The sequence below is a fragment of the Peromyscus eremicus genome, chromosome 18, assembly GCF_949786415.1.
Source record: "Peromyscus eremicus chromosome 18, PerEre_H2_v1, whole genome shotgun sequence".
Classification (NCBI taxonomy): Eukaryota; Metazoa; Chordata; class Mammalia; order Rodentia; family Cricetidae; genus Peromyscus; species Peromyscus eremicus.
Window position 1 is genome coordinate 29,730,013 of NC_081434.1, and position 72,089 is coordinate 29,802,101.

General features: G+C 37.4%; 2 protein-coding genes and 1 long non-coding RNA gene across 4 annotated transcripts; 1 reads left to right on the top strand and 2 right to left on the bottom strand.

Moving 5' to 3' along the window:
* The first annotated feature begins 1,600 nt into the window (after window positions 1-1,600).
* Window positions 1,601-8,909, top strand: LOC131895263 (uncharacterized). Its single transcript, XR_009375137.1, has 3 exons — window positions 1,601-1,846; window positions 2,324-2,493; window positions 8,139-8,909. It is a non-coding gene; the product is annotated as an uncharacterized LOC131895263 (long non-coding RNA).
* Window positions 8,910-17,354: 8,445 nt separating this feature from the next.
* Window positions 17,355-19,995, bottom strand: Ccer1 (coiled-coil glutamate rich protein 1). Of its 2 annotated transcripts, none has more exons than XR_009375135.1 (2): window positions 19,841-19,995; window positions 17,355-17,700 (listed from the first exon to the last, which is right to left on the bottom strand). XR_009375135.1 is itself a non-coding variant. In XM_059245691.1 (2 exons), the coding sequence occupies exon 1, from the start codon at window positions 19,508-19,510 to the stop codon at window positions 18,266-18,268; it is 1,245 nt and encodes a 414-aa protein (XP_059101674.1). In that variant the 5' UTR covers window positions 19,511-19,584; the 3' UTR covers window positions 17,355-17,700; window positions 18,182-18,265. The 2 variants fall into 2 exon arrangements, 1 of the variants encoding a protein (XP_059101674.1); XM_059245691.1 differs by lacking the exon at window positions 19,841-19,995 and adding an exon at window positions 18,182-19,584.
* Window positions 19,996-26,088: 6,093 nt separating this feature from the next.
* Epyc (epiphycan) lies at window positions 26,089-58,186 on the bottom strand. Its single transcript, XM_059245692.1, has 6 exons — window positions 58,014-58,186; window positions 37,822-37,996; window positions 31,416-31,574; window positions 31,098-31,300; window positions 29,670-29,765; window positions 26,089-26,394 (listed from the first exon to the last, which is right to left on the bottom strand). Exons 1-6 carry the CDS (start codon window positions 58,176-58,178, stop codon window positions 26,224-26,226), a joined length of 969 nt encoding a protein of 322 aa, XP_059101675.1. The 5' UTR covers window positions 58,179-58,186; the 3' UTR covers window positions 26,089-26,223.
* Window positions 58,187-72,089: the final 13,903 nt, after the last annotated feature.

The following is a 72,089-nucleotide window of genomic DNA, read 5'->3' on the forward strand; positions in this document are numbered from 1 at the left end:
CCCTAAAAGTTTGTCTTTGTAAGAAGAGATGGTAAAAGAAACTAAACAGAAAAACAAGCAAAAAAAGAATCTGGCAAAGAAGTTTATACTGGACATTTTATTTGTCTAAGGCAGTGGTTCTGAACCTGTGGGTCATGATCCTTTTGGGGTATTGAATGACCTTGTCACGGGGGCTACATATTAGATATCCTGCATATTAGAGATTTACATCACAGTTCACAACAGTAGCTAAATTACAGTTCTAAAATAGCAATGAAAATACTTTTATGGTTGGGGGTCACCGCAACATAAAGAACTGTATTAAAGAGTCACAGAGTTAGGAAGGTTGAGAACCACTGATCTAAGGGATCCTTGTCACAGAAAGGCCCAGGATAGGATCACAGAATCACTGATTAAAATTAAAGAGCAATGAGGCAGAGGCCAAGGGCCCTGTGGTGTCAACCCAGCTGTGGGTGGTCAGCACAGTGAAGAGGATGACAGGAGAGGGGAAGAAAATGTCAGAGGTGAAGCAGTTAACAGCAGGCCAATGGGTGAAAAGGAGAAGTGAAGAGACCCAGCATGGCATGCAGCTCATTTACATGAGAGTTGCAGGAATGCTTTAAAGGGAGGCACCCAGATAAATCCAGCACACACTGCACTTAGGAGGCTTCCAATCAAGTTTTTCTGAGGAGCCTGTTATCTAGGATACAGAGGGTTGAGCAGAGCAAAGGCAGAGAAAATGCCGAGGAAGCATCTTGAAAGGAGCTAGCCTGGCTTCAAACTGTTCTTGATGCTCTGAAACGTGGCCTCCCTAAACACATCCTCATTATCATAAAAGGAACTCAGAACTTGGGGACTCACGCTCTGTGAACATTCTCTTGAAATTCCTGACAATACTATCTTTGATTTTGTGTTGGAAGTGACATCTGGTAAAATACTGGGGAATGTACTAAGACATCAGAACTTGCCTCATGTGACTTCTTGCCTCCATCTCTCTCCAGAGCCTGCCACCTACCCCCTCAGCCCCTGTGTGTGTGTGTGTGTGTGTGTGTGTGTGTGTGTGTATGTGTGTGAGCGCGCGCGCGCACACCTGCATGAATGCACACTATCTCTGTGTGTATATGCTTGCTTTCTTTCTCTTCCCTCTCTCTCCTCAGTCTCCTCTCTCTCCTCTCTCTCTCTCTCTCTCTCCTCTCTCTCTCTCTCTCTGGGGCAGCTGGAGTTGTGTTCCAGACATAGGCGTTTGTGAGGTTTTCATTTGCCTGCCTGTGTTCATGTCCATACACAGGGAAACAAAGGCATTCATCAACTTAGTTTAAATCATGAGATAAATTACAAAAGAAAGAAAAAGCTTTCTCCCTACACTTGTACATAGAACACTGGAGCTTTGTGCTGTGCCTCACAGACCGTGTCTCTGGGTCTGATATGAGGCGTCCATATCTCCCAGAGAAGACACTGAAGAATGGCGCTGGGAACCAGCTAGAAAGCTCATCAGTGATCACACAGAGGATGGATGAACACATTGACAGTGTGGGGGCTGAGGAACTTTACATTCTGAGCAGTTGCCAAGGAAGCATTTGTGAGAGACAGGGAGGGTGCCCTGTCAAAGTTCCAAATGGAACTAGGCCAAAGTTTTCTTGAGTGCACTGAACTCCCAATGGTCATCTTTACTGGCAAAGGCCCCTTGCTCAGGCAAGGTTCAAGACAAAAAAGCTGAAAGGTTCATATGAGTTGATTCAGTAAATCCTTGCCAATGGTCTATTTATAGAAATTTCACTTTGAATCTGAAGCAGTTTCTTATGCTGAATGCGGAGGGAGCCTTAAGGTACAATTATGCACAGAGAGACCACAGCAGAGCAAGGAAGAGGTTAGGTCTCATTTTATTATTTTCCACTTTTAGTTTATTATTATTTGTTGGTTTTTTTTTTTTTTTTAGATAGTCTCTTAATTATTGGAACATTGCAAAAATTTTAACTCTAGGGCACCCTAGAACTTCACTGTGTGACAGAGAATGGCCTTGAACTCAAGATTCTCCTGCTTCCACCTCTCAGGTGCGGAGATTACAGACATGGGCCTGGGCTGGTTTTCATTTTATGAAGCTACTTAGAAGAGAAACCTATTGAGTTTTAAGCAACAAAAGAAACAGCTTTGGGTGGCACAGTTTCAGTTACTGACTTGTTAACTCAGATGCAAGACCTTAATTTCTATTAAGGTTTATCTAGGAAATGGAGGTTGTACTTATTGCTTCCTAGATGCTCAGTATATGATGTATGTTTAGTTTCCTTGCAAAAGACTATAATCATGCTGTTACCTAATTCAAATTTCTCCTCTCACCCCCTTGAAGGATGATGGGATTCAACAAAGCACTGTGTACCAGGTTTAGAAGAAGTTACAGCCATGCTTCCTCTTGTCAAACTCAAAATCCCTTGAAGGTGAAAGCCTTGGGTGGAACAGTGGAAAATTGAAATACAAGGCAAAAATAAAAGGTGAAGTTACAAAGCAAAGGAGGACAAGGTGAGGCCTAGACATGCCAAGTATGTGGGATGTATTAAGAGAGTCGGATGTCGAACTGAGGAGATGCTCAGAAGGAAAGAAATAGCTTAGGTTTCTGAATTTTATGCAGGTTTTTAATCCCACATCACCTCTACTTCTAAGTGGTTTAACTATTTTACATACTATTGTTTCTTACTTTCAATATACCATAGAAAAACCTCAAATGTTAAGCAGGCTCAACCTTACCAAAGTAAGGGCCTCTCCTCACTCAGCAGATAATTGAGCACGTGAAAGAAGGGACACAAAAGAGCAACAGAGGTCTGGTGAGATGGCTCAGGAGGTATGTGTGCACGCTGGCAAGGTGGCAGTCCCATCCCCCAAACCCACATAGTAGGAGGAAAGGGCTGACAGATTGTGTGTGACCGCCACACACAAACCACGTCTCTCACGCCTCTGTCTCTCTGTCTGTCTCATTTCTGTCTCTGTGCCTCTCATTCTCTCCCCTCCTCTCTCTCACACATATAAATGAATGTGATCAAATGTTTTGAAAGACTGACAGAGGCCAGCACGAGAAACCCACTGCCAATCTAAAGTGACTAATAAACACTGCAAGGTTTATGAAAGGATCCATGGCATTTAGCCCAGAAACTAACATTCAAGTATAATTATAATTTTTCACAGCCTTTTCCATAATTAACAAAAATCTCAGAATAAATGATATTGAAATAGCTTGTCTTGAAATACTTGCATTTAAGGTTTAAAGTATACAACACGCATCTTTATGGTTTCAGAAAATCAAGAAAAGATTTTAAAATCATATTGTTTTTGTTGCATCTCAAAATTGTACCCCCTCCACCGAGACATAAAAACAGTAGTTAGTGTAAGGTTTTTGTGTTAAAACTAGCTCCAATCAAAGGGGAAAAAATAGTGGCTGTGTATGACTGTATAGCTTCTTGGAAAATATCGCCATCTAGGGGAAATAGTCAGAGCCAACACTATATCTGCAATGCACCACCTTGCTGCTTAATTCCAATGACAGACATAAAACAAAACAAAACAAAAACAGGAAACGAGTGCCACACTACAGTAAATGAGTTGAATCTTCTAGAAAGCACATAATACCTATAGGGTCTAGAAAGTATGTGTACATAATTTTATTTCTTTTCCTATCAGGAGGCCTGAAGAGAGCTTTAGTTTACACATTAGGAGTTGCTTTCTCATTTATTCTTTTATATCAAGAAAAGCAATTTAAATAAATATTACAAGAAAGTATATATGTAAATATATATATACATATATATGTATATGTTTACAAGAATAAACCTTGTATCTAGGACAAATTTTGTGATTTAAATACAGCAAGGAACATTGATCAATACCCTGAAAGGTCTGAAGGTGCTAATGTGTTAAAAAAAAATCTGCATGAATGAAACCTTGAAGTTATTTCTTCCTAAAGCTCACTGTGTCTAGGAATTTTTTAGGCTTTTGATCACTATTTCTGAGAAACTAGAATTTTCTGAACGCATATTAAACACAACATATGATTCAGGTAGTAGCATTAACATGATTCTTACAGATAAAAGATTTTGAAAGAAAGTAACAAAGAACTGGGGAAGTTTTTAATGGTGGCTTCCCAGCTAAAAATCGAATGCCCTATTTGAAAAAGGTACTAATCTCAAACATTGACTTCTTTCTACAAGATCCAAACTTCAATCTGAATTAAAAATCACAGAATTTGTAGATAAGAGTTGCTGGTAGTTGACTGTAGATTTTTATGCATGTGTTGTATGTTTGTATGCATGCTCACCTGTGTGCACATGTACATGTGAGTGTAGTGTGTGTGTATGTGTGTGTGTGTGTGTGTGTGTGTGTGTGTGTGTGTGTGTGTTCATGTGGATGCCAGACGCTGGCATTTGGGTATCTTCTTCAATTACTCTTCATGATAGTTTTTGAAACATAATACCTTGCTGATCCTGGAGCTCACTAATTCAGCAAACTAGTTGGCCAAGAAGTTTCAAGGATCACCATGTCTGCATACTGCCTTTTCTTTCAGTCAAGTCCGTCCCCAATAAAAACCCTGCCTCTTGGACCGAAATGTTCTTTTCAATTGGCCAGCATACTGGTGACAGAATTCCCATAACAGATGTGGATATTGGTAAGCCTATTCCTATGGATGGTCACACACCCATGCACATCGGAGAAACACTAAATGAATTCAGAGTTATTAAAAACAAAAAAAAAATGAACATGAAGTTAGGAGGGAGCCAGACATGAAGACAACAGGAGAAGTTGAGAGTGAGTAGTAGTAGACTGATATGATAAAAATACTTTGTACACATGTATGGAATTTTAAAAGAATCAATAAAGTATTTTTAAAAGAATTAGGTTGATTTTTCGAAGACTTTTAACCATTGTTTGTAAGAAGCTTTTATAAATATATGTATTATGTCTTCTTTCATTTTATGTTTACAAAATCCCTGCTAATAGATATCTTCTGATGGGTAGATATTAAAAGTATTAATGTTCAGTATATCATTATAGAAGAATTGTGGAGTAGACGAAAGTCTAAATATAGGGAAAGCTGCAAGGATTATTTGAAATAGTATGACATGTGGCTTACTCATTTGTAAGAGTATCTTATAAGAAAACCTTATTAATAAAAATCCCAGAGCCAGATATTGGGGTGAAAAACTGAGAGATCAGAGGAATAGGACAAGCCACAGACAACCTCACCTCACCGACACCTCAGTCTCCAAAGAGACCTACTTCCTGTATACCCATGCCTATATGCCTTTCTGTTCTGTTATCTCATTTCCTCTCTCTTCCCAGCTGCATCACTTCCTGTATGTCTGTACGGACCTCCAGATGTTTATGGTTAACTAGTGTTGGAATTTAAGGCATGTGTCACCATGCCTGGCTCTGTTCCCAGTGTGGCCTTGAACTCACAGAGATCTGGATGGATCTCTGCCTCCTGAATGATAGGATTAAAGGTGTGTGCTGCTATTGCCTGACCTCTATGTTTACTGTAGTGGCTGGCTTTTTCCTCTGATCCTCAGGTAAGCTTTATTGGGGTGCACAAAGAAAACATCACCACACTTATTCTCATTTGGTCACATTCCATACTGTGAGGGAACCACATCCTGCCCAAAGATCTTCCTTACTAAATAAATGGTAAGCTCATGGCACAGAGCCTATACTTACTAATTCAATCATTTATGGGGTGTTCTTTGGTCATTGTTCTGGACAATTGTTGTTCATATAACTATTGGTAAAATATTCTGGACAGAATCCTGGCTATATCAATAAATTATAAACTAATTCCTATCATTTAGTAGAGACATGTAACATAATGTGCAGGTTAATTAACACATAGGTCCCTGAGTTAGCTGGGACCTTCATTTTAAGTATTTACTTGCAAAATATGAAACCTTATAAAATATATAATCTTTCTACACAATGAAAGGTATTTAAGGAGTAGACAGAGTGTAGAGAACTACAATGCCAATAAGATATGAATTACTGTGAGTATCCTTCTGGTAACTATTGCTACCTTAGTAATTTCCATCGCCAACCCAGACATGTTGGTAAACCAATGGTAAGCATTCATTACATTAAATTACACATATATATGTGAATTACATATACACACGCTTGAAAGTGGTGTACACACACAATTTAAGGAATGGTGACTGATTGAGTTATGGAACAGAGAACATCATTGGTTAAATGAAGATGAATTTGTAGACTTGGATAGGTACTTGTTAGGTCTAGGAAGCACAGATTATCTTCAGAAGATGCAGCACAAGTCTGAACTTTAGTGTTTCATAATTGTTAGAAGAATAACTAGTATACCTTACATTCTAAAAAACATACAAAAAACTCTGCATTTGGAAACTTGACTTCAAGGATTTTAGTAGAATTCTTATTAATCCATCTTGTATATATCTTCTAAACCAGTCAGCCCCTTTCTTCCATCTTATATCAGAAGTACATTGTTGTATTTGAATTCATATTAAATTTTATGTTTCATTCTCTATAAGCTTCTCTATGCCTCTGTCAGCAAATTCTCTGACCTGAGCAGTCTACTCTGACATGATATATGCATTGGGCATTAACTACAAACTCTCTCTCTCTCCTCTCTCCTCTCTCTCTCTCTCTCTCTCTCTCTCTCTCTCTCTCTCTCTCTCTCTCTCTCTCTCATTCCATATTGGATCTGTGTGGGTGTGTGTACATGTTTGAAAATAAAAAGCATTCTCTATCCATATTACTAGTAGCAAGACTCAAGTTAAGATGTTGAAAATAGAACATAGATGTGCCATTGACTAGAAGCTACTTTGAAGAATGGTTTTGAGGCCTGCCAAAATTAAAGCTTTGTCTCTGATCTCATCCTTAGGTTTGGTCTCATTGGTAACCTCAGTGAACTAGGAGGAACGGAGTGTTTTTCAGTGTTATAACTAAGTTATTTTCTAAGTTAAATTTGTATTTTTTATTTTAATTCTTCCTACTCTAATTTTTGATTCTTTCTACAGGCCAAACTTTCTCAGTTGATACACTTGGACTCTTCCTCATGCTATGTCTTTTCCTGATCTCCCGATAATTTTTTTTTATGTTGGGTTTTATTTATTTATTTTTTCTAGAGATGACTATACGATTCCTTTCCTCTGGTAGCCAGCAATACTCCATCTCCACCCACTTTCATTAGTGGCAGCTAATTCTTAATTTAGAGAATTAAGGACTTTTCAATCGGAGTGATTGCTCTGCTTTCACCTTAGAAGAAAGGGGGAAAGGGCCAGGAAACGTATCTTAATGATGTGCCAGGACAATCTGGCACTCTGCTCCTTTTCCCCCCCTCTTTTTAAAATATCTTATCCTATAAATAATTTATCACATAATCTTTGGACTTCAGTTACAGAGACTCAGCACTTTGCAAAGACAGCATTACAATAAGCAGCATGACTAACAACGCATGGCTTTAAATATTGAATGAAAATTGCCTCCTTGAATAATCTGAAGTGACTGTAACACTTTACCCACATCCTCTCTACTTCAGAGTGGAACTAATGACGTTGGCAAACAGAGCAGTGGCTTCCAATCTGGTATCTAGTAGTCATATGGCCAAGGCCGAGTCTTTTTAGTAGTTTCTAGCTCTGGCCGCTTCATTGGTGAATTAAGAATGTAAAAGTCGTATAAAGTTGCACCCAAGGTAAGAGTTTGATAAAGTGACCACAGAGTAAAATATGTGTTGACTGTTCGAAAGTTCTATACCAGGCGCTCTAACATCAACATGCCTTTTTAAATGCATTCTGGGAAGGAATGTTGCTCCAAACATTTTCAAAGAGGGCCGTGTTCACCATGACTCCATGGCCATAGGTCATCAAGATGGTGGAGCCCAGAATTGCTCCTTACATTTACAAGTTTTATTTCTATTTCCCATGAAAATATGTTTATTTACAAGGACCATACTATGAAGAGAGGCTTTGGACTGCCAGAGATGTAGTTGGCACCCCATCTACATTTCCCTGTGCTTTTCAACCCTATCCAAGCAGATTTAGTTTACACTGGAGTAAGTCATTATGCTCCTCTGTGAGAACTAGTTAACGGTCACCATTTGCTTCATATGTTTACCTTAGTTTTTCTATGTTCCATAAACATTGATATCATTACAGGATTCTACACTGGAAATAGATGATCCACTTTCTGCCCTATAGAGTTTTTGAGAGGGAATAGAATGATAGACAACTATGGCTCACAGAGTATCCAGGAAGTGGACGGTGAAGATCTTGGAGAGGTAATGTCTGCTCTGCCTCAAGGGACTTGAGGGGCTGAGTGCAAGAATGGTGTAAACACAGAGACTCCATGTCAGGCACATATGTGTACTAGTAACACTACCTAAAGAGCTGCAAAGAGCCGGAAATAGGAAAGTAATAAAAATATCAATTACTCCCAGTTTGTCCAGCCAGCAACAAACAAGAAGGTTTCTTTCTTCCCTTAGTAAGTTGTTGCTCTAATTAGTGACTGCTGGGAGCATTAATGAACTAAATGATGTTCAGGTTTTAGGAGGGGCTAACACACATCTCTCTCTCTTAAAAGGAGGTCAGAGAAGGAACTCATGCTGTTATTTTTTTTCTTAACATTAATGTATTAAACATTATTTAGCTAAGCAATTTGGATTTCATATTTAAGCATATAAATCACAAGTGTGTTAACTGTCTTCCTTACTGGCACCATTAAAATAAGACAAATACATTGCTAGTGAGAAATGTGATGATTAGTGGCTTACATGTCAAAAGAGATTCAAAAGATTCACTGTTAGAATGCTTTTAGATATAAAATATAAGTAGATAGTTATTGTAACCACATAGTATCTGTACAGAAATCTAAAGTGCCCATTAATCTAAGGGTTTTTTTTTTTTAAAAAAACTTCTATTTTTCTTGTTTATCTTAGTCTTCTGATTAAAAAAACCCACAGGGAGTCACATCGCAATATATTTAAATAAATATGTTATTATGCTGTATTTTGCCAACACAACCACATTATTTTATGTGGATTAATGTACTATGTATTTCTACTTCTTTTTTTCTGAAAGAGCTGTTTATTAATTGAAATTAAATTGGGGGATCCAATTGTGACAATTTCTTTTCTTTCTTTCTTTGTTTATTTATTTTAATCCTGGTGTGATCAGACACCGGACAGCCTGGGGATTGAACCTGGGTCCTCTGGAATATCAGTCAGTGCTCTTAACCACTGAGCCATCTCTCTCCTCATTGTGACAACTTCTTATAATCCCTATGTCTGTGTCACTACCTAATGGTGACTGAAGCATAGAGAACATGACCCATGTCATCTGTGCTGTGTCTCTCAAAAATGCCACTATAAATAAAACATCTATCATCCATAGATCACTTGTACCATGGCCACTAGGTGGCAGCTGTATAATGAGCTGGGAACACAGGTTTTTCAGAGCATAGAAGATACAGTAGGAGAGAAAAACAGCCAGTTCCATTAACAGTGTTTTCTATTTAAATATTTGTGCAGAAAGTAGTTTGGAGCCCCATAACACTTTTAAGAAGAAAGAAAAATATTAACATATTATTTACATTTTAAAACGAGAATGCTGACTTTGGAAAAACTACAGGATATAAAGAGAGAGCACAGAGAGCCATTTGACTTCATCTCCACTTCACTTCGGCAGTCCACATTATGATCTTCCTATTTAAGGAAATTCTACCATTAATAAGAAGTTCACAAAATACAAAACCCCTCACTGCACATGGAGCATTGAATTTCTGATTTGGGCAGTTATGTTTAGTGATAAATGATAAACAACAAAATGTAATTGAAGCATTTTTTGAGAAATAGCAAATTATATAGGCAAACTTTTAAATTAATAGAATTAAAAATGCACATAAAAATATAAATATATCCATAGGTGAGAATTATCAGTCATAAGTACTTCAAGTGCCATGTGAAAATGTCTGAGCGTGTCAACATGAGTAGCACAAATAGCTTCATACATGGCAATTAAAGTCTGTCTGAAAAGTGGAAAAAGAAATATAAAACTTGATTCCTTTTTTGTTGTTGTTGTTTTTTTGAGACAGGGTTTCTCTGTGTAGTTTTGGTGCCTGTCCTGGATCTCACTCTGTAGACCAGGATGGCCTCGAACTCACAGAGATCCGCCTGGCTCTGCTTCCTGAGTGCTGGGATTAAAGGCGTGTGCCACCACCATGTGGCAAAACTTGATTCTTACATGTTACAAATGTATTCAAATTAACTATACTGGGATATTAAATATCTCTAATGGAATTTGAGCAGGTTGGGAAGGTAAAAATGCACGATAATAGTCATCTGGCTTTTGTGACAGTTATTCCTACTGATTCACTTCATATAAAGCAAGTGTCCCACTGTAATTCTTAAAATCTCAATGTTGAATAAATACATCAGTAACTTAGTGTGAAGTAGCAATATAAAGCTGACTCAAAATTCAGCATTCCAACCGTAAGGTATGTCTGTTGTAGCCCGGAATCATTTTCTGAAGTCTGGAACAATCTATTTTAAAAGCAATGTCAAAGAAAAAAATTCAGAATATAGAAACCTAGTAGGATGATGTATAGGGACACATGTACAAGAAGCAGTGGTCTAGATAGTTTGTGGGCTGTCTGTAAAATATATTTTAAATAACCAACATCCTTATCTTATTTAAAATATGTTACCTTTTTTTTGCATTTTTCTGTAGAAAAAATCTGGGGCAAATTAGTGTACAAAGGTCCTTTGAATTTATTTTGTATATGTTTGTGGTGTGTGTGTGTGTGTGTGTGTGTGTGTGTGTGTGTGTGTGTGTGTGTGAAAGAGAGAGTTCTTCATTATTTTGGTTTGTTTCAGACCAGCTATCTCAACTCGGAATGGAGCTCATCAGTAGCTGGTGAGCTGCCAGTGACCTCCAGGTATTTGCCAATCTCTACCTCTCCAGGCTTGGGGTTTCAGATGTACATATCTATCCACTCAGCTTTTTACGTAGGTACTGGGGATTAGAACTCAGATCTTCATGTTTGTGAGGCAAGTACTTTACTGACTGAGCCATATCTACCACCCTTGAGATTTCTCACTGATGGAAATAAGACTATGCATTTCTACAGGTAAGACATACCTCTGCAAGTGTCCTTCACTTGGGAAATATGCAAGGCATAATTTACATAAAAGGAGATGAAAGAGGCTTGAACCTATGAATTTTCAACATAAACATCTGTAAGCCTTTGATTTAGGGTCATTTATCTTGTAAAAATGTGCAGTCACAAGTGAGTGATTGGAAAGCACAAATGCAGTTGTGGTCTACGCAGTTGAGAGCTTCTCCTCTGAAAGGAGACCCCACTCATGGAGGTAATCATCTACCATGGAGAAATAGCTCTTTTCTTATTACTGAAAAAAATCTCTAGAAAAGAAAAAGTGCAAAGTCATCAGAGCTAGTGTTCACAGTTACAGAAGATTGCTGCTATGTAATAGTGTGTAGATCTTTATCATCCAATGGTCAGTCCATCTGCTTGGACAGCCTTCTCAATGCGCAGTATTCCTGTTGGAGGATGTCTGCTGTGTGCCTCTGTTCATGCATGGAGCTGTACATAGTGATTTTTTTTTTAAAAAATATGTCTACGTGCTAACTATTGAATATGTACTGAAGTAAAAAATGTGTCCCCAGAAAAATATTTAAGTGTAGTTTGTTTCAGCAATAATTTTGTCTCAAATCCTTCTTCCTTTCACCCAGTAATAAAGCAATTATCTCTACGCCGAAATGTAAGCAAGTAGAAAAATATATTCTACCTTTATTTCCTGTGTCCTGATGATTCCAAAAAGATCACCTTTAATTCCTTTTAACTGCATGAGAAGAATATACTCTAGCAACATTGACCACTGTATAGTAGCCTGGAGAGAATCAATCTTGCACATGACATGAAACTTCCATGTATGTGAAGAGAAGGTAGCAATGTTGGTACATCTCTTAGGTGCCTATTTGTGGTGGGTCTCTGAAGAGACTATTTATTTTGCTACTCAGAATTCAGATCAAACTCAGATACATTGTTTCTAAATTAATTTATCTTTTCTATCCTTTTCTCCTTTCTTTCTTTTCTTCTTCTGTCTTTTCATTTCTTGATGTAGCGTCTGTGTGTGTGTGTGTGTGTGTGTCTGTGTGTATGTGTGTGTGTGTGTGTGTGTGTGTGTGTGTGTGTGTGTGTAATGTGTTCTGTAGCTTAATATATATTTTTCTGATAAAGTTCTAAATTGGCTAACGGGAAATATATTCAAGTAGGAAAGCATACCTATAATTCCAAATTAAAAGTAGACAGCTGGGGCCTGGAAACTATTCTCTCATTTGAATTTTCCTTTACATGTAACTGGTAAGTAAAACTGGTAAGTTGCGAGGATGGCTATCTGCTTAACATTGATAATGTATGCCACAGATCTTGTATACATGCCCAAATGTATTTTGGAATATGAATTGTATGTTTCTATAGTTTTATGCTGAATATTGATATTCTTCAGCATTTTCACTGTATCTTTATAATAAATTTTTAAATGTGTAGCATAAACAGAATTTTTAACTATTACAAATGATCTTGTCATATTGCAAACTTGCATAATCCATACATTCATGAGTATTTTTAAGTGAATGTTTGTTGTAATTATTAATGAGATATAATAAAATTAGACTATTTTACTTGGATATTTTCTACCCAAAATATATGTGTTTATTTAAACTTTTCTATATATGCATATATATACATACATATATACTGTCAATATATTCAATTGTCTTCATATAACTTACACAAACCATTTAACAAGTAATGCTTCCTTCAAATACCATCTTAGTTTTGGAAACTAACGCATTCTAATATCTGATGCTTATATAGAGTACAATAGATAAATCTTAGCACCTGTTATCGAAGTACAATGCCAGCTCTAAAAATAAGGGACAAATCATTCACTGGGTGAAGGTGAATTTGCACTGTAAGGAACAGGAAATGTTATCTAGGGAATGGATCCAACTATGGAAATGTGGATCATTCTCCTAGTCTGTACAATAGTATATGAAATTCTGAGCTACGCATCGGATTGCAATTATACTAGGAAAAATAAAACAGAGTCAAATAAAATATTTTGTTCAATGAGAAATATTAGTTGTTTTACAAGTAGTATTGGGATAATACATATCAATAGTCTTACTATGCACTTATTGATATTAAAACTAGCATGTATTAATGTCACCATTTTGTGTATTTGGTAAGTATTGGCCACTTGGTTTGAATAATCTCACTAGGTTTTATGTAAATACTATAGGTGAGGAAAATGAAAAGCCATAATTTGTGGTAACTCCTCTGAGGTCACACTAGCAGCAAATTTTATAATTTTTAAATGTATGAAATATGAGATTCCTTCAAGCTTTCTTCAATGGATCTAACTGCAATTATTTTGTTGGTTCATGAAGTTTAATTTAAATATCAAAGCACTAGGGCTTCTCATTTTTATATTTTTACCAAATCCTTAAACTAGGTTTCAAGGTTAAGCATGCTCAAGCTTAGTTCAGGGTGACTACTGTAATATTTAATGATAGAATAAGATTTCCTGGACTTTATTAATGAATTAGACTTATGTAATGTTCAGAATTCAAGGCTTATAACTTTGGCCATAAAATATATAGTAATTTACATTGATTTATTGTCCATAATAAAACCCCTAAATATTGGGTATTTGTTCTTAACAGTAGATGTCTGTGACAATGGAGTGTTATCACTATGTTTGGGAAAACAGAATCAAAGACAATTGGCTACTGCCACAGGTCATGTAGGCACCAGGGTAACACACATCCAGGAGTTCTTACCATGTGCCGAATCCTTTTTCATTTCCTATCAACTAACTTTGACTTTCCCATTAATTATGAAAAATTAAGCACGTGCATAACAACTATTACTGAAACAGCTGGTTTTTGTTTCCTATGTACAGATATTCCAATGCAAAGTGACTTAGAAGTACTGCATGCAAATGTGCATTGCCCATTAGTATAAACCTGACTGACAGAAACATCATAGCTCTAACACTGTGTTATGATGAAAAATTCCAAATTACATTAAGCCATCTCTTTGTCTCATCTACTCTCTTCCTCTACGGATGCCTATAAATTGATGCTTGTATCATTTATTTCATGCATGCCTATAGTTCCTGAAGCTGGCAAGACACAAGTTATGGTTCTTCCTTGTGTTTAATGAACCTGAATGTGTTGGAAATAGTATCTTCTTTATATACAGAGGTATACCTTTTTTTAGGATATCATACTTGGAGATCAAAGTTGATTTGTAAATATCAGTTGTGTTTACTATTCTCAGAAAGCCAGCATTTCCACAGAAAAAGAGTCCTTTTAGCTACCGTGGAGACAAGACAAGAAATTCTATGGCTAGAAGAGGAAAATATTAGAGTATATATAATATAATTTATAAATTCTTATGGAAATTTTCTAAATTGAAAGTTTGATTTGATTTTCTTTAACAATAATAAGTAACAAAACAATAAAACAAGACCAGTTTTACAGTTGAGTATTTATTCCCACAACTTTTGTTAGGGCCCATATACTTTAATTGCTAATAACTATGTCTAATTGTCTTCATATAACTTTATACCACATATTTAACAAGTATTCATGGAAGTTGAATCTCAAACAGACAGCAATGTTACTTACTAAACCTAGATATAAGTGTTTTCTGACATTTGGTAAAATGTCTAATGGTAGTTGCCACTGTGCCCACTTGATCCACTTTTAAATGGCCTTAAGAATAAACTTCCAGCAGTGGTGGCCCACACTTTTTTTTTTTCAAGACAGGGTTTCTCTGTGTCGTTTTGTTGCCTGTCCTGTATCTTGCTCTGTAGATCAGGCTGGCCTCGAACTCACAGAGATCCACCTGGCTCCACCTCCCAAGTGCTGGGATTAAAGGCATGTGGCACCACTGCCTGGCCTGGTGGCCCACACTTTTAATCCCAGCAACCTCTGTGAGTTCAAGGTCAGCCTGGTCTACTGGGGGAGATCCAGAACAGCCAAGAAAATATAGTGAAAGATAAACCCTATCTTGAAAAACCAGAGGAGAAGAGGGGGAGGAGAAAGAAGAAGAAAACAAGAAGAGGAAGAAGAAGAACAAGGAGGAGGAGGAAAAGAAAGAGAAGGAGGAGGACGAAGAGGAGAGAAAAGAAGAAGAAGAAGAAGAAGAAGAAGAAGAAGAAGAAGAAGAAGAAGAAGAAGAAGAAGAAGACCAGTACAATTTATCTCCAAACATAAACACTGGGTATACTTGGAGCCACACTGGTGATCTAGTTTGCTGAACCATCCATAGATTATCTGAATTAGCTGTGTGGAGTTCCTGAACCGATGGCAAGAAGTAGACGCAACAATCATGCTAAGCAAACTCAACAGAGTTCACTGCATGACCTAGTATATGAAATGTGCAATGATGGGTATAATGTCCTGTCAATCACTCCATTTCTCAACATGGTTTCATTGTTTCATATTAGCCTGCAGGACCATCGCAGTGGCTGATTATAAAACAAGTTTAGGTAGGGAGTCATCAGTGGCTAGTTTTTCTTTCATTAAATTTTGCTCACATCTTTCAAAAGATACAGATAAGCACAGGGATTAAGTAGATGAAATGATGTCTGCCTACCTCTTTTGCTTCTTATTGGCTGCTTCTTCCTCCAGACTCTATTCCTTAGGTCAGGCCTCAGTTCCTCAATGTCACAAGGCTTTTCCCAGCTGCTGGCCAGCTTAGACTCCAAACTCCCCACCCCCAAATACATGGCAAATATCCAACATCACTCTAAGGCTTCCTTAGGATTTGAGCTTTCATAATGTTTCTTCAGATGAAAGAGTTTTGGTCGATCATCATTGTGTCATATTTCACATTGTTTAGTGAACAATAATAAATAATAGTTCTGTAACTGTTGAACGACAGTCCCTAGATTAGAATGTAAACTCCTGAACAATCCCTTACATCCCTGTGGTAGTTGAATAAGAATGCCTCCCCTCCCCTGTAGGCTCATAGATGTGAATACTTTGTCACCAGCAAGTAGCACCAGCAAGTCAAGGATTAGAAGGATCAGATGTGGCCTTTTTGGAGGAAATGTGTCACTAGAGATGGGTTTAGGGGTTTCAAAAATAATAGCAGTCCTAGGTGCTCTCTCTCTCTCTCTCCTCTCCCCCATCTCTCTCTGTCTCTGTCTCTGTCTCTCCTCTCCCTCCCCTCCTCTCTCTGCCTGTGAATCAGGATGCAGTTCTCAACTACTTCTCTAGCACCTTGCCCTGCCACGCACGCCGCCTTGATCCCTGTCATGGTAATAATGAACTAAGCCTCTGAAACTGTAGGGAAGCCCAAATTGTCTTGGACATATTGTCTTTTCATAGCAATAGGCCAGAAACTAAGACAATCCCTAGTAGTTATTAAAAAAAAAAAAGGCTTGGAGGCATTTAATGTCCTGAATTTAATTTTTTTAGAGGCCACAAAGTTGGGAAGATGTTATGATAATATGTCAGGGAACCAAGGGAGAAAATTCAGTTGGAGTGGATATGATCCTAATACATTGCATACATGGATAAAATTTATAAATAATAAAAATTTAGAATTTTTAAACTTAAAAGAAATACATCTTACAAGAAGAAATTGGGAATTTTCCAGGTGTGAAGACTGTAAAGACATTCAAACCTAAATAGATTTCTTGAAAGCTATGTGCATTTGATGTAGTGATTTTTCACAAACATTTTGAGCAAAGCACATTTGAGTTTTGATGCGTAGGCAATGACCAGAATCAGGGGCAAAGGGTTTTGATTTCTCCATATATACATAGAGTAACTGTAATTGGAAGGCAAATGATGGCCACTTTGATAGGACACTTAGAAACTGAGTCATACAAAAAGTAATACTTTCTTAGCTTACAATTAAATGTTCCATATTTACTGGTGTAGAGTTTTTTTTTTCTTCATTCTGTTGGACACTGGAGTGCAGCTGCATAGACTTCTGATATTTGAATACAAATGAGGATATTTTTAATAATTTTATTACTTAAGACTTTATAGTCCTGCAAGTTAAAAATCAATATCCAAGAAAGAGATCAACAAGAAAATTTTCTGATCAACCAACAAATACTAGTGTTTCAAGTTAAGAAGCCTCGCTGACAAGGTGGAATTCTGAAGAAGCTGTTTTCAAATTCTTCGTCTGGCTGATCCTGGACAAATGTTGTCAGCAGACCATACACAACCAGGGAAAAAACTCTTTGAACCAAAGCTGCTATTTGAAAAGATGTATTCTCCATATAGGTGGTAGTTTACAGATTGTCAAAAAGTATTCACACAAGCTCGTATTTATACATCATTTTTACTCTCCTTCTTAAAAGAGACAAACTGGGAAACAAAATTAGATATTCCACCCCCACAAAAGTCAACAATCATTTCTTTAATCCATTCTGCAAAACTATGTTTCTATTGCCTCTGAACGTATACAAGGAATATATGCATGATCAAGGCTTCGAAACCTAAGCCATGTGCCCTTGTTTGCAGTTACCTTGGATCTTAACTAGATGTGCAAGTTGACTTCTGACCATGGGGAATCCTCTCCATGCATGGATTATGGATTGTTGAGGCCATGGCAGATAACCAGTTCCACAGAAGCAACTTCATGTTCCTCTGAGGAAGATCCATAGCACTGTGGAACAAGGGATATAAATGAGCAATGCCACAACAGACTGGAAAGGGGTTATCAAAACACAGCCCTCAAAAATGAACTCTGAAGGTGGAAAATCTACAGCTGTAGAAAAATCCTGTTCTAAGTGCCCTCAGTAACAAGAGCACTGGTAGATAGACAGTGGCCACCATTTATGCTGTTTAAGCACATGACAGCCAAAAATCTGTTGATTGCAAGCTCATTAAGCTACTGTGTAAATTTAAATGTTTTTCGATATTGCAAAAAATTTGAATTACAAAGCCTCACTTGTCTGAAGAGGGAGACAGCAAATGAAAATATTCAAACTGTAGTAATAAAATATTTGGCCTTTAATCATTTCCAATAAAATATATCTGAAATATTCCCCTCCCCCACCCATAGTCATACACAAACACACCAATGTTTAAATATTTTATAATGGCCAACGAAGGTGTTTACATTGATGTTTATTAATGGGACTCACTTTTGAATTTGTTATTTAATAAGTTGTTAATCCATATTAGCCTCAAATCAGTTCCATTTCGCTTCTCAGTTCCCTTCCTGATGGCTAATGGCTAATGTCCGGTACCATAAACAGATCTGCCTCTGGCACATTGGGAATTATTTGTTCTTGGCTTAAATAATCATAGTTTATAAAGTTCTCTCTGTCCTCTTCGTCCCCTACTAGGATTGACAAAGGCATTCCCAGAGGCAAGAATTTGTCTTCCTCTCTCTTCTCTCCCTCCTCCAGCCCCTCCTCTTCCAACATATCCACTTCTTGGTCCTCTTCTTCTTCTTCTTCCCCATTGTCAGCCTCTTCGACTTCCTCCTCATCCACATCTTCATCCTCTGTGGCTCTATCCTCCTCGTCGTCCTCCTCTTCCTCGCTCTCCTCCTTTCCATCACAAACCTCGTCATCACACTCATCATCATCACCATCACCATCACCATCATCATCACCATCGTCATCATCATCATTTTTCTCTTCCTCCTCTACCCGCTGTGGGGTGGGAGACTGAATTTGCTGCACTGGAGCAGGACTGAAGTTTAGAGAGGAATCCTGCATGAAGCCATACAGATCTTCCGGCAACTCCGAGTCTTCCTCGACGCCGTTGTGGGGGGGCGCCTCATTGGCCGTGGAGCCTCCCGAGGAGGCCTGGGCTTGCTGTGCCCTCAAAGCCGCTTGCTGGCGCTCCAGCTTCTCTTGCTGCCTCATGTCTTCGTAGACCTGGTTCATGATGAACTGGGTGGTGTTCCGGGGCGCTCGCATCCCGGGCGCCCGCCACCCGTAAAGGTTGACCGGCCGCAGCACCTTGCTCAGGTCTATTGGTGGGTTCCTCGGGAAGGAGCGACGAGGGTGGCGGCGCAGGCCACGGCCCCTGCGGCCCCAGCGCTTCTTTCTGCCCGGGGGTCTCTCCCAACAGGGGTTCCAGGGCCCGCTCCAGCAGGAGCAGCAGCAAAGGCAGAGCGGGTGCAGACCGTAGGCCCGGATCATCTGCGCTGGGCACAGAGGGCTCTGGAATGCCATCACGGGTGGGCGCCAGGGCCCTCCGCAGCGCCCCCAGTTGGAGTACACGGCCCAATAGGGCCGTCTGGGTGGTTGGAACCAAGGGCCAGGGCTGTGCTGTTGCTTGGGTTGTTTCCTGGAAGCCTCGTACTCAGCTTTGGGGCCGTCGCGGTACCGCCTCTTGGACATTTGAGAGCCCCTCTGCCGTCGATGGTAGGAGGACCAGGTGCGCAGTGGGATGGAGGATGCCCAGCCGCCGCCGCCCAGATTGAGGGGATCCTCCCTTTCGTTGACCGTCTGGGTCATGGTTCAGGGATCCGATGGGTCAATCAGAAGAGCCTCCTCAGTTGGGGGTCCCTGAGTGCCACGTGCAGGTCCTGCCTGTGCTCGCCTTCCCTCTTCTCTCGAGGAGGATCACCCTCTTTCTTCTCCACTTACTAGCTCTTCCTTCAGAATCACTGTCTTTCGCACCTGGGTTGGCTCGCCCAGGTAGTTTGGGTAGGGTAAGGATGGTGGGGGAGGAAGGTGTTGGTGGGCGATGAACTGTGAGAGCCACTCCCGGGTCCCCCACACACCCGCCTCAGCCCTCAGCCGAGGCGTGGGCTGGGGATGGGAGAGGCAGGGGTCGCCTGTTACCTTGCTCCTCCCTCTCAACCCAGGTGCTTCACCGTCGCCGTCCTGGCCGGACTGAATGGGCCTGGGCAGGGGCAGCCTTTAAATACCCGCTGGTCACCCCCCCACCCCCACCCCGCGTGCCCACCGCGTCCTTGGTTGCCCAGGACGACCGCCAATTGGGGTGGACTTGGAGCTTTCTGTGAGGAGGGTGGGTTCCTGCCCGGAACTAGATGCTCCATGAACATTCGCAAGGGGTCTTGTGACGCAGGATTTGAGGCAGAGGTAAAGGTGGGCAGTGCTCGCACCCTGACAACGCTTGGGGGGAGGGAGGCATTTGAAATTTTTACTTTTAAGTCTGATGAGGAATGTTGGACTACGGGCCTTCAGCTTCAGCAGAGTGGAATGGGGGAAGCCTGTATCTTCTCTAGAGCTCTGTGGGTGGCTGTAGTAAAGGAAATCGGGCCCCCATTCCTTCCCAACTCGTCTAAGTTCAGAAGTTGGATTCATGGTACATGAAACATAGTCACAAACATTTACAGTGTGTTGCATCTCAAGCATGTAATGCCCCATGCCTACTTCAAGAGATGGTTAGCAGGTTTCACAGACTCGGGAACTGAAGTGGCTTTGCCCAAGGTCGTGGAGACCGAGGGACTTCACAGCTAGCCTGCAAACCCAAACCTGTTTGACCGTAGAGATGAGTTCATAACATCGCTGCACTACCAACTCGTCTTTAATAGACCCCTTGTGATAAATAATGGAATACAGATGAAAAAGCAACCTTATTAATTCTCGTGTTCCATAGATGGATCTGTTGATTGAGCATTATCGTGGAGAATGACATGAACTTGATTTTGAGAACAGGACTGATTCATGACACAGTCAAGACATGGTGTTTGACTCAGATAAACGACTATGAATCATATTTATCTTTCTTTGTGAGCTCTTAGGTAGCCTGGGGTTCCTTGCTCACACTATGAGCATGGTTCTCTTATATATAGAATGTATTCCCTAGGGTTGGAAGGAAGACTGGGAAAAAAGATGCAGGTATCCCTAAATATCCAGTAACTTAAACCATGATTTTCATATTGACTTCTCATACAGAATATGGAAAAACGCCTGGCTCTATGTCTGAGCAACAATAGGCATCTCCACCCCTCCCTCCCCCAACCCAAGACTTGAGCCCGTTTTTTTGTAGCAACATCAAGGAAGCTTCCCAGGCTTGACCACAGAGGAGAAAAGGTACAATATTACTATCCCATTCCTGTGGTGAACAGAACTGTGAGAAAGAGAACACTGCCCACTGGGAACACCAAGTCAATGCCAGAGGAGCAACATGTGCAAAAGCCCTGAAGCCCTCTAAGGTCGAGTGTAAACTGAAAATTGAGACATGAATGGGCTTTCTGGAGTCAGGATTCCAGTTGCCTTGGGGGTGTAGATTCCACAAAGGTCGTTCAGTTTCATTTGTTCAGTGGCTTGCTTAAGGCAGCCTACTTGACTCAAAATGCAGAGTCTGCAAGGATCCTCTTCTAGGGGCATACTTACAAGCTCTAGGCAGATACTGTTACTGTTAACTCAGAATGGCACAGTGCTAGCCAAGATCTGTTTCTTAAAGGACTCAGTAAGGTATTAAATGTGAGATCAATATGTAAATATTGATATATTGAAATAAACAATGTATAATATGCAAATACATAAAAATAGTGTATATTTAAAAATATATAATATATATACATTACTATAGTAAAATCTCCCTTTTCTAAGTTTAAAAAGATGTGTATCATTTCTCCAATAATTTGTACTCCTCAGTTTTTGATCAGTTGATATGACTTATAGTCAATAGTATTAGCATACCTCTACTAGTAGTATTGTCTACTAAAATGTATTGAGTCAGTAATGTTTACCCTGTTCTTAAGAAAGCAATATATTGTAATTCATGATTTTAAAATTTTTCTTTTTCTAAATATATTACTTTATTAAATTTACTTTCAACGTGTGCCTGTGTGAGTATATGATACATATGAGCAGGTGCCTACAGAAGTCAGAACAAAGTGTTGGCTCATCTGAAGCTAGACTTACAAGTTACTGCGAGCTAAATCACGTAGGTGCTAGGCTCTAACCTGTGGTTCTCTGGAAGAAGAGCAAGCACTCTTAGCCACCAAACCACATCTCTCACCTCTGGGTTTGCAGATGTTTCTAAACTTGGAATTATAGTATAAGCTTTTTTATATACTGGAAGAGGAATGCAGCCAAAGCTCAAGGTGATTTACTGGCACAATAAACACTACAGTCAGGAGTATAATGGGGATTTTAAAAAGCAGGCATTTGTCCTTCATTTATGTACACTGAATGCTGACCAATGAATTTGAACTTTTACAACAAGATATATTTATGAGGTCCATATATTGTTTTAGTTGTCTCTTTGTATAATCAAATTATGACAGACAAGGTTGCCTAAAGCAGTTTGAGTTCATATGTCAGCTTCTAATTGTTAGGATGCCAGGAATGGTACAGCCCTCTTCTTCACTACGGATTGACACAAGCCAAAAGGAAAGGACTGGGTTAGATTGCCCCCTGAGAAACCAATTTGGGAAAATCCAACCACAAAATCATTTATGTTATTGGCAGAATTCACTCTTTCGTGGCTGAGGACACTGCCATCTTTCTGTCTGTTACCTAGAAGTTACCGTCATAACTCAAAGGCCATCTGCAAGACGTTGGAACCAAAGTTAGTTACTTGTAATGGACTCACTGTACATAGTTCCTCACTTTATTAAGCCAGTAAAGAAATCACTTTAGTTTTTCCTAGCAAAGCGTGCCTTGTTTGCTGCGTGTGTGTGTGTGTGTGTGTGTGTGTGTCTGTGTGTCAGTCTATTTGTCTGACTGTCTGCCATAATAAAGGCCATGGCATTTTTAGAAACAAAATCACTGGTGTTGATCTTATATTTTGTTTACTAAGTATATTAAGTAAATCCAGTAAAATATATTTTATTTCTTCACTAGTGTTCACGTTATTTGGACAGTTTTTTGCTGCTATGCAGCGACATAGGCTGGTGTACTTTATGCTACATTTTCAATTGAAAACATACATCTCAGTGCTTGAATCCTAACACTTGGTGGCAGTAGTAGTTCACCCAAACTCAGTCAGCATTAGTCTTTATTCAGAATAAACAGACTCACAAAGGCCTCATTTTAAAAAGTTGTGCCTTTTAAATGACAATAGAATGATGATTTCTCTTTCCCCCTTTCTCCCTCTAGTTCCCTCCATGTACCCACCTTTCAACCCCTGCGTGACACCCCACTCTCAAATCAATGACCCTTTCCTTTGATTCTGATCATTACACACACACACACACACACACACACACACACACACACACACACACACAAACACAGGTAAGCACATATATAAATACAACATACTGAATCCACTTTGGGTTTTAGTGTGTGTAGTTTCAGGGCTGAAACCATACACTGTATTGGGTACTCAATAAGGGGGCTCATCGCCGGGACAGGCTGATTCTCCCTCTCCCAGCAGTCATTGGTTGACTGTAGCTCTCTAAGGGTGGGATCCCCCATATAATTCCTCCCTTTCATGTTAGCACATCTGCTACTACATTGTTCTGGGCTTCTTTACATAGCCATTTCACAGCAGACTCCCTGGTAAACTGGCTCATATGATCTCTATAAACCCTCTTCTATGATGTTCCCAGAGTCCTGTATGCAGGAGTTATGATATAGATGTAGCCACTGAGATTGAGCTCTCCAGTATCTGTTCATCTTTGCATAGTGTGCAGTTGTGGTGTTCTCTGATGATCTCTATTTGCCATAAAGAAGTTTCTTTGATAAAGGATGGTAGCTACACTTATCTGTGGATATAAGGGTAAGAGTTGGAAGGTAGTAAGGAGTTATGCTGGACTAGCAGAATGGTGACAGTAGCTTCTCTTCTAGAGTCTCTGTATAAATTAAAATTACCATTGCTATGATGAAACACCATGACCAAAGGCAAGTTGGGGATAAAAGGTTTAACTTGGCTTAAACGTCCACACTTTAGTCTGTCAGTGAAGGAAGTTAGGACAGGATCTCAAACAGGACAGGAACTTGAAGGCAGGAGCTGATGCAGAGGCCATGGAGGAGTGCTGCTTACAGACTTGCTCTCATGGTTTGCTCAGTTTGGGCTTTCATAAAGAGCCCAGGACTACCAGCCCAAGGATGGCATCACCCACAATGGCCTGGGCCCTCCTGTATCAATCACTAGTGAAGAAAATGCCTTACAGGTTGTTTACAGCCCAATCTTATGGAGGTATTTTCTTCATTAAGGTTCCCTTCTCTCAGGTGACTCTAGCTTGTGTCAAGCTGACATAGAACTAGCAAGGACAACTGACCCCTTTGTCAACCTGACACAGCAACACAATCCTGTTAAGCCACAACCTTTCCTTTCTTGTTCATTTTCAAGATCACATATTAAGATCAACATTAAATTATAAACATTCCAAATTTTAAATGTCCTGTGGTCATTAAAAGTTCAAATACTTAAAAGTTCATTCTCTTTAAAATATCCCATCTCTTTTAAAATCCAACGTCTTTTCAAACCAATTATCGCCTTAAAAATAAAAAAAAAATTATTGAAATATTTTGTTACTTCAAGAGCGAAGAAGCAGGGCACAGTCACAATCTGAACACAGCCAAACCAACCTCCCTTTTAAGGCTCAGGAATGACTGAAGAAGAGAGGGCAGGAAAAATGTGAGAGCCTGAAGGAGTGAATGGCTACAAGGAAACATTATCTTCTGCACAGAGCAGGGTAGTTCCACATATGAACTCACAGTGTTTTCAACAGCTTGTTCAAAACCAAGGCAAACCCATGTCAGACAAAATCCCAGAATGAGGAGGAGTCACGCAAACAATACACCCCCAGCCATAGAGCTGTTGGCAGTTATCAGCTGTGGGGAGAAAGACAGGCAGACTGCAATCTTGAAGAGTGTAACCCTTGATAAGCTGACCACTGTCTAGTGGCAGACCACACATCCGAGAATATTTGAGCAGCAAATATTGGTCTTGGAGGATTAAAAAAAATGACAAATAAACCCACAAAGATGTGTGAATAAGAAGGTTTAGTGGTGAATTGGGGATGATTTTCAGGGAAGGAGGGAGGGTGGGCAAAAACGGTCAAAAATAGATATTAATCTCTCAAAGATCTAATAAAAATACATTTTATTTGTTTGGATACAGGTGATTATGAATGGGGATGGAAAATGGAGATGAGGTGGCTTTAACTGGGAAGGGGAGGGAGAACAAAACAGAAAGAGAAGGAGGAAAAAGGGGTATATAACACTAAGGCTGTGCTCATATGGAAATGGCCCCAGGGACTATTTTGAAATTATATAAGCAAGATTCTGAATACTTAGTATCTTTTGCACTTAAAAATTAATGTTCATGTGTACCACAGACATGTAACAGTACTGTGCATATATATATATATATATATATATATATATATATATACACATATATATGGGATATGAAACATATTGAAGATGTAAATATATGGTTAAAAACTGAAATAATGGAAAAGATTTGCCTTCAGGAGCAAGACCCCAAGCTCCAGTCACTGATCTTATATAACTCTATAAAAATTTCTCCCAGAAAAAAATAAAAATAATTCCTCCTTTTATAGAAATATATATCTGCAAATGTGATATATATTTACATTATGATTAATTTTCAAAGATTTTAAAAATAATCCACTCTCCTTATAAGGTTATTTTCTGCTCTTACTTAGTGTTGTTACCACAGCATCTTCAATATGTTTCATATCCCATATATTATTTTCAAAGCTAGAGAAATACAGGTAGCTACTCAGGCAATCAAGGGTGTAGAATGATGGCTCTTAAAGATGACAGATGTCATTAGGAAACTGCACACCATGATTATAAGAAATACTTTCTCACAAGACCATATATTTTTCAAACACATTTAATTTCCTTTGCTTTCTTACATGAATTAGGTGGGAACCACACACCAGTGAAAATAAAGACTAGAAAATTCAATTAAAATGTGTGCATCTTATCAACATATCTAAAGTATTCATTTCAAATGTTTTCTTTCCTACATATTTAGTTTGATATAAACCCTAAAATTTTCAAATTGTACGTAGTTTGTAAGAGTAGCTGAATTTTTTTTGTCATTTCATTTACTCTCAACATACTTTATAAGCTTATACCTAACTCATGTTTAGTTAAATCATTAAATCCTCATTTTATCTTAACACCCTTAGCTTATTGCTTTATATAATCATGCCACATTCTTCAATGCATCTGAAATACACTGAGTTTGTTTCTGAAGAGAGCTATGAGTCACTTGGCTACAAAAAGCATCACAGTCGTGACGTTTGCCTAACGTTCTAACATTAGACAAAACTTCCAATGGGCAAACGAGGTAGACACATGTACGCTTGAGGAGTTTTGCTGAGGTTGATAGGGTTTCCATCCAGTCGAATATCCTCCAACGCCTTACGGACATAGGTTAAATTTTTAACATTACAGAACGTGTCCTCATGCATTTCCAGAATGTTGTTATTCTAAAAAAGACAAAAAGTAAAAAAGACAAGACTTAACACACCTAAGGTTTTGAATAAAACTGTTGTCTATTTTGAGTCACCTCTTCTAATTCTTGTATGTATTCTGTCAGTCAAGACTATTCAGTATTTGATTATTATACACCAAGAATCGTTTGTGCCGTAGGGATAAATTAATTAACAAGATAGATAGGTCTTTACCAGTATGGAGCACATGGAGAATATAAGAAGGTGAGGAAGATTACTGGAGGAAAGAATTGATTCTAAAAATGATGAAAACTTTGAAGACAATGTGGTAGCAAGAAGACATGGACCTGGAGAGAGCCAAGGGAAGAATATCCAGGGAAGAGAAAAAGCAAGCACAAAGTCCCAATCATCTGCATGGAGCTGCCTCTGTACAATTAACATTCAATTCGACATGGCTGAAGGGAAGTGAGAGAGTAAGGAAGCAGATGTTGGAGAAATACACTTTTCCTCTTAGCCTCCAAGTAGATGTTGGGGAAACACACTTTTCCTCTTTGCCCCCAAGTCCTGGACAGCTACTGACATACTTTCTGTTTTCATGGATTTCTCTGTTCTGAGCATTTTACTATGTACAATTATGAAGTGTTATCCTCTGAAAGAAATGCATATTTCCAAAAATATTGAACATTGGGAGAAAGAGGAGGTGGCCATTTCAAATTAGCTTAAGAGGCAGTGAATGTAAGTTCACTTAGTGTCATATCTTAAAAATTGATGTAGATTATAGTATATGGTGGTGTTTCTTATTTTCTACCAACTGAGAGTATTGCATTAAATGTATATATTCTCATCTATCCACTTATCTGTTAATGAAAAAGTGAATTCTTACCCAATACAACCATACCTTCTGGCCTTCATGAAAACAGTTTTCATGAATATTTGTATGCAAGTTTTATGTGGAGATGTATGTTTCCTTTCTCTTTAGCGCTTAAACAGATACCAAATCTTCGAGTTGTAACTATATTTTTTTGTATTTGGAGGAAATCTTGACATATTTTCCAAGTTGCTACAATGTTTTACACTTGAATGGCAGAATACACGTTTCCTTAAAATCTGACAAATAGTTGTAGGTATGAGTATTAGCTCATTGTAGATTTGTTTATTGCCAGTGTGTACAGATACAGTTGATCTTATAATATCATGGAATATTATATTATGGATTATGAGTCTTATAATAATATGGAATAATACAGCATTGTGTTGACCGTATAGTCTGTTACACTATGAGCCCCTATGCTATGCAAAGGGCATAGTAAGTTCATTATAAATTGCTACATGCAAAACTTGTAAATGAATCTGAGAAGTGTGTGTATCTTGAAAAACCAGTTTTCTGTTCTGTGGTATTAGGGTATTAGGACTTTATCTAGACCTTCTTACCTGTTCATTTGTGTTGCGGTTGTGATTGCACAATGTTTATCATTGTTTTGTTAAATGTATTCTATGTATTTAAGATGTGTGACATTTTTAAAGAGAATAATTTTGTTTGTGGTGATAGTGCTGTGGGACGGTCTGTATGTCAAATGCTCTGATTGGTCAATAAATAAAACACTGATTGGCTAGTAGTCACGCAGGAGGAAGTATAGGCGGGACAATGAGGAGAATAATTCTGGGAAGTGGAAGGCTGAGTCAGAGACACTGCCAGCCTCCACCATGACAAGCAGCATGTGAAGATGCCGGTAAGCCACGAGCCACGTGGCAAGGTATAGATTTATGGAAATGGATTAATTTAAGCTATAAGAACAGTTAGCAAGAAGCCTGCCATGGCCATACAGTTTGTAAGCAATATAAGTCTCTGTGTTTACTTGGTTGGGTCTGAGTGGCTGTGGGACTGGCAGGTGACAAAGATTTGTCCTGACCTTGGGCCAGGCAGGAAAACTCTAGCTACAGTGATAGTGTGCACTTAAAATTTGTACACTGAGGAGGCAAAAGCAAGAGGTTCTCTGGTAAGTTCAAGGTCAGTCTGTAGTTTTATTCTGTTACTATAGCATATTTATATCATTTAACTGATAATGGTTAAACTATTCTTTTATTCTTGAAATAAATGCTACCTGCTAATGTATGTCATTACTTTTACATGTTAGATTATGTTCATAACATGCATTGATTTGCAGTTTTCTCTTCTGTTGATAGCTTTGCCTAAGTCTAATTTTTTATTAGGATAAAATTAATGTTTCAAAGATGAGTCAGGATGTATTCTTCTTTTCTATTATTTAGGGTAGTTTATAAAAGATTATGATATATTAAGGAAATGAGTATGTGCAGAAAATTTCAGGAAACCATTATCCAGATCTCAGATATTTACAGAAGTACAACGAAAGTATGGAAATGTAAACATTACTAGGAATAAGAAAAATGCAGAAGTAAATGTTAACACAATATACAGAGAAAATCATTGGAACCAAAGACTACCTCTTGCAAAGTAAAGTCCCTTTTTATAACAGGTTGTATTTCAGAAAATAATGGATATTTTTTTCCTATTTGTTTATTCCACCAAAAATTAGAAAATACTAGAGAAAGCTGAATATAGCTACATAGCAAATTACTTGCATGAGCGTATGAAGCAAATTATCTCCCATTGTTTCAACAACTAAAAATGTTTCACTGAGCACATTGTGTTCATATGGATGACAGTGAAATATATTTAGAAACTATTAGATCACAGCATTTTTGAAAATGTGTTTTCACTTATTCCTCTAAAAATAAAATGTTGCTTAATGGGATCCAAAACATTGCAAACTTTCAAATGTGTGTGTTGGTTTTAAAAAAGAGAAGATAAAGAAAAAAAGCTGCAGTTTCTTTAACTGAAGAATTGGAGAATTGTCCTTTTTCAGGACATGTGGATGCCTTTGGACTGTACTTAATTCCATATAAAATTTGATATATACAAGAAAATAAAATTGACAGGTTTTTCTGAAAACTAGATATCAAGCTAGATTTTTGTCTTCCCTTTGTGATCCTTATTCATTTTTTCCTTCCAGGTGAAGCTTTTGATTCAAAGACAAATCTCTTATCTAAGTTTTATTTCTAAAATAATAAAGATAATGACTGAGGTTACCAGCCATTTAGCAGAATAGATAGCACCATGAAGGTGCAAACACTTTATTAGCTGATGTAATAAATGTGTGGAGAGACAGGAGCAGAAAAAAGCAATGCACACGTCAATGTGTCATGGTGGATAAGTGTGTTAGTCCTGGCTCCTTCTATTTGCGTTTATTCTCACTGGAGTTTTCGGGCTTATCTTATTATGAGAAACCTACCTGAAGGTGAAGAGCCTGTAGACTTTCTGGAAGTGGCAGAGGAATGTGGTCCAAGCTGTTATCCGTGATATAGAGATGATGGAGATCATACATGTCCTGTAAACACCCATATGGAAGGCTTACTAAGTTTCTTCTCCATGCAGTCATTTGTAAATTAGCATGTCCCTGTGGGGACCCTGTTCTCTAAATCACTAAACAATACAATTCAATTTTGGAAAATTTGACTACAAACATATTTCTTTATGAAAATGAAAATGATTTTCAGTCTCTTAGAAAACACGTATGTTCAATATACTTTCTCAGTTTACACAAGGCAGCTCTTTTCCATGGAATACTTTTTGAAATTAGATCCTTAAGATTTTTTTCATACATAGCAAGAGCTTCCTTTATTTTATAGGTTTGGAGAAATAAAAAATTTCTTTTTATCCAAAGACTGGTTGCTTAGTAAGGAAAATAAGAAAAATGGTTGCAAAGCAAGACAGAAAACATTTAGACAATAACTGGTCTATGCTAAGCAGACAGCACAGTAAAACAAGGACTCATCCCCACCCATGCCCTCTAATTTCAACCCTTGCCAGTCCACCATGTGATTCCCTAATCTCCTTAGCTACCCTTGGCAGGATAATTAACAGAGAAACTTAAGAACAAGTTCACACCAACCAACACCATCTCCCAGAGTATATTATGTTTGCCTTAAAAAAACAAGTAAAAACTCATCATTCAGCCTATATCTAGAGGAGAATTTTGAATGGGATGGGGAGTGTGTAAGACAGCCAGTTGATATTGTTCTTGGATTTCAGCTTTGTTCTAAGCAGGACCTCCAGATTCAAACTTCTTCTCTTCACTTACAAAACAAGTTCCCAAAGGATAACTGAATCTAGACTCTTTTTTGGTTTCTCGAGGCAGGGTTTCTCTGTGTAGCTTTGGAGCCTGTCCTGGAACTCACTCTGTAGTCCAGGCTGGCCTCAAACTCACAGAAATCTGCCTGCCTCTGCCTCGAGAGTGCTGGGATTAAAGTCGTGCGCCACCACAGCCCAGCACAATCTAGACTCTTTATGGCCTTATGACTTTAGAGCACTCCTGCTCCCTGCCCATCACCTAACAACATTTTATCTGCCTCTAGGTGGAGTTCTAAGAAGACCTCAATTTTCTGGCGTGAGCCTCCTCCAGGAGCTTTTAAAAGCAGACATGTGTCCAATTACCACTCACTTCTAATTTGAGCCCCACTTTCCACTCTTGGTGTTTGACCACTCTTAGAATAAACCAGAATCTATCCTATTTTCAAAGTTTCTGTAAGTAATGCAGGGAAGTTTATTTTAGAAGTTACTGGTACTATTCTGTGAAATCCTTTTGGAGGCATGAAATGGCTAGTCCATGACAGATGAGGAAGGGGAGGATGAGGTCTACCGTGTGACACCTAAAACTTACTTTAAATGCTTCTTGCTTAATCCCTTTCCTTCCGAGTCTATTGTTGCTGATATCAATAAATGTCAGAGTGGTTGGCAATTCTGGAAGCTGCTTTATTTTATTGTCACGTAGGACAAGCTCCTGGAGACGAGGCAGTTTTCGGAATGCGTCTTCGTCAATCTCCGATATTAAATTTGATGTCAGATCAATCCTTTTTAAATCACCTAGAGGAAAAAAAAGTGATGTCAGTAGCTAAACATTCTTCAGTGTGGTTTACTCGACTAAAACACGAACCACAAATCACAAATTTGCAGTAGATCTGTAATAAAATATCCATACTTAGGCTTGCAAAGTCATTTTTGTTGATCTTTTTAATTCTGTTAAAGCGCGAATAGAAATATGTAGTCTTCTTAGGGAGTGGAGGAATAGCATCAAGTTCATGGTCATCACAGTATACAGTGGTACTTATACAAGTGCACAGAAGGCAGGTTGGAAAGTCTGAAATGTATAGGTAAATAATTATATGTCAGTAAAAGAATTCTAAGGACAATGTAGTTCTGATTATTTAGTAGTAACGATTAAAATATCACTCAAAACTTCCTGATGTATTTCACATTTTCTCAAAGCATTTTTGGCAAATGATACATTAAAGTCAAATCCATAAGTTAAAGCATCTACAACATCGCTTGTAAATCCTATTTTAATGGATATATTATGGCTATTACTTTTATACCTAGAAGGAATTTTGTTTTCAAAACATAAACATTGGGTTTATATTTTTTATAAAGTTAAATCACCATGTATTCATGACATATATGACTCAATATCTAAACATTTCACTAAAATGTGTTTCAAGAGAAGATCACACAAACTGATATTTATTCATTCAATACATATGTATTTCATATACATGATATGATGGTGATTACTGAAACACTGGTGAAAAAAGACAGACAGCCCTGCTTTTTGACATATTATGTAAGATAAACGCTAACCACAGAAATCAATATCTCGAAGTCTGATATGAACATAAATACAGAGTCATTTGGCTTAGTGGGAGAATCATGAACGGGAATCTCTGAGGCAGCAAATGTCAACCTGCTATATACATAAAAAGGAGTTGAAACGTAGGTGAGAAAAACAAAGAAAAATATGACAGGAAAAGAAAGGCACATTTGCCAAAGACCTTTCTCTTTTTTCTTTCTTTCTTTCTTTTTTTTTTTTTTTTTTTTTTTTTTTTTTGGTTTTTCGAGACAGGGTTTCTCTGTGTAGCTTTGCGCCTTTCCTGGAACTCACTTTGGAGACCAGGCTGGCCTTGAACTCACAGAGATCCGCCTGCCTCTGCCTCCTGAGTGCTGGGATTAAAGGCGTGTGCCACCACCGCCCGGCCAAAGACCTTTCTCTAAGACTCAACAACAGTCCTTGGGGCTAAACTCAGAGGGGGCCAACCATACTCCAGGTGAGAGCCCTTTTGCATTGTGCTACAGGAGGTCTTCCCTCTCTTATAGATGGACAGAGTAACTGTTAACAGCTCACTCTGCCTGGGAGGGTGATCAGACTGAAAGAGGGCCAAGGGGGATGAGGGGATATGAGCTGCAGATTAGAGATGTGGTGTACATGATACATTGTGGTTGCTTGGCTCTGGTAATGATGACAGCAGAGACGGAGGGGGTTGAGAGTGGGGGAGGGAGGGAAAGAGAGTCTTTATTTCACGACCTGCTTACTATTTACCTGGAGAATGATAAGCTTCAAAGGAGACAAAAATGATCAGAAAGAAAGTGTGAAAATGGGGCATAGGGCCATATTGGTGGACACCAAATGGAGGAAGAGTTTGAAAGGAAAGGATATTTAATTAGCTTAGTTTGTTAGGTAAATAAGCCATGAAAATGTTCTTGAACTTGGTATTGCAGGGATATTCAGCCTTTGTAGAGTCTGTATAATGATGGCAAAGGAGGCCAAATTATAAACCATTACAGGTAAAACTGGAGGGAAGAAAAACAAGACAATGTTCTAGAGGTGTTTACTGAAAAGAATGATGGACAAAATGGTAATGCTTAAGATGTATTTGTGCTTTGGTAAAGCAATGTGTTCTAGCTTCATTTCTGATACTGTGATAAAATAAATTGACTCCCCCCTGCAAATGAATTAATGTACCACGGGTTTATGTCAGTTTACAGTTCTAGGTTACACTCCATCACTACAGGGAGGTTACAGCAGCAGGTGCTTGGAGCAGCTTGTCACATCACATCCACAGCCAAGAGCAGAAAGAAATAAAAACATGCATGCTTGGTACTCAAGTAGCCTTTTCTACTCCTGTAAGACAAGCCAGGGTCCTGAACTGGGCAATGGCGTCAGCCACTCTAATGCTGGATCTTCTATCTTTATTTAGGGTAATCAAGACAATCTCCACAGATACATCCAAGGGCCAGTCTGATATAGACAATCCCGAGTTGAGATTGCCTTGGCAGGTGATTCCAATTTGTTTCAAGTTGACAATTAAAATCAACCATCACAGTGGGTAATCACAGCGAGAGGGATTGTAAGTATGAACTCCATAGCGGAAGTAGTAGGAATTGGACCTTGTTGCACAGAAAAAAAAAAAAAAAAGGATCAATACCCCCCAAGTGGGAAGACATACAGTCTCTCAGTTATGCTAGGAATAAATGGATGGAGGGGTGATTGTTAATATAGGCGGAGGGTGGATCTGCTATGGCTGAAGAGTGCATTTTCTCTGTGAAGTAAGACATTGTCTGATGAGCTGAGGGGTAAAAGGTGGACATGGATGAGAGCAGTGAGGGATGAGGTGAATGGAGGAGAGGAAGTAGCTTGGGGACAGGTGAAAGACTATGAGATGACAGAAGCATCTTATACTCTAGACTAAGAGAGGGAAGGGGAGAAAATTTAAAAACTATAACTTAGCGTTGTTCAGGCACCAATTAGTCTCAGTTTGCCTGGAACGTTCTTAGAACGTTCTTACTCATACTCAGACTAAGAGGAATGTTTGTTCACTTTAGTTAAGGGGGTCTTTTTTTTGTCATTTCTGATCAAGAACTGATAATGTATCCATTAATATCTTATTGTTTTCTTTAAATAGGTGTATTACACACAGTCAGAACTTCAGAATGAAAACCATTTAGCCGAGAAAAGTAAAGAGAATTCTTTAAAGAGGATCTGCAAACTATTTAATCTTTGTGATGTCCTCTAGTCACTAAAATTTCATTATTTCCACTAATAAGTCTTAAATTAGGGTGTTTGATTTTTACAGTGTTGTCTTATATTTTAGTATTAATTGCACAGAATAATTTATACATATTCACATGGATTGTGATTTTTTTCACTGTTCAGTGATTGTGACCATTTGGATTGGATTAATTTGATTAAAAAAAAGTTTTGAATTTTAAAATTTTCCAAGCTGTTAAATATTCATACATGTATGCTTCTTTTCTGGAAATTAAAATGTAACTTAAGTTTTAACTTCATTATATATCCTCAGTTTACTCAGTTATAAAAGTAAGAAAAATATCAATTTGTTGATACTCTCTCAAAAATTACTGAAACCAAATTTGACTATAGCTTTTAAAAGGATTGTGCCCAAGCTATGCTAACAGGGCTAGGCTTGGGAATATGGGGATGGCACGGGTAAGAGAGGTCCTGGGCCTATGTACAAGCCTGGTATTGTAAACCTAGCCAACTATTCATGACGTGGGAGGTCATAAACTCTAGAGGAAAACGTACTAAAACTGTTTTCCTAAACCAATATAATTTCTAACTTTCTTAATACTTATGCTTATGTCCACAGATAAGAGTACAGTTGGGTAGCTTGATCTGCTTAAGAGACCCCCTGCCAGTAGGATCATGATACATCTCTGGTGCATGGGCTGGCTTTTTGGAGCCCACTACCTATGGTGGGACACCTTGCAGAGCCTTGAGGGGCTTGGACCTGCCTCTACTGAATGTACCAGACTCTGCTGACTCCCCATGGGAGGCCTTACCTTCTTGTAGGAGGGAATGGGTGTTGGGTTGTGGGGGGGAGGCTGGAGGGGTGGGAGGAGGGAAGAGAGAGATCTGTGACTGGTATGTAAAATGAATAAAACAGTTCTTAATAAAAAAAAAAGAGCAATTTTCTGTCATCAAAGTTTCTCTTTACAATAGATGGAGACACTTACCGAGATCCATAACTGGTCAACATTCATAGACTGTGAGGTACCCAGCTACAACTGATGCATCTACAATGCAACTCCTACAGCTAAGTCTTAGGGGAAATTATGCAAGATGGTGTAGAAAGATTGTAAGACCCAGATGATCGGGATGCCTGCTATTAGAGAGGGTCTTTTAGAGCAGGCAGGGGAGACATAGCTATGAAATATCAAAAACATGGCTGTCCACACAAAGCCCTGCATAATAACAACACTAGAAGACTTGCCAACATGGATGTGGGAAATTTCACAAGATCTCGCCCCTAGAATAAGAACTAAATGTAGTCCGTGGCTACTGAGAGAGGGGAAAACAATCTTACTCGGGGACAAGCTCCCAGGCAGGTTATCCAGTCGTATGTGGTCAGCCCCAACTCACTTGGGTATAGGAGCAACACTAAATGGACTCAGGACACTATATATAAAGGAACTCATATAGTGGTGTGTGTGTGTGTGTGTGTGTGTGTGTGTGTGTGTGTGTGTGTGTGTGCATGCTTATGTTAGCCAATAATAATAAAAGAAAAAGGCTGCCACCAAATTGAGAGGGATTTGGAAAAAATGAAAGAGAGAAGAGAGTAAGTTGTGAAAATGATGTAAATGTAGTAATCATGTATGTAATTCTTTAAAAAAAAAATAAATTAGAGATTGTGTAGTATGTGTCTGTATTGTTCCTGGACCAACTGAAAGCATGAATTTGAGAAAAAGCAAGGAGGCTTGGGTAGATTTGTAGGGACGAAACAGAAGGGGGAAATGGTACAATTGTAATCTAAAAATATCTTTTAAAAGCCCAAGGCTCAACTGTTACCCCATGTGGCCAGCTTTTGAAAGAATGAAATTCCCAAACTGTTCTAACTGCTCTAGACACATTTAGTTTTCCTATGTGGGTGCTTTCTTTGTGGAATTTACAGCACTTCCTTATATGTGTATCTTCCTGGCTCTGTTTGTGACATTCTATTACATAGAAATTTAACTATGTGGAAAGAATGTGATATATTCCTTAAAGAAAATGGCTTCAGATTTTGTGTCCATGTCTGCATTCCATGACCACTAGTTCACTTTGATGATTTTGCACAAATTTATAGCATGCTAGCATTTTAGTTTTATTGTTTATAAAGGAGGTGATCATTCCTATTCCAGAGGTTTGTGATTTTGCCAGGAGTTGACATAAATCACTGTAAATGATGGGATAGGAAGGAGGTGACTTTACTATAGAACTCAGTTTTAATAATTGAAAATTTAAACAGGGAGTTGAATGGTCAGGGCATAAGGAAATGTAGAAGGGAAACTGATATATAAAGAAGTAGCTACATAGGATATGTAAGTTGTAGAGATCTACTTTCTCAGACTGAGAGGTGGGGAGACCCAACGTTTTCCTAAAAGTACAGTCTGGAATCCCAACAAGTTGACTTGCAGCCTGAAGTCACTACCCTTTCTAATTATGTCTTTCTTAGTGACAAGATAAAAAGAGTATTACTAACGGAATAGTAAAAGGTAAAGGAAGGATACAGTGTGCTGTTGCTAAGGTCCACAGACAGCAGATGCCCAATTAGCACATACTATCCTTATTCTAATCAACATCATTATGACTTTGAACTTTGCTGCCTTGATCTCAGAGGAAGAGTTTTCATGAGTTCATTGAATGCTGTGTTCTGGAAATGCATGCCACGAAAAGATTTCAAGTAATATAAGCCAGGCAAATATTTCATCCTGAGTCTGGTTATTTGATCATTTCTAACAGGCCAAAGATACATTATAAAAGTTATTGTATATCTGACAACAAAATACATTATAACCCCATGCTTCAAAGTGTATTGCAACATTCTAGAATTTTTGTCTTTGAATTATTCACTTTTCTTTTGGAGTAGAGTTGAAAATTGGCAAGTCATTTTAATTTTAGTTTTCTTTCTTCTTTGAAGGTTTCACATATTTATACCACATATCTTGGTCATATGCACCTTCACTCTCTCCAAATCCCCTCAGTGTCCTCCATCTCATCTCCCTCCTAACTTCATATATTCTTATTTATTATTTTGACCCACTGAGTTCAGTTAATGCTGCTCACGTGCACATGATTGTTGAGTTTATTCATTACAGCATCGGGAACCCAATTACTCCCTCACTAGGACAGGTAGAGTCTTTGTAGAGCTTCTCTCACCCATACTGGAACTTTTAACTGTCTTGATCTTGTGTAGGTAACTACTGCTGTGAGTTTTTGTGTGCAACAGCTATATCATGTCCACAGGGCAGCATTTTGTAGCACCCCAACCCCCATCCTTCAGAACCTATGTTTTCGAGCCGCCTCTTGCAAGATATTTCCTGAGCCCTTGGTTGTAGTGGGCATTCCTGTAGCTGTTCCACCTGTGGCTAAGCACTCACAGTTGCTTATATTAAGGACTTTGAACAAGAATGGGTCTGTATTTTTCACTACCCACTGTAATAAGAAGCTTCTTTAGGCATGGGCAAGACAGACTTCTTGTGCAGTGGGGTAAAGCTTGACATTTTTGAGAGATGGCAAAGTGTATTCAGTTATAATTCATTCCAACTTATCTGACCTTCATTGGTGTGTGGACCCAGAAGCCCTGGGAATTCTGGCTCCTGTGGGGAAGAGCCATCTGTCAGCCGGGGAGTGGATTCTTCATCCTTGTCCTCGTCCTGAGTGTCCCCTAGCTGCGGGCCTGGGGTGAGGAGTTCTCTGTTTCCAGAAAGCCTCTCTGTCACCTTTTCACCCTGGAAACAAGCAGAATTTCACAGCAACCTCAATCACCCTCTATGTCCATGGTACAAATTTAAAACGTGCCCATTTGTGCCACAAGATGTCACTCGTGTTCTTATGTTCAACACAGTGTGCCTCGCCCACCAGCTTGAGGCAGCAAGCCTCTCAGAATTGCTGTTACTGTTTTCAATTAAGGTTGTTTCTCAAATCTTGGGAACTGGTTTGAATGGCATTTTTTTTCTATTTTCTTTTAGCTTCATTTATTTCTTCATTTGATAGGTTTAAAAGTATCTCACTTACTGTTTTCTAATGATACATAGCTTTGTGAGAACACATTGTTGTTAAGAACGTTTCACTTTAATTTAGAAGTGTGCAAAACAAAATTCAAAACTCCCTTTTACTCTTGAGCCCAGTTCACTCTCTTCCCTTGAATAGCTGTTGGAATACTGAGTAGCATTTTCTTCCTTAAGGTTTTGAATTTCTGAAATTAAAATTTTCTCCTCCTTGCAATTATTGGGCATTACTCTTAATGGTCTTTTAGTGAAAATTATCCTTCCTACTGAGGCAAAAATCTACAGTGAAATGAAAAGTATATGATTTAATTATGGGATATCATTTCTTACATATATTTCCACATGGATACAGCAACAATATCTGATAATGTTAAAATTGACATTTTGAGAGATTTGGCAATGGGGGCATTTACAAATAGTAAAAAAAAAAATTTTTTTCAAAACACTTTTTTTTTTCAGATTTCACTATCTTTTCACCTTACATCTTTTTTGTTACAAGTTGTTGCTTCTAAAAATATTTTGAGGCACCCTCATTTCCAGTACCTTTCATTTACACTAGTGTTTATTCCTTTCTGTTTCTTGGTAAGTGTGTTCTTCTCGATGACCTTGTAAGCTCCAGATGGGAATTTGCTTAAGACATTTAGAGCAGCAACGTCCTGGTTCTGTTGTCTGTTATTATCTTGATGTCCCCAGAAATCTTACATTCTTGATTGATCACATCGCTACACACCCATCTGCCTTTATTTTTGCTCATTAAAAAGGCAAAATCCCACAAATTACTTCTAAGTTATTTATTACCAGAATGGTGTAACAACTACTTACATTTTTAAAACAGGAATATAATTAGGCTGGTTATTTATTGCTTGTTTTATACAACCATGTGAATTTTTAAAAGATACACGTATTTTTCATGCCACTTTTGATAGATCTGTATACATTTCATTACTAATTAAAGTGATATTTTTTTAAAGGAACAATTTCATAGGCTCTCTATTTGAGCCTCTTTCTACCTTAGATTTCTGCTCATTGATAAATTAATTTCTTACCCAGGCCTCTTAAGTAGTAAACACTGAATTAAGCCTTTATCTTTGTATTCTAGGATTCAGCATAATAAGCAACCCATAAGATTTATGGATATCATTTTTCAAAAAATTCTTGTCCAAGATGGTTTTAATTCATATCTGCAAATAACCTTAAGGATTTTCTGCAAAGAATCAGAGAATGTGGCAATGCATATTTTCAAGAATTTAAAACATGAAATCTAAAAGCAAATTGCTTGATCATGCAGGAGCCATCCAGAAAGATTCAGTAAAGCCTGGCCAGAAATCTTCAGCTGAGAAGCTGGGGTGCATCTACAGAGAGACACACGGTTTTCATCAGTGTGGCCCTAGTGAGGCAGCTGCAGAAGAATAACTTTCCAGAGACTAAAAGTAGGCTCCAGGAAGGGCGGAAATGGAGACAGATGTTTCACAGAATGGAGGAGCTGCCTAAAGGGAGGAAAACATTCCAGTCGCATAGCCTTGAATCTTTAACTTTGTAGGAAAATGTTTGCACATCCCCTGGCCCACTTTTTTTTTTCCAGATAATTGTTTTTCCACTGATTTGATGTGAAGCTATAAGGTCTCGTTTGTCATCCGATATAATGAGGCCAAACAGCTTTTGGTGTTCATCAGAAATTGTTTTGTTCATGCTTGCTTGAAAATAAAAAGAACAACCTTTAAACCAAGGAAAGGGAATGCATTTTCATTTCAGCAAAATTGCAGAAACTATAACCCCATTATACTGTGCCTGGAGAGTCTTCTGCCTGGTAGACACATTTATTCTGACTATTAAATAAAAGTTGTTTGGGCTGCCGTCTTTTCCCCTCTTTTAACAGTCTTCAAACTGCAATATGAAGTTAGAAGCAATTTCTTCTAAAAAAAAAAATGCGGTCAGGGAATTGTGAACACCTGTCTGTCAGAATGACAGACTTTATACTTATGCTTCGGAAACCTAATTGTGGGTATAAACACAACCCTCACCCCCAAATATCCTTCAGTTATCATTGGTATCACTCAAAGGAAAGCACAGTTGAGTCTCTTATGTAAATATTCACTGATTATTTCAGATTTTTTTCTCTATTCTCTTCTTTCTCTATCTCTTGTTTTTACTCTGCTTTGCTTCCTATGACTTGACTTTTTAATCTGGGTATTATACCTCTCTGAGCTTTATAAGCATTAAAAAAAACCTAATCACTACACTTGAAGAAATTAACATTAACCTAGTGCCAGGTAGCAAAACAAACTTTAACTTTATGTTGTTGTTTTTTGTTTTGTTTTGTTTTGTTTTGTTTTGTGTTTTTAATTTTGGCATTGTAGTAACTCGTGCATTCCTAGTACCTTGCTTACATAACCATGACCTGTAGTATTTGTCATGGTAGATTATGTTAAGGAGTATATTCTATTTCCACAACAGAGTAGATACAAGAAATGACACTGATTGGAGACAGTATCACGGGTTTGGAGAACTCAGCCGATGATGGCAAGGAGAGGTGATTTCCAAGTAAGAATTGATCACTTCAGGGCTGGTCAGTGTTTGTATCCTGCAGAGCTGGGATTCCAGGTAGTCGTCCCAGCACATAGTCCCCTCTCAGGGCACAGGATCTGACAAGATGTGATGAGAGTAAGACCAAGTGTCTGCTACTTGAAGAAAGCATCTCAATAAAAATAAATGCAATTATGTATTTTTATACCGAACAGTACTGAGATTTGTACTAAAATATTAACATTGATATGAGTAATCCTGTAAAATATTTAATATTTGCATTTCTTATCATTGGCAGTATCATTCTTATACATAGCAGTATCTCCTTATGAAGGTATGTTGTGCTATTTTAAGTGAAAATAGTATTTTCTCAAAATTATTTTGACCAAATTCATGGTTTTTTTTTTTTTTTTTTTTTTGTGAAAAACCACATCTGACTGATTCATGTCATTGTGTTATTAGTAGTAAAACTACTTGACTTATTTGGCTTAATTTCAGAGGAGTAATAAGAAAACTGAGTGTGCTGAGAAATAGAAGCTACAGTTCTCCTAGGCTGTTTTCTATGTCGGAGTCCCTTCAACACAGAGACCTTTCTTTTTAAAAATTGTTGTTTTCATTTATTCAGTTTGTTATTCTCATACAAAGCAAAGGGTTTCTGTACAGCACTTTTGCACTTTTACAGTCCTTAGTTGGGGCTGCTTTCTCACACCTGCTTCTTCTCTCTCCCTCCCTCTCTCTCTCCCTCTCTCTGTCTCTGTCTCTCTGTCTCTCCTCTCATTTTCTCTAACCCCCCACTCAACCCTTATGACCCCATTTCCATTTTCATACACTACTTGCTCTGTTACCCAGTCCACACCCCTTCCACACATCTTTTTTCTTCTCATGGGCTCCTTTATAGTATCTTGGACAATGTCCACATTTGTTTGCACATAAAAAAATACACTTATGAATTAGAAGTTCAGGGTAGCCACAAGACATCTGAAAGGAGTTTTTGAAAACGTACAGTGATGATGGTGTACCAGCAACCAGAGGCCTTGAACCAATGACTCACTGCAACAAACATTTGCAAGTAAAGCTGATTGGACAAAAGGGTATACTGTGTAGCACACTATATCTCCCAGTGACACTAAGATGAATGAAGAGATGTTGGAAAGGCAAGAAAGACAGAGGATCTAAGAGGGGTTTTGTTTGTTTGGTTTGTTGGTGATTACATGGCATTCAAATGCTTCTATAAAAAAAGGGAAAGCAACATCAGGGTGAACAGGCTGCCTTCAGTATAGACTTCTTGAGGATCACAAATTACTTGCTCCTCTTGAACATTCTGTTTGAATTAATAAAAGCCAATATTCCTTATTTTGTTGATATTTAGTGTTCTTTTAGCATCAGCACTTAATATGCACCCAGGTGTTAAATGAGGATCTCCATAAAGTAATGTATTTGTGATTGAAAAAGAAGTAAATGCAAAAGGGACTCTAAGGTCTCCGGCTGTTGCTATTTGGAGATTCTGTCTTCCTTTCTTCACATTGTAATTCACGGATATTTTTATGTAGTATTTTGTGAAATAATCAATTGCTAAATTTGAGTGAGCTAACCATAATATAAGCTTTCTTATAGTATTTAACACTTTTAACATTCAGCATTTGATGTACCACCCAAAATTACACTTTTGCATTATGATTATACTTTGAACAAATGTTTGAAAAATTTTTTAGAAAATCAACATTTTGCTTAAAATAGCATAGAATTGTCATATTTCATGGTAACATGTTAGGACTTTTCTTGGCCCTTCAGGGTGCACCTAAGGCCTTGCGAAGGGGAAATCTTAAGGTTATGCAAGTATGTTTGTTAGTGTTTACCTTAAAATGTCAGAGAGAGCTTACATAAATAAGCTAATGATGCATAAGAGAGACTCAGAAAGACAAACTGAAGTGCAGTGAACGGTATGAAGTAATACACATTAGAGTAGACATTAATGAAATTGAGACTAAAATAACAGTGGCTAGAATCAATGAGAGATTTAGGGCTTTGAAAGATAAACAAGACTGACAATTCCCTAAATACACCAATCCAAAGAAAGACAGAAAGTTATTCAATTAAAATTATTGACAACAAGCCGAGCGGTGGTGGCGCACGCCTTTAATCCCAGCACTTGGGAGGCAGAGCCAGGCGGATCTCTGTGAGTTCGAGGCCAGCCTGGGCTACCAAGTGAGTTCCAGGAAAGGTGCAAAGCTACACAGAGAAACCCTGTCTCGAAAAACCTTAAAAAAAAAAATTATTGACAACAAGGAAAATGTTACAATAGTCTCTAATGAAACCTGTGAGGTCACTAAGGGATAGCTTTAATGTTAATTTAAAAAGAACTAGAAAATCTTAAAGAAGTTGATATAGCATTAAACACACATGACATAGCAAACTTAAATCAAGAATAAATTAACAATTTAAACAGACCTATACCAACAAATAAGACAAAAGTAATAGTTAAATGTCTCTGAATAAAAAAAAATCCAAGAATTCACAAATTCACACTTGAATTATACCAAATGTTTATTTAGGAGATAATACAAATATTTTTCACAATGTTACATAAAAAGAAAGGAGAAAACACTACCAAACTCATTCAATGAAGCTAATATAACCCTGGTCCTCAAACTGAATAAAAACAGAACAAGAAAAGGAAGTGTATCAGCCATGAACAACACTGAAAGGTCACTTAGGAGTCATCACAAAACAAATGAACAATCAAACAACAACAAAAATAGGTAAAAACTAAAGATGTGGCTTCCATGTCACCCAATTATACCATCCATTTCTGGACACACGCCCTACATTCTCTCACATCCATGCTTCTTGCCACACTGTTCATGAGAGCTAACACTAGCTTGTATGCCCATCAGCAGATGAATGGATAAAGAAAATGGGGCATATATGCCCAGTATGACTTTTATTTAACTGAAAAGAAGTGAAATGATATCTATAAGAATATGGGTACTTGGAGGTTATTATATTAAGAAAACTAAGACCAACACAGAAAGCAGAACTCCACAGTTTCTCTCATATATAGAATCTTGATTTGAATCTGTACAAGCTTGTGTGTGTGTGTGTGTGTGTGTGTGTGTGTGTGTGTGTGTGTGTGTTTAGACCATAAGAATCCAAAAGGTACAGTGGGAAGAGAGGTAGAGACTTCGGAGGATGGGGGTGGGACAAGGTCATGGGCAGCAATGTGATAGAAGTACATATGACAGTGGATAAGAGGACACTGAAGAACAAAATATACTTGAAAATGCCAAAATAAAAACTATTGACTTTATATAGCAACTTAAAAGGTAACACAAAAGTTTAAAATAATAATAATGACTTACCAGGATACGATGTGATTAGTAATTCAGGACATGCTAATTTTTTTTAGTAGTTTTTCAGTTTGCCTCAATATGTGTTCACTTTTCATAAATGTGTAACTCTAAATGTAGCTAATGTCTTGTAATTTGTTGAATGTTTAAGTAAAAATAATGCAAAAAAAATCAAAAGCTGATTTGAAGACTCTCTAATCTTTATCTTTTGAGGGACTGTGAGATTTTCCATTTTAGTTCATATGTTTATTTTGTTTCCTTTTATTGTGGGTGAAAATTGCAATATTCTATCTTTCATTGCTAGAAAGATTTCTCCTTGAGTTTTATATATGTTTAGTTTACACTCTGTTCACCTTAGCTCCTCAGGCTCTGGGAACTTCCTCAGTTTCTGGTATGCTCTCAAAGGGCATCATCTAGTTCATATTGAAAGTCTCCAAATAATATTAGGAGGGCAGTTTGGCAAAGGAAAACATACCTTTATCTCATATTAGATTCAGTTCAAGCTTCATTTCTCTTTGTTTCCAGAATTCACCAAGTAAGCATGTCAGGGGGACAAGTTAAAAAGTTTAGTGTGCATTAACATCAGTAATCTTGTGAAGTTGGAGCAGCAGAGGGGTGAAAATATTGTATGAGGAACCTTCTAAATTCTAGTTATTTATTTCTAATGGGATAATTTGGCTGATTTTTTATTTTTTTAATTTAACTTTTTCCTATTCTACTATCAAACAAATTACTCTTCTAAGCAAGCTCTTTGCTGTAGGTTTTTTTTTGTACACTGTGAATATGTGTTGCTCTGATTGGTTGATAAAGTTTCATTGGCCTATGGCAAGGCAGCTTAGAGGCAAGCAGGAAATCTAAGCAGATATACAGAGAGAAGAAAGGAAAGTAGTGAGTCACTGTGAGCTGCCACCAGGAGAAGCAAGATGTGAAAGTACTGGTAAGCTACAAAGCCATGAGGCAACATATAGATTAATAGAAATGGGCTGAATTACGTTGGAAGAGATAGCTAGCAAGAAGCCTGCCATAGGCCATACAATTGGTAATTAATATTAAGCCTCTGAGTGATTTTTTTATAAGTGGCTGTGGGACCGAGGGGCTGGGTGGGACCAGAGAAAACTTTCAACTACAACCCTTAATGAGTTACAAAGCTTGGTAGAACAAGACACACTATTGCCAAAGGGATCATAAAACTCCTTTTGGTTGAATACCATCACATTTGCCATTATAAGCATGATAAAATTCAATTTGTCAATAGGAGAAGATTGGAGAAGGATGGATTATTGGCCTTGATAAAGTCAGTTTCTAGAATCTACCTATTTGTCTTTTTGCTATTCAAATTTATTGATCCTCTTCAATTTTTATTCATTTGTTATATTTATTGCAGACTGAATGTGGCTATTGAGTAGCATTTTGAAAAATCATTTTGATGTCATTTGCTTCACCTTAGGTTGTTAGTAAGTTTTCTATTGTAACTCCTGTTTCGATGTCTGTGATCAGCTGTGGACCTTAAGAATCACATGGTGAGTCCATGCCTCTTGCAAACTCAATGGAAGTTTACCAGCACTTGTCCAAGGAGAGGAAGGGCTAGAAATTTATGGAATCAGTGAAAGTTATACACTCTATTAGTGAAGGAGGCAAGGAAAAGATAGGACTAGTCCAATCCTAGATTTGAAATTTGTTCCATGAGAAAAATGTCTATGTAGCATTACAAAAACAGAGAAAAATGAAAATTTCTAAATTTTATATTATATGTGTGTATGTGTGTGTTATATGTTCATGTAAATATACATGTATCTGTGTTGGGAGATACGTGAATGTTTGTATAAAGGATAGAGGTCAGTGTTGGGTATCTTCTTAGTCATATTTTTCACCTTATTTTTATGACATGGTGTCTTTGAACCTGGACTTCACCAACTTGGTAGATTGGTTGCCTATACAACTCCAGGGATCCTCCTGTCTTTGCCTTTCCTGGTTTCTCTCTGTGTCTCTGTCTCTCTGTCTATCTCTCTGTCTCTCTCTGTTTCTCTGTCTGTCTGTCTGTCTCTCTCTCTCTCTTTCTCTCTCTCTCTCTCTCTCTCTCTCTCTCTCTCTCTCTGTGTGTGTGTGTGTGTGTGTGTGTGTGTGTATTTTTTCATAACAAGTTGCTTGGTGATTGAAACTAAGATCGTCAAGCATCCTCAAGTGGCAGCATTTAGCCAATGTACCAGTGCCCCAGAATACTCAAACATTCTTGGGTGGTGATACATCACTTAGTGTTCATTGGTTTGATACTGTCACTCTGAAATGTGCAACAATAGAAAATCTAGAGGATTATGATAGAAAGGTGAAATAATAAACCTGGAAGGAAATATAATGAAGAAATAAAAGAAAATTCCCTACTTCCCCCTAGCACAAAACACTAAGAGAAGTAAAGAGATCAGGAGGACATGAGAGCATCAAAAGGAAGGGTGAAGAAAAAAGCCATATGGAAGTGTGCTATCACACAATCCAATTAGAAATATATTTGGAGGGATAGTATGTTACTTATGATATGAGAGAAGAAGGGGGCGAATTTGGGGGCTGAAGGGATTAAGTAGGGAAAAGCTAGCAGGATAGAAGAGCAAAGTGTTAGTGGATGGGCTAATGAAAACTAAGGATGTAAGAAAAGATTATTGAAAATTCACTAGTTAGTAAATTAGTTTCCAAATACAACATTTAAAAAAGAGTTTGAATGGAGGTATCCTACATTAGTGGACAAAACCACTCCCAGAAGACATGGGTTATTAAATGAAAATCACAATGCAAAGCACAGGCTACCTATACAAGAAAGATCCTAGAGCTCTCCAAAACAAGATGAACTATTACCATTGCCCTTGGTTTTCCACTAGAGCTATACAGTAAGATGCAGTTGCTGAAGACAACATACATTTTTGTTATCAGTCATCAAAAGAAGATCAATCTCAAGACAATTTGGAAACTTCCTCTCTCCTCATTAGTTTTTATAGTACAGAATGGTGGTATGTTGACTGAAGAGGGAGAAAAAATATCTCAGTTGTTTTAATTAGTCCCTGACCCACCATGCCCAGGACCCACCAACCTGCCAGGAGAAAAGTGTCCCGAGGTGCAATAGTAGCAGATAAGTTATGAATTAACTAACTGCATTCTTAAATGAAGAATGCTCCACAGGAAGAAATTTCATGACTGGTATTATAGTGCTGTTTAAAAACTTGTGCCCTAGGAGGTCATGGATCTTAGGATAGAACTTGATATTTTTATTTACCTAAATGTTCATACTATCCAATTACCTTCTAAATATTTATATTTATACCTAGGCCTGAGATTCTCTCATAGTTAGTCAGTGAAGTTATCTTGGCTATGAGCAGAAGTCAATAGAAATATGCATAACTTGTCAAGGAGATGAGAATAAGTCCTAAATGGGTCATGTTTATCACCTTCCCTCAATCAAGGCCCAGGAGACATTGTGAAGGAGGAGGAAGAAAGAAATTAAATCTGGATAATGGGATAGAGTGTTGTGATGTGCTGTCTTCTGGACATGATTTGGCTATCAGCCTTCTGAACTCACAGAAGATGAGTTTGTCAGCATAGGTGATTGTGATCTACTCCTTACTAGGGAGCTATTAGCAGTTGTTAGTTGCTAGGAGAGGGAAAATCATTTTTCTTTGAGTTTGTGGCCACAGATATGGGCATCACTGACTAGATATAGTGTATTATCTTAATAAAAAAGAATACAAACATTTGGGAAGGAGATGTGTTTAGGGGAAGGCTAGAGATGGAACTTGAGGGAGGAAAATGAGAAGTGGATACGTATTATCTCATATTCATATTGTCAAAGGAGAAAATGGTCATGTGAAATTAATTTAAGAGTACAACATAAGTGACCCTGAAAAAAACAGTAAAAGTACCTCACTTTGAACCTGCACTTCACTGACCAACACACTGATTTCAGTGTTGTGAGTGCAGCTTCAACATTCGGGAGATTTTTAAGCTATAGAAGTAATTAAGGTCTAGCCAGAGGGATCAGTTAGTAAAATATTTACTATCCATATGTGAGGCATGAGTTTGAATTCTAAGAACCCATATGAAAACTAGAGATTAGGAGCATCTGTAATCTTGGGGTTTATACTGGGAGATGTTCATGAGCCAGCTAAGCCCACATCTGCAACAGAAAAAGGAAAAAGAAACCTTGTTTTTATCAAAGTAGAAGGTGAAGGTTGGTAGCCAAGTAAGTCCTCTGACCTCTGCATGTGTGTACCATGTTTATACACACACACACACACACACACACACGACAATGTCAGATAATCCCTTAACCAGAGAAGCATTTTCTCATATAGAACAGGGAGAGCAGCAGACAGGAAGGCTAATTCAATCCTATGCAGTTGAAAATCTGAGGGAGAGAGGTTGTTTTTCACTACTCAACAAAAGTTTTATGAAATATCTATAGAAGAATTTCCATTGAAGAATATGCTGAGGTGGATTACTCAACTAAAACAAAAAGAAGTGTGAACCACAGGCAAATTCTCCAGAAGTCACACTGCTGAAGTTCTATGGAAGGTTGAAAGAGAAGAAACAATGTATATGGTGTCTATCTTTAAGAGCCCTATTAGAAAAATCCTTGATTTCATTTCTGTCTTTCATCTGACAGAATACACACGTAATGAATATCAAGCATCACAAATATAGAGTTTGTATGGAAAAATGGGAATGCCAATTCATTGAAAGTAAAAGGAATTTTGATCAAGTGCTGGTGCTTGAGATTGTCACATAGTATCCCCCTAACCAGGGAGAGGAGGGAAATTGCTTTGCCTGGGATATGAGCTTCTCCAAAGGTCATCAAAATGACCTTCAGTGAAGTTTACTAGAAAATTAACTACAGCTTCTGATTCTTTAGAGCAGACAAGACCTTCATATCTGTTTTTCTCTGTGTGTCATTGTGTGGATACTTTCATAAGAATGATGTTGACCATGGAAACCAGAGGCATCAGATCCCCCTGGAGCTGGAGTTGCAGGTGGTTGTAAGCTTCCTGAAGTGGGTGCTGGGAATTGAGCTCTCAGCCCTACTGCAAGAGCAGTATACACTCTTCACTGCTGGGATATCTTTGATTACATTTGTTTATATTAGTGACCTTAGACACTGATCAGAAAAGGTGGTAGAATAATACACAGGTAAAATATTTTCACATCATATTAGCTAGCAGATTCTCAATGAACATAAATTCATGGACAATTTATTAGCATATTTTTTGAGTAGATTCATACAAATTTATATTGCAATAATATATATATGTATGTGTGTGTGTATGTATGTGTGTGTGTGTATGTGTGTGTGTGTGTGTGTGTGTGTACACAGTTTCCTTTCCTCTGGTTTATTTAAATGGCATATTTATAAGACTACTAGACTGAAAGTCTTGAGGAACAGAGAGAAGTGTATGGTAGAATATTATTTTAAGATGTGTTACATTTATTTATACTGTGGGACATTTGTTTAATGATGCAAAGATGTGTTGCATTCTCTTATGTTGCATTTGTTTAGTTCTGTAAAACTGTGTTACTTTGCCTGTTAAAAACACGTGATGGCCTAATAAAGAGCTGAATGGCCAATAGTGAGGCAGGACAAAGGTTAGGTGGGACTGGCAGGCAGAAAGAAGAAATAGAAGGAGAAATCTGGGAGGAGAGGAAGAAGAAGAAACAAGAGAACAAGGAGAGGAGGATGCTAGGGGCCAGACACACAGACACACAGACAGGCATAGAGTAAGTGTGAAAGTAAGATATATAGAAGTAAGAAAAGGAAAAATCCCAGAGGCAAAAGGTAGATGGGTTAATTTAAGTTAAGAAAAACTGACTAGAAACAAGCCAAGCTATGGCCAATCATTTATAAGTAAGAATAAGCCTCCTTATATGATTTATTTGGGAGTTGGGTGGATGGCCCTCAAAGACTAAAGAGCTAAGAGAAGGAAAAAACAAAAAACCCAACAACTGCAGAAGTGGTCTGATCAGTTCCCCTGAAATGTCAATCTAAGCACACTTATTATTGCTTAACACCCATCTTTTCCATGAAAGAATCACATCAGCAGAATATAAGCTGCTGTAGATTTTCTTTGAGCCCATTATAAAACTACCTGCAATTACTAGATTTTCTCTGTGCCCCAGGCTCTCCATTAAATAGTAACATGTTTGTCTTACCCAAACTTCAAAAGGTATATTTGGAATCTGATACTGAGAAGGATTTAGAGACTTGCCTAAGGTTATGCAATTGGTATGGCAAGAGTGCAGCTCATTTCTAGGCAATCTGACTCCAATTATTGTACGTGTTGACAAACTGCATCCTGATACAGAAGTGGGTTCATAATGCATAACATCTCCTGCCACCTTGAAAGTATGCATACTCAGTCTACAATGCCAGGGGAAAACAGACACAGAAGCAAATCCACTTAAATGTGTACTTATTTAGTTTGTAATGCCACTGTGCCACCCAATTTCTAACCAGTAATCCTTGGTCTTCAGCAGATCCTATTTAGCTTATAGATTCCCCTTTTGTTACTTCTTAGAGAAAGTGTTTGAAAATGCATGCCATTTAGAGATTTATTAAAACACAAAACAAAGGTTATATTGATTAAAATGGATCTCTGAATTTACTTGTCTCCCCAAATATATCTCATAGTTGAGCAAATAAATTTTGGCACTACTCAGTAACTATTATGTCAACAACTCTATTCCAGGGTGTGAAAAGACTCTGAGCTACTCAGCCTGTCTTGCTAATGATGCATTCTGATGAATTTGACACCCTGGCACACAGATATGTTTGGCACTGAGAAATTCTACTTTAAACCTGAGCCTGGTCCTCAAATATATTGAAGTAATCTGTATTAATTATTTAAAAGTAGTGATTCTGAACACTTGACAGTAAAAACTGTGCTTTCTTCTATATACCTTGAAACTGGATCAGGGAGAAGTGAGTTTGGCAGTGGGCACCCTCTTCGCATTTCCATGATCTGCTTTCAGGTCAGAAGGACCTGTTTTTCTTCTGTTGAGCTTTTAACAATGTTGACAGCTAAGACTCATATTGCGATACTGTGCCAATTATAACCAATTGAAAGCCCCTATTTTTCTAATGACTTAATTTCATAGAAAATAAAGCTCTATTTGGACATAGTTAAAAGAATTCAAGATTAGAGAGATCAAGCAGAAAAATAACAGAGGCTGTTAGTGCCAAAGTCTTCTTGCTTTGGCATTAAAAGAATCTAGCTTAAATTTCACTCTGAAATGTACTGGACAAATAACCTTGAGCAAAATTTGAGTCCTCAGTTACTATTTTTTTTTTTTTTTTTTTTTTTTTTTTGGTTTTTCGAGACAAGGTTTCTCTGTGTAGCTTTGCGCCTTTCCTGGGACTCACTTGGTAGCCCAGGCTGGCCTCGAACTCACAGAGATCCGCCTGGCTCTGCCTCCCGAGTGCTGGGATTAAAAGGCGTGCGCCACCACCGCCCGGCCCTCAGTTACTATTATTCAATGGACACAATAATACCTTATTTTCAGAAGTAGTCAGAATTAATTTATGGGTATGGGCTCATAAAAATGTAAGACAAACACAAGTGAGTGATTGACAAAGATTATGAATATACTTTCCCAGTGAGACACCATGATTGTATATTTCTTCATGTTCCAGCTTTATAGTTTTAAAACAGCTGAAAATAAGAATCATATTGTTTAGAACTCTCTATAAAACAAAATTATGGAAAATTGGTCAGATTAGTCTATTGAAAATTCATCAGTAAAATTCTGCCCTCCCACTTCAACCAGAGGCTCTTCAGTGAACAGGGAGGTTCATTTTTATTTTTCATCAAACCTAGAAAAGAATGTTTATTTAAGGTTAATCAGTTAGAATCTTTCTTTATTTTTTTATTTTCTTATTTTTTATTTTTTAGATAGGGTTTCTCTGTATAGCTTTGGAGCCTTTCCTGGATCCCAGGCTGGCCTTAAACTCACAGATATCTGCCTGCCTCTGTCTCCTGAGTGCTGGGACTAAAGGCCTTTTAATCTTTCTTTTAACAGAAATACATTTCATAGGCAATCTACATGTTTGAAACTTTAGCATGCACTGTATAACTGGTCCAAATGAAGCAGAAGTATTGACATATAAAGATTAAATCATAGCTTATATTTTGTTACCCAAGTAAATAAATAATAATGACACAAATGAGAGCAGACAGAAGCACCTTGGCCTGAGTTCTGCCATTTTATCTTCAGACTCCATTTTACCTGCAGGGTGAAATGAAAGGAAGTTCAGATTCCCAAGCACTAGGTGAGCTGAGAACTTTCCACTGGCTGACCAACCTCCTCCCTAAACCATAGAAGTAGTTGTTATGCATCTTTTGTTCTTCAGAAACACAATGGCTCTTCCCAATAACAGAAAGAACAAATGAATCTGATTGGATTGTATTGACTTGCATTGTAAAGACTTGCACTGTATATTAATTGACAATGATGAACACTCAAGAGGCTCCTAATCTCTAAATCCTGAGTGGTGAAAATTGTAACTGTGACTTGACAAGAAATGTTTTTGATTTTCATGCTTATAAAACCCACTTCTGACCTTGCTCAGCGCTGTCAAGAGAAACAAGGCTCCTAAGTCATTGTCCTGAAGCCCTAATTGATCAGAGACTCACTTTTGTGGTAAATTATTAAAATCTTTGGAACCCATAAGTGTTATCTCCCTCCTTCCTTGTGGTACATAACAGGCTAGGTATAACAATACTACTAATTTAAGCATTTTTTTTTCAGAAAACAAAATAAATTAAGACAGTCTAAATCCCTATACAAAGAGTACAGGCCACTAATACTGAGAGGAAGAAATTCACCTTTCCCGGGAATGAGTTACCTAATTCATTATCCAATACAAAATCGTGTTATCCAGTACAAAGTACACAGGAATCATAGGCACACAAACAATGAAAATGGACTCAGTGGGTTGCATTTACACATTTGTGCATCTACTTGTAACTATAATAATAAGAGAAAAAGAGTATAATTTGAGGAAATGGTGGGGAACAGTGACTTGTGAGTGGCTGGGGGAAAGGATAGGAAAGAGGAAATGATGTAATTATAATTTAATTAAAGTGTATTATATTAAAAATAAAGATTCTTGATCAATTTTCATTTTTGACAACCTAATGCATTTTTGCTATCTAAAATGGTATTTGACTTTAATAAAGAGTCCAGAATTAATTCAACTCTTCTAAAAGCTATATGTGCATAAACATCTGTGATTAGATCATTGAGGGTCACACTATAATAATGATGAGAGAAGAAAAGCCATTTTTTTCACAGCTTTCTCCCATTCTTACAGCATCACTGGAATAATTTCACTCCATGAAGAAAATTATTCACCATCATCTTTAAATGTAATTCTCAAACTTTGTTTCAATTTTGAAACAATTTTTATAAGAACAAATCATCCAGATGAACACTCTTCTGTTTTTCATTGATTGTCCACATTTACATGATTTTTCTGAGATGTGTAGTTAGGATAACAATTGTGTTTTGATTGGATACAATGAGATAAATGAACATTTAAAAGATTCACCTAACTCAATGAATCATTTTTGAAATAGCCAATGGGCAGTGCTAAACCGTGCGCAAGGAAGTCACTCATTCAAGCTGCAAGACAAACCAATGGATCTTAAAGGAACAGCAGAAGAGAATTAGCCGATGAGGATGCAGCGGCTTCAGATCCTACAATACAATTAATCTCTGATAGGAGACAACTGCCCTGGTCTAGACTAGCAACAAAGAATGTACATAACTCTCTTGAATAGTTACTAAAATACTTTTGTGTTTTCGACCGCGTACCTATGTGAGGTGGGATTTCTTTAGAATCCAACCAAAGCAAACTCACACACTGAGCTGTGCTCTATTAGGCCAAGCACTGAAGGGATTCGCAAAAACACAAAGCAGTGCCATTGCTACCGCTCGATGAGTTTTTTCATGAAAACTGACTGCCTTTTCATAAAAACGTATAGTTTATTTTTATGCATAATAGGTTTATTGTTAATTTTAAATCATACACTAAATAACCACAACATGTTCATTAAATAAAACAAAACAAACCTTTAAAAGTTCATGATGAGAGCCGGGCGGTGGTGGCGCACGCCTTTAATCCCAGCACTCGGGAGGCAGAGGCAGGCGGATCTCTGTGAGTTCGAGGCCAGCCTGGGCTACCAAGTGAGTCCCAGGAAAGGCGCAAAGCTACACAGAGAAACCCTGTCTCGAAAAAACAAACAAACAAACAAAAAATAAAGTTCATGATGAGAAAGTTTTTTTTTTGTTAATATTTACTTATTGGTGTGTAATCCATCTCATTTCATACATTTAAAAAAAGCAATTTTAAGACAGCATATAAGAATTCTTTAAAAAAAAATCCACAGGGTCTTAAGGTGACTAGAAAATAAAGGTGGAGGAAGATATAAGAACCCAAGGAAGAAGGAGACAAAGATGAGTTCCAGAATTGAGAGCAGGCAAAGCAGACGAATGGGAGCATTCAGTAGCATAGCGTGTGGTTTAAACAAGAGCAAAGCACTTAAAAGTTTGTGCTCCTATGACTGTCACAGGAAAGACCGTCCTATACATCTTCAGAAAGAATATTGTGTGGCACCATGGCACACTTCCCACACCACCTCACAGCAACCAGTGTCAAACCTCGTTGGATTCTCGAATACAATGCTTCTGTTTATTGAAGACATGGGGTCAGTGTGGTCCAGATAAAGAAAAATTAAATACATAGGACTAAGCTGTAGTTTATGTGGGGAGAAGTCTAATTAAGTGGAGTCTTGTAGGTTGCAATAGAAGGATGTAAGTGCCATCAGCACCATAATTGTCATGGAACATTTTTCTAAGGCAATATAATACTCACGGATGGTCCAATATTCTTAAGACAGATTGGAGTCCCTTTTAACCTAGGAGAAATGGACTATCTATAACCTAAAAATTAAATCATAGAAATAAAAAACAGCAAATAACCACAATCAACAGAAACAGTTAAACCACACAACCAAGAATACCAGCCTCTGAAAACTGAAGTTTTTGATGATGATTCAAGCAAGTACAAAACCATTTTCTCCTAACCACTAAATATAGGAGATATATGTTATACATATGCCATGTACATAATGTACAGCACACCACATAACTACTTGATATATTTGTGTACATGTATGTGTGTAGGCCATTGTCAATAAATGAAACATATATTGCAGAGTGTCTATGCACAATTATTCTTTATAGCCTTAAGTTATTCTTTTGTAAAAACAAAATCAGGTTGCAGACAGAGCTATCTATAAGCTTACTTCTAGTTCATATTATACCAATATAGATGAATGCTTTCCTTGCCCTTGTAAGGGTGTTGGAGCATTTGAAATTCAGTCCTGAGAGGAGTTTTTCGGTGAGGGTCCAGTGATGATGGTGTACCAGAAACCAGAGGCCTTGAACCAGATCAGTGACTCATTGCAATGAACATTTTGCTGGGTAGGGCTGATTGGACAAAAGGGATATACTGAGTGACACACCACAGCTCCTGATGCCACTAGGATGAACAAAGAGGTGTTGGAAAAATGGAGAGGCCAGGTAAGTTTCTTGTTTGTTGTATTTTGTTTTTAATTAAGTTTGGAGGGGCATACTTAAGGGGTGAGGGTAAGATTAGGAGGGACTGACATGTGAGTAAGATTGGGCTGCATGATTTGAAATGTCTAATGAATCAATGAAGAATTATGTTTAAAATAAAAAAAACACAGTGTCAAGCTAAAGGGATAATTTGGAAAAGTATAGGAATCAAGGGAAGGAATACACAATCTCTTAGTACTCTTTGGGAATTTATTTTCTGTTGGGAGATAGTCTTTTTTGTATATGTAGCCTTAGCATGAAATTTTAGGCAAGTTGTTCAAAAACTTTGTCTTCATAGTGACATCTGTTCAGTGGAAATATTAAGTAGCTCTTCTTCAAAACTTTTGTTCAAGGAATAAAGTGAGCATGAGCTGTGCCTTAAATGAGGGACATTAGCATGAAGCAAGAGCTGAGACAGGTACCATGTGGTGGGAACATGGGAGTATCTTCATTTAGAGCAGCACTTCTCAACCTTCCTGATGCTGTGATCTTTAATACAGTTCCTCATGCTGTAGTGACCCCCAACTAAGAAATTATTTTGGTGCTACTTCATAACTATAATTTTGCTACTGTTATGAATTATAATATAAATATCTGATATGTAGGATATTTGATATGCAATTCTCAAAGGGGTCATGGCTCACAGGTTGAGTGAGAAGCACTGATTTAGAATATGCAAATACTGAGGAAATTTTGTATACCAAATCATCTTTATACTGCCATATTCTCAAATTGCTTCATGGCAGGAGGAATTACATTCATTTACAAAAATATTGGGAGAGTTGGGGCAATGTACAGGATTATGACAGAGATAAGTGGACTTTACATTTTATGTAGATGAAGTTATTTCCTTCATAAACTTGCTTGAAAAAGGCTCAGAACTAATCTGTGTTTCTTAAACTGTTCATTGAGTTCTTCTGAAGGAAATGAACAAAACCCTTAGCCCACTCCTCAGTCATACTCAAACAGAATTCTTTGGTGACCATCATTAAGTATTTAATCTCCAAATTATTTTTCTTTTTTTAATGCAGAAATAAATCAGATAAGTATGGACTAAAATATTTATTTTGGCAGATAACCACTAAGAGACTGAGACTTTATTAAAAACAAAAGAAAATGAGATAAAAATATGAGCAAAGAGTCAGGCTGAGAGTGAAGGAAAGAAAAAGTGTGAAAATTGTTTTGTTATGAAATCTGATTTCTGTTTCATAAGGCAACGTGAGTGTATTGAACATTTCAGCATCTTACATTTCATGTAAGTTAAATGTATTATCTTGTCAAGATATTTTGTAGTCAAGGCCATAAAAATAGTAATTCTAAGATTTACACTTGAAGGAGGGTCCAAAATTTGCAATGATCCTTTGAAGCTAATCTGATTTTCTCCCTTATTTATTTATATCTACTTTTTGTCAATATTGTATATAAATCATGGTTCAAGGTCTGTTTGCATTCTGACTCATGAGAATTAGCCTGTATCTTTTAGTTATGTGAAAGTGTAAGAAGCCCAGCATTTAATTAGAAACATGTCATATCAAATTTATGTAATGGTCTGTAACCTTGCCAGTGCCTCCTTTGCTGCTGGGGAGAGGAATCAACCATTCAGAAATGCACATTACCTCCCGGTGCACAGCATAATGCTAAGTCAATGTGCTCCCTCTGGCTGCTTTTGTTTTTCTTCTTGTCTGTTTTAATCTCACATGTTTTTCTCTCGGCATTGCATGAATGTTTTAACTCTCCCTTTCCTTTCTGACTGCTTTTTTAAATTGTACCTCTTGTAACTTAAAGGATTGTTGCTCTTTTCAGGCTAGTGAGACGTGTTCATGGATGAAGGCACTTGCCTCTACCTAAGGTTGCTCACCAGATCCCAAATGGTGGAAGTAGACAACCAACTTGATCAAATTTTCCTTTGATCTCCACACATGTCCTGGTGTGCAAACATATGTGAACATGCACAAGCACACACACACACACACACACACACACACACACACACACACACATTAAAATGCTATTGTTTTGTTTTTCTTTTTGGGAACAAAAAGACTGTCTCAGCATTCATACTGAAAAAGTTGTACATGTTGCAGCCAAATGTTTATAGGAAACTGAGATCCAACCTTTGCTTATAAGTAAGCAAAATCTTTTGCAGAAGCAAATAATCTCTTATCAATCATCATTCAATGCTTTTAAAAGCCCCAAGTGTGGGAAGAAGACATTACCTCTACTTTGTTGATAGGTATCTGTTCATAATTGTAAAAGGTTCCCAGGTCTTCCAAGATGGCATCGTAGACTTCTGAGTCATAGTTAAAGAGCTCTGTAGTTGGCGCTGTCAATGTGGCATCGAAGATGATAAGTACCAGGACAGTTCTTGCTAGCATTTTCATCTTTCAAGCTTTCCTAACCACAAAATATAAAATTGTGCAAATACATTATTGATAATAGCTCAGAAATGGTTCACACTGTACAAAAATGACTGATCAATGTCAGCCTCAAGAAATTCAAGCTGGTAGCTTTCTTTACAGCAATTTAATAATATAACATATGCGAATTGGTAATGTCAAAGGACCATTGAAGCCAAATGTTCCATTTATACACATCTTCATATTTTTATAATATAAACTACAGTGAAACACGTTTCATGTTATTCACAAGAAGGGAAATATTAGGATGTGAAATGTTTGTGATGTATTGATTCACAAACCTTTTGCCAGCTGGTAATTATGAGCATCACAGCTCCCATTACTACTTAATAAGCACTAGAACTCTCATTAACTTCGGGATGTAGATGTATAATGAGAATGATGATGAAGATGGCCATTGATTATGTTGCCATTTTATAAAGGAGGAGACTGAGACAGCGTTCATTACTGATACAACTGACACTCGTAACTCTTCCTTTTGTATCCTAGTCCAAAGCTTTTCCTTTCCAAAACAAATTAATGAGGGTCATCCCTCTTATCAGTCCTTTGCTGACTCTTGGAATCTGATTGCATATATAATTCAATTTATTTCTAAATGAATATTTAATGCACTATTTTCTATTGTGTTAGTATAGTGTTAAATTAACTTTTATTCCTTAGTATTTTAATTATTAATAATTGAGACTTAGACTCAAAAAACAAAAAGAATACACACCAGAAAGGCAATACTTTCACGATTAGGAGGGAGTTTGCACACACATAGAAATGGAGCAGTATTTTACTCTGTAATTGCTAGCAAGCATAGTTTGTTTTCTGTTATAGTGCAAGACTTTGCAACAGTTCAAACACAGTCATATCCCTATCATCTAAAGGATTTTAGTTCTGTGTGTACTACTTTGACTACAATTTAGTTTAAGAGCAAAAATCTTATGCTTAATTTTAAGTGTTTATATTGGCAATACCAAGAATATTAACTAATAGTCAATTGTTCACCATGCAACATAGTATGATCTCTTCCTTAATGTGTAATATGAAAAGACTTTATGTTATGGATATCCATTTTGAGTTTAAGGACAGTATCTGTGATGTTAGTGCCCCAGAAGACACAGAGAAGAGAATTTATTACTTTTCTACTTAAATGCACCTTCAGTTACTTGATGTGCCTTCCTATGTTTAATTCAAATACTTTTTTTTCACACTGGATTTACTTGGCTCTATTTATGTTGCTTTTGGAAATACCTTTGCAAGCTGTGGATTCAGAATTGTTAGAAGAAATAACCAATGGTCTTACGTAGCAGGACAGCATGTTTCACAAATCCTCTATGAACCATGTTCCCAGAGTCAAGTGTAGTGTATTAGCAGAGATATAACTGAAAAGAAAGTTTCCTTGTACATGTCTAGCATTTCCATCATTCAAAGAAAAACATGCACTTAATAATTCTGTTTCTCACTTCATGTTCTCTCTCTGGTTACAAGTGTCTGCATATGAGAAGTCATTAGCATGTGACTTTCCCAATAAAGCAACCAGAACAAGGAGAAGCAGCTTGTGTGAAGTAAAACTAATAAGAGTGTCTATGTATGTTTTGTTTCAAATATTTATCTTTCTACATTGGTATCTTTATATTTTTATATATCTTTATATTTGTATTCAATGTAGTTGTTAGTTGCATTTTCCAGTTGTTGTTCACTTAACTTCATATTATAATAGTTCAAAAATTAAAGCTTACTTTAAGCTTTAAAATATTTATCACAAAAGACATTTTAAGAGAAAAGTGACATATAATTATCAGTACATTTTAAACACCTGAAGCATCACTAGCTTCTACCTCTGCATAGTATTTCAATCAATATCGGTCCATATTGTCTGTCTCTACTCCCAAAAGCTGTGGTCAGTGTGAGGGCTATTGGTTTAAAGCATATATTGGAAGTCACTATAATTTTATTCACATCTGTTACAACTATTAATATTAACTATTTTGCCCAATGTTATTAATTCCTAAGCTAATCCACAACTTTGGATTTTCCAAGAATAATATCAATATACAGTCAGCGGTAAAGTTAAACCAAACCCGCTGGATTAAAGTCCAGCAGGAGACCTTAAAGCAAGTTGAATTATTTTTTAAAGGTTGTTATACTAGGGTGAAGAAGAAGAAAAAACAAATGTAAAAACTTACCTTTGGCTCCGACTTGATGAAGTAGCACAAAGTATCCGAGGCAGCAGAGCCCTTGGTATTTGCCCCTGACCAATGGATATGAATTCTGGTCTGTGGGAGGTGGAATTTATAACAGTCAACTTTCTGTTTGGAAAACCTAACCTGGAGAATGCTTCTCTGTCTTTAAAAACCACAGTGCATTATTTTATAGTCACACGAGCTAAACTGCATAATCCCAATTACACGGCACACAAAGCTCGCAAATGATGTTAATTAGAGTTATAATTGCAAGCACGACACCTTAAAATATATAAGTCAAAATCGTTAGTTTTAATATGTCTCGTCTATAACAAATTTACCAACTATGAAAGGAAGGGAATGAATATGAGGTTATTGTAGATGAGGGGTTCTTAAGTAAATAGTCTAATAAATAATTCCCCCTCACTTTGCATGTCTTGAATTACATTCATCACTTTTCAGTAATGTTAACTGAAATCTCAAATGTTATAAAAAGCCTTACCCATTTCACTGTGTGTAAGAAAAGATATCCAAAATTATTCTGATTGCCAGGACTGCTTTGATAACAGTGAACAATGAACCTTTTGCATGAAAAAATTTTAAAAGCCTTATTTCTAGAAATAATGCATAAAATATGATCTGAGTGTTCTAGAAAGGGTCCTTCTTCTCTTTTATCTAACAGAGCCAAACAAATCAAATTACATAAGAAAAAAATCTTTAAACAACAAAAAAGATTGTTTTAAATTTTTCTTACAGGAAATAGTTTGTAAAGTGAGGTTCATTACAGACAAGGAGAGAGAAAAAAAATGTGTGTTCACTTTCCATGCCTAACTTTCCAAACTACAGAAGTCCTTCCTTCTAGAGAACAACTAAGGTGACATCTTCTATTCTGTTACCATTTTATAGACATCTAGAAGCCCTACTTGGTGCATCAAGAATCTTTCCTCTATGACCAATGTAAATAGCTTTATTGGATTCTCAAAGTCAGTTTGGTTTTGGGCAAACTTATGTGGACTATAAAGGTCTGTTCTCAGGCTCTACCTTTTCTCTTTGTACCACTTTCCCAAATGTCTCTGCCCTGAAAACATCTTCCTTCACGCACCTGGTTGACAGCTCTCTAATCTGTCATTCACGCCATCCACACGTGCTTCTAATTGACTGGGTTAGTTTGTTGTATATTCCTTCTGTTGGGACCAGCTTCATTTAGAATGGAAACAGTGATTGAGACTATGGCAGAAAGCCTGTGAAGATCACTCAAAAAATAGAGAGACGATCTTGCAGCATAGCATCACAGCAGGACATGTGATGGAAACTTTTAAATTGTAGGTAAAAAGCCAAATTGCTGTTCCTGTACCAGCCCTGTTTAGCAGCAAAGTCCTGCACTGAGTCAGACAATTCATAAGCTCTTAATTCTTCCAAAGCACTCGTAGAAGTATGACTATCACTGCTCACAGACAAGGACATTCAAAGCCAGATGCTAACAACCCAACATTCCATGTGGCACAAAAACCGGGTGTATTTCCCCTTGACTCAGGACCCTGTGCCTTGGATGATACTGAACTTAGCTGGTGGCTATGGGGTTGGGGGATTAAAGCAACAGCAGCTCTCACTCATTTCCTTAGATTCTATTTTAGACCTGTTTTCCTGTCCATAGTTTCTAGGGCTCTTAGATTCTTTAGAATTATAAGTAGGTTGGTAATAATCCACAAAATAACTAACTTTTTCTTTTCTTCTTTTATTATTTAAGTTTCTTGTACAGATTGCCAAGGAATGGAAGCATTCGATAGACACAGAGTTTCCTTCAGAGTTCTGGCTGAATTTTCAGGATTAGTTCCAGAAATAACATCTCCATCATGTCCATGGGTAAACTGGTGTTTAAATGATATCTTCCTTCAGTTCCAGAACACTATCTACAAAAGCAGTAGAATTTTATCACAATTTAAAAGCCAGGACTAGCTGGAGATGTTGGTATAGTGCTTCCCAAGTCTATGCCAAACTCTGGGCTCAAACTGGAGCACCTCCTAATCAGAGCACAGTGATGCATGCCTATAATCTCAGCACTTGGGTAGTCATGAGGGAAAATCAGAAGCTTAAGGCCATCCTCTGATACACAAGTTTAAGGCCTGGTTGGGATACACGAGCCTCTATTAAAATAAAATAAATGAATAGACAAGTCACTTGTCATAGTATAAAATTTCAGTAAAAAAATATACTTCCTCAAGCTTTTCAAATTAATCACACTTCCATTTCTTATAGAAATTGGTAATTTCTCGAATCATTTCCCTTGGTCTTGTTTGGACTTCTTGCAAAGTTTCAAAATCTATTTTGAACTGTTATTGCTCAAGCTTGTAACAACCTCCTGGGGGCCTAATCACCACTGAGCAGGGAGGAAGGATTAATTACCAGTTCCAGTCTGTTTTATCCTTAGTAAACATCTTTTAGTCTCCTGATAATTTTCCTAATAGAGACTAAGCTTGTTTATCAGAAACCCAGGGGAATCAGTCATTATGACAAGTTGTATTAGGTCATAACTGAGGTTTTATGGAGCCTTTTCTCCTTTTAAGCTCCAAAACATTTCACAAATCTTTTGGCAACAACTCTTTACAGAATTAAAAACTAAACTGATTGCTTTAACAGCATTAGTGCTGGGGAAAAAATAACACTTCTAATGATTGCCTTCTTTCTGTTCTATAGCAATGGTGATCCAATTGCAGTAGTAACTCTGAGAATAATCTGTCACCTTCCCTTGGTATTGCTTCTAAAAGGCTACATCAAAGCAGTACAATCAAGGACACATACATTGCATCCCCCTGATGCTAATCAATGAAACCAAATCTCACAATCTTCTGTTAGCTTCTTATAAAGACCTATTACCATGAATCCTCCATTGCCTTGGAGGCTTTCTCCACACTAGTAGGGTGAAAGACCCAATTTCTACCACTGTTATCATAAACCTAGATGCACCATGTTGCTTGCACCCACAGTCCTATGCAGTTCCCTCCTAGGACCATCCAAGCCTGACCTGTTGTTTATATACACATGTCTTCTGTTTCTTGGGGAAGATTTTCCTTTCTTTACTTTATCTTGAGAACTATAGCACCTGACAAACATTTTCTCTGGCAGTCTTTTTCACTTGTATTTTACTCACATAACTCAAGGATAGGAGAACTTACAGAGCTCAAAAATTAATTACTCATTCTGTGCTGTTTTCATTGCTATTTGCTGTTGTGCGTAAACAAAATGCCATCCAACGATGCTTTCTAAGCTGTTGCCTATGGGTTTCTTGAAGTAGGCTTTGCTTTTACTCATGAATAAGTCTGTCTACTGTTATACACAGAAATACATGACATAGACTTATGCTGAAACTCTGAGTTTCTCTACCATTCAGTTTTTCTTCTGGTTAAAAGTATAGAACACAAAACATCAGACTGGCCCAAGAGAGGAGGTTATACATTGTATTAAGTAACTGAGAAGAATGGGGTACTCTTTCTAGGGCTCTTCTTTAAGCCTGAAAATGGAGGAGTTGGTAATACCTGCTCCACATCTTTTACCTTTCAGATTTAAATCACTAGAAAAAAAGATATTATAAAAATATTTTCCTTTGTGTCACTAGATACAATCAAAACAACTGATTCATGTCATTCAAAAAGCTTTTTAGATGTTTATTTGAGAGAATTTCATGTTGATATTGGCTGTCTACTCACTTCATTCCTAGCTCTGCTCAAATGTGACCTCTGTTATTCATTCTCTGACTGCTGTGTTTAAAATAAGAACAATTTCCCCATAATATTTACAACAATGCGACTTTATTATGTAAATTATTAGCTCATATATTACCTTTTCCAGAATGGTATTTCCATAAAGACATTATTGTATTGACTCTCATTTGTTGGCATATTTCTAGTCAGTAACAGGTATTTGACGAATGCCCATTATCCAATAAACCCATGAGCTAAGTCAGACCTTGGTACAAAGCTTTCCCTTAAATCTTTGGCATCCTGAGAGATCAGTGTTCCATAATGACTCAGTGACCCCTGGTAGAAGAAGAAGGAATCTTAAACAACAGAAGTCTTGGAATTTTAGCAGAGACATATTCTGAAAGCTTTTTTGGCTGATTTCATGCTTCATTCTCTGAAGTTATGATTCTTGTCTGTTTTCTAAGTGAAACGGATGGAAGATGTGAATAGTAATGGGAGGGTGTCCTGCTTATAACATTCTGCTTTGTGTTTAGCTTATGGCAAATGAAATTTTCCCAATAGTTATTCAAATTTTTCATGATTAATTAATAATTAAAATAAGAAATTAGATATGGTGGCACATGTCTATAATTCCAGGTAGTTGGGAGGCTGAGACCTCCCAATATCAGAAATTTGAGGACATCCTGGACTGCAAAGGGAGCACAAGACCAGCTGGACCAATTTAGTAAGACCTTGCCTCAAAATAAAGATGAAAAATGACTGGATCAGTAGCTCAGCAGTAGAGTGCTTGTTCAGTATTTGTAATATCTAGGCTCATTCCTTAGCACTAAAAACAAGTAGATAGATGATAGATAGATAGATAGATAGATAGATAGATAGATAGATAGACAGATAGATAACAATAGATGTAGTTAGTGTAATCAGACACCATCAATGTTCTCTGTGTTATTGTAATGTGACTTCGAGTTGTTCCTTTTCACATGTCTTCTTTATGCTGTACTTCCTGTAATTCTCTTAAAAAGTTACTGTATTCAGATAGCTTTTATTATGAGATATTGAGGCTTAGAATAAAACTGACTGTATATTTTTAAATATGAGAAGCCAGATGTGCAAAGCCTGTGTATTGTATAATTCTGACCCAAATGCCATTCTAGAAAAGAATATCAGGAGATTGAAAAAGGACAGAGAGGAAAGAGGCAAACAGAAGGATTTCAGGGATAGCAAAGCTGTTCTGTAGGCTACAGGAAATGGGGTGGGAGGAGGTGGTCGTGTCTGCTACATTATATATTTATCAAAACCCACAGAATATAATTCTGCTATACAATTCAGAGGTAGGGAATTCTAATAAAAGCTATCTATAAACCTTAGTGAATGAAGATGTAATAACACTGGCTCCTTAGCATTGATGAATGTTGCATACTAACACAGACATGTCTGACAGACGAAATGTTTGGTGGATCTGTTGTGTGGATCTCTGCACTATCCACTTAGATTTTCTGTAAATCTAACTTGGACTCTAAATTTGCAGCACTGTCCTTTATTACCAGTGACACGAAGTAATACATTTTTTTTTTACTGATTTGTCTTATATTTTAAGATGTTATAGCTTTTCAGTATGTTTGGGGATTGAATCCTTGGGGGATTCCCATGGACTAGTGAGAACATGTAGTCTATCTGCAACATTGGATTCAGGATAGATCATGTCTTAAAGCGAAGTGATTATTCTTAAGTTTCCCTCATGCCACACTGGGATGAATGCCTTCTAGTATGGTCTGGACTCCTTCAGTCATCAGGAGGTAACCACATACTATGTACATTGTACACAAACTCAAGAAGTTTTGTCTTCATTAGTAAATATATCTTACTTTGGAAAACATTTGAAATCAATAGATGCTTTTACTAGAGTAAGAGAACTAAACACAGTGCATTTGTGGGACTCTCAACTGCAAATCCCCGACTTGCTAGTATGAAGGTCTGCACAAGCCTGCTATGTTAGCGGTCTTAACATTTGGCTCCTGGGTTCTTCACTCTGAGGTTAGTGATGATTCATAGCAAGTCTTCTTCTGGCTGAAGCTGCTCTATGCTTGTCTAGCATGTTTAACTCCACTGGCCTGATTTAAAATAAGTCAATTCATGGACTTATTTACAAGATGATATGCTTTGCACCTTGGCTTTCATAGCTGTTATATATGAATAGGCTTGTGATTCAGAGCCCGGAACATTTTCCAAAGTTCACTCCTTCGCCTTGGTTATTAATGTTGTGGTGCTCTTGGCAACTGGGGGTGGCATACAGCACAGGTTTAAAATTTGTTACTGTTTGTTTTCTTCCAATTTTATAAGTTTTTTTATTTTAATTTCCAGATATGATGTTTTAAGACATGTATTACCGCCATGATTACTAATGAAAAGGTACTTAGATAATATAAAGAAATACATCTTAGCAATAAAGGTTCAGAAGTTTTAGTAACTACTATTATTTGACAAAATATATCAATTATCATTCTAGGTATTATTCTGGTTATATTCAATTAATGCAGAGATTAAATTTTGTCTCACTTTCTTCTTATAATTGGGCTATTGTGTAAATACCTCCAGATTGAAAAGTGCTCATGCTTTTAATTGAAAATTTTACACATGCTTTTTGTAATAGTTAAGAAATCTACCACGGAACGTCACACTCAGGCAAAATTACATAGGTGGAAATGTGGAGTATGTTTTTGCTTGGCTAGTCTGATATGATTTGATTTTTGTCATTCTCCTGAATGCTATGATAACAAGTATGTGCAACTATGATGAGCTGAACACGTAGGTTTTAGGTAGCTATTTCACTTTCTTCTTCCCTGACCTCTGACCTCTGCCTGTTACAATCTTTGCCCCCCTCTTGAGGCTGAACTTGCCACAAACTCTTATTCTCTGCACGTTGATAAGTTGTGAGCTTCTATGTTAATTACTGTATGTTGCACACAGGAATTGCACTGCCAAGGTCTGAGAGTTGCACTAATCAATGGATATCAAGATATGCATTTATAGGTCCCGAGAACTGAAAGTATCCCAATCTTGGGTTGTTGACCAGATTTATAGTGCCAGATGCATGTTTCCTCCTGTGGAATGACTCTTAAATCAAATCAATAAGTCATTGGTTACTTGTTGTTGGGGGTTTTTACCCTTTTGGGGGGTGCTGCCACCCAGCTCCCAAATAAATCACACACAGAGACTTATTATTAATTATGAATGCCCAGCCTTAGCTTGGCTTAGTTTCTAGCCAGTTTTTCTTAACTTAAATTAGCCCACCTGTCCTTTGCCTCTGGGCATTTCCCATTCTCTTACTTCTGTAAATCTTACTCTTACTCTGCGGCTTGCTGGTTGTGTCGCTGCTTGCCTGGCCCCTGGAGTCCTCCTCCTTCTCTGGCTGCTAGCTCTCCTTCTTTCTCCCAGATTTCTCCCTCTATATATTTTCTCTGCCTGCCAGCCCTGCATATCCTTTCTCCTGACTTGCTATTGGCCGTTTAGTTCTTTATTGGACCATCAGGTGTTTTAGACAGGCAAAGTAACACAGCTTCACGGAGTTAAACAAATGCAACATCAACAAAAGTAGCACACCTTAAAATAGTATTTCTACAACAGTTAGTACCAAACATTGTGCCATGATTGCACCCATAGTCATGTCTTATTATGAATGTGTTCATAGCGTTCACAGCTGGCTAAGATTCTTAACTGTTTACTTATTTATTTACCTTGGTAGCCTACATAGAACCTTCTGATATTCTTTTTTTTAAAGACCCATCTATTTTTTTTTCAAGGGATGTTGTTTTTAATTTACTGAACTACAGTTCAAGTTCTGTGTTTGACTGCCAATTTGCATTTATTTTTCTTAACAAAGTACAAAAGCACCATATAACAGTGACTATCAAGTTTGAGATCATTTTCTTTTTTTAATCTTTATTTATTTATTTATTTATTTATTTATTTATTCTATCATCATCTTGATACAGTACAAATTCTTATCCTAATAGTAAAATGTTTCACTGAAGCTTGCCCAGTGAAACCAAAACTTATTATAAGCCACAGTCATCCTAGGGTCCCCCCTGCTAAGTAGCCTCCCTGGATCTGTGGGTTGCAGTCTGATTGTTCTTTGCTTTATATCTAGTATCCACTTATGAGTGAGTACATACCATGTTTGTCCTTCTGGGTCTGGGTTACCTCATTCAGGATGATATTTTCTAGTCCCATCCATTTGTCTGCAAATTTCATGCTGTCAAGGACAATTTTCTGGATAGATACCACATACCAAAGTTAAATCATGACCAGATAAATTATTTAAATAGACCAATAACACCAAAAGAAATAGAAACAGTCATTAAAAGTCTCCCAATAACAACAACAACAACAAAAAACCCAGGACCAGATGGTTTCAGTGCAGAATTCTACCAGATTTTCTAAGAAGAGCTAATTCCAATACTCTTCAAATTGTTCCACACAATAGAAACAGAAGGAACATTATCAAACTCTTTTTATGAGGCTACAGTTACTCTGATACCCAAACTACACAAAGATGCAACAAAGAAAGAGAATTACAGACCAATCTCCCTCATGAACATTGATGCAAAAATACTCAACAAAATATTGGCAAACTGAATCCAAGAACACATCAAAAAATTATCCACCATGACCAAGTAGGTTTCATCCCAGAGATGCAAGGATGGTTCAACATATGAAAATCTGTCAATGTAATACACCATATAAACAAACTGAAAGAAAAAAAAACACATGATCATCTCATTAGATGCTGAAAAAAGCCTTTGACAAAATCCAACACCCCTTCATGATAAAGGACTTATTTATTTATTATGTATACAGTGTTCTGTGTGTATGTATTCCTGCAGGCCGGAAGAGGGCCCCAGATCTCATTACAGATGGTTGTGAGCTACCATGTGGTTGTTGGGAATTAAACTCCAGACCTTTAGAAGAGCAGCCAGTGCTCTAAACAGCTGAGCTATGTCTCCAGCCCACCTTCTGATATTCTAAAAGCTAGCCAGCAGGGAGACAGCTTCCTGGCTATTACCAAGTTCATTTATCCATGTTCTGTGACTAAAGTGTGTGGTGTCATTAATGATAGAGTGTCACTATCTTGTTCTGGTGGGCAGTCACAGATTATCAGAGTCTTCTAGACAGGACAAGACCTCTACATTGATGAATTCACAGAGGTTGTGGATGCCTTCACAAGATCTGTACAGGATCAAGCCACTCAACAGTCTAGCTTTTCAGAGCACGGCTGACAAGCTCCAACTCTTAACTGAAGTGCTATTGACAGTTGGTAGGTTTGTTAAAGGGAAACTGAGTTGTCTTAAGGGTGTGGCTCCTGGTAGGTGGACCATTCTTCAAAGGATGGCTCCACATCTAGGGGTACTTGAGCAACACAGTTTGGGGTTGGTGACTTTTTTTATTATAACAAGGACACAAAGTTGGGAAGGAGTTAGAAGTTTGGAGGTTTAGATCTGAGAAGAGCTAGTAAGAAGAATGAGAGAAGAATATGATCATATTACCTTACATGAAATTCTCCGAGATTCAACAAGATAGTACAGTAAAAATAATATTTCCCAAACTTTTCTCTCAATAAATATTTTTTAATTATAGGATCAGGAATGCAATGTGCTATGAATGTAGAAATATTTGAGGTAGCAAACATTTCTGCTTTCATTATATGTACTTTAAAGTTATGGTAACAGACAATAAAAAGTAGATTATAAGTTATCGTGTGTATTATTAAGAAAATAATACAGGTAAAAATAAAATAAGCCCCCTTTTTTTTTCATGCCAAGTATGATATTATCCCACTTTCTTCTGGGTAATTACTTGTAAGTAACAAGAAGAATGAGAAATAGAGGCATAGAGTCCATTCTATAAAACAATGCAAAGAATATTACATAGTAAAGGAAAATGAATTGTAAAAATAGTAAAAACCAATAGGAATATAGAAGAAAGATGTTTGTAGTTGCAACCTCCTATAAAAACAAACAAGAATAAATACCACCTAGCTGTAAGGAGGTGGCATAATCCTAAGACTAAAAACAACTATGGCAGATGAGGGTAGTTTTTCTCTATGAGATTTAATTTTGAGAAAAATAAGATGGAGAGAGAAAAGTGAACAATCACATAGAAAACCACAATTGTGCATTTTTTCCAAGTAGATGTTCTTCATTTGGCTATGTGCTGCCTGCCAGTTTTTGACCTCAATATTTTTGGAGAAGCAAAAGCTAATAAACTTCTCACACATGCCAACCTAGTTCATGAAAATATTTCCCATCAGCCTGGAATAAAACACTGGCTTATTCTTTGGAAAAAAAGTCTTCAAAAATCAAGCTTTTATACAAATGTTAGATATCAAAGTGGAGCCAAATGGAGCCAACTTACAATATCAAATAACTCTACATTGCCTAAGAAAATCCAAACCACGTATTCTAATCCCTGGAATAAATAAAAAAAAAGAGGGATGTATATCCAAAAGTCAGAGAGGTTAAATGGAAATCTAAAACACACCAAAATATATGTAGCTGGGAAGCAAAACAACAACAAAAACAATCAACAAAAAAAATGAAAAAAATAGTAAGACCATTATGCTGAAAACAGTGCAAATCAACAATTACATTAAAAGTTAGAAGACTATCCAACTAAAGACAAAAGAAGAATGCAATGAAAACTAGGAAATGTTTTTCAAACTAACTCACAGAAAAGAAAATGTTACAATACAATGTAAAAACAATTTCCATTCAAATCAAAAGCAATGCATGTCCAAGTGTATTTCATGAAAAGTTATTCATAGAGGTAAATTAGTAGAATGGGTATTTAATCTGAAAATAAAATAAATTAAATTAAACATGATTTAAAACTCATTGTAAACTATCCAAATATAAGAAAGGAAAAATCAGACTCTGTGGACTCCCCCTGGGAGACCTTGTCTTGTTCGAGGAGGGAATGGGGGGTGGTCTAGGGCAGGAAGATGGGAGGGGTGGGAAGAGAGAGGAGACAGGAAATCTGTGATTGGTTTGTAAAATGAATAAAAATATTCCTTAATAAAAATAAATAAAAATGAAAGGAAAATCAACCAAAATAATGAAGTTGGAAAATAAATTAAAATAATATAATAGAAAATAAAACTGAGCACAATCCAGGAAACAAAATTCAGTATTTGAAAAAGATGGGCAAGACAGAAAGCTCAGCAGCCAATGGCACTCACTGTCATGTCTTTCAACCTGAGCTGGACGCCTGGAACTGACATGGTGGAAGGTAATAAAGTTGACTCCTGCAGCTTTTTCTCATCTCCACATGCCCAAAACACACACACACACACACACACACACACACACACACACAAACACACACACACACACAAACACACATCAATAAATGTGAAGTATGAGTTTAATGAATTAAATTGGTAAAATGCTTTTACAAACCTTACAAATTGGTAAAATCTTTATGACAGGCCAGTAACAGTTCCCATGGATATATAAAAACTAAATAATGATGTTTAGGAGAAATTTTTGCAAATGAACTTCATTTATATCGTCTTTCATTCATTGAACTCAATAATCATGGGCTCTTATATTTTTATGAAAATATTTTAAAAATAAATGTAGCCGGCAGATTAATAAGGTGATAATAGTTAATATTTACTGAATGATGGTGATATTGGGTCCAAACTTTTCCAAGTATTTGATTAATGTGGTTGTCCGTCTTTGCTTTGAGAAGATTGAATGACAAGGAATGTCCAAGGAAAGAAGAGCCAAACAACAAAAATGTAATGTGATTTGTAAAGAAAAAGTGAAAACCCCCAAATGAAGAGAGAATATTGAAGACATAGCGTACACAACAAAAATTAGACACTGTAATCAAATGAGGGAGCAGAGAGGAATCAAAGATATGAGAATTATCATATCACAGCACTCCATTAAATGATGCTTTGAACTGTCAATGAAACAAGAGAATTGGGGGAGTTAATCAATTTT

Excerpts from the sequence above, each read along its gene's own strand:
- Epyc (XM_059245692.1), bottom strand. The coding sequence starts at position 58,178 with ATGAAAATGCTAGCAAGAACTGTCCTGGTACTTATCATCTTCGATGCC. Across the intron at positions 37,997-58,013 it reads TACCTATCAACAAAGTAGAG|GGTGAAAAGGTGACAGAGAG; the intron begins GTAATGTCTTCT and ends GCTTGTTTCCAG. Across the intron at positions 31,301-31,415 it reads AAATGACTTTGCAAGCCTAA|GTGATTTAAAAAGGATTGAT; the intron begins GTATGGATATTT and ends TTTTTCCTCTAG.
- Ccer1 (XM_059245691.1), bottom strand. The coding sequence starts at position 19,510 with ATGACCCAGACGGTCAACGAAAGGGAGGATCCCCTCAATCTGGGCGGC.